Consider the following 72,089-nt stretch of genomic DNA (forward strand, 5'->3'; position numbering starts at 1 on the left):
TCTCCACGTACAGTACTCTTCCGATGGAAGTTGTTCCTTGACCATGTTGACCACGCCACACGGAGAGCACCACGGCGGTGGACGACAACAAGGCCTAGGAAGGGGACGACGCGGCAGTGGAAGCCCGCACGGAGAGGACTACGAGGGTTCATTGGTTCGGCTGCGGTGTGAGGTTGTCGTCGCCGCAGGGCCTGGCCAGCGGTGGGAATAGCAGGGGGCAGTGAGGCCTCTGCGGCAGCACAGCCGGCCACGGGAGGTGATGACCCACAAGTATAGGGGATCTATCGTAGTCCTTTCGATAAGTAAGAGTGTCGAACCCAACAAGGAGCAGAAGGAAATGATAAGCGGTTTTCAGCAAGGTATTCTCTGCAAGTACTGAAATAAGTGGTAACAGATAGTTTTGTGATAAGATAAATTGTAACGAGCAACAAGTAACAAAAGTAAATAAAGTGCAGCAAGGTGGCCCAATCCTTTTTGTAGCAAAGGACAAGTCGGAACAAACTCTTATAATAGGAAAAGCGCTCCCGAGGACACATGGGAATATCGTCAAGCTAGTTTTCATCACGTTCATATGATTCGCGTTCGATACTTTGATAATTTGATATGTGGGTGGACCGGTGCTTGGGTGTTGTTCTTACTTGAACAAGCATCCCACTTATAATTAACCTCTATTGCAAGCATCCGCAACTACAACAAAAGTATTAAGGTAAACCTAACCATAGCATGAAACATATGGATCCAAATCAGCCCCTTACGAAGCAACGCATAAACTAGGGTTTAAGCTTCTGTCACTCTAGCAACCCATCATCTACTTATTACTTCCCAATGCCTTCCTCTAGGCCCAAATAATGGTGAAGTGTTATGTAGTCGACATTCACATAACACCACTAGAGGCTAGACAACATACATCTTATCAAAATATCAAACGAATACCAAATTCACATGACTACTAATAGCAAGACTTCTCCCTTGTCCTCAGGAACAAATGTAATTACTCACAAAGCATATTCATGTTCATAATCAGCGGGGTAATAACATGCATATAGGATTTGAACATATGATCTTCCACCAAATAAACCAACTAGCATCAACTACAAGGAGTAATCAACACTACTAGCAACCTACTAGCACCAATCCCAGACTTTGAGACAAGAATTGGATACAAGATATGAACTATGGTTTGGAGATGAGATGGTGCTGGTGAAGATGTTGATGGAGATTGCCCTCTCCCGATGAGAGGAGCGTTGGTGATGACGATGGTGATGATTTCCCCCTCCCGGAGGGAAGTATCCCTGGCAGAACAGCTCTGCCAGAGCTCTAGATTGGTTCCGCCAAGGTTCCGCCTCATGGCGGCGGAGTCTCGTCCCGAAAAATTCCTTCTGATTTTTTCTCATCGAAAGACTTCATATAGCAGAAGCTGGACGTCGGAGAGCCACCAGGGGGCCCACGAGGTAGGGGCGCACCCTAGGGGGGTGCCCCCCACCCTCGTGAGCAGGGTGTGGGCCCCCTGGCCTTCATCTTTGGTGAGGATTTTTCTTTATTTATTTTAAGATGTTCCGTGGAGTTTCAGGACTTTTGGAGTTGCGCAGAATAGGTCCCTAATATTTGCTCCTTTTCCAGCCCAGAATTCCAGCTGCCGGCATTCTCCCTCCTTATGTAAACCTTGTAAAATAAGAGAGAATAGCCATAAGTATTGTGACATAAAGTGAAATAACAGTCCATAATGCAATAAATATCGATATAAAAGCATGATGCAAAATGGACGTATCAACTCCCCCAAGCTTAGACCTCGCTTGTCCTCAAGCGAAAAGCCGATAACAATAAATATGTCCTGATGTTTAGAGGTAGAGGCATCGATAAAAAAGAAAATACGGACACGAAGGCATCATGATTATTCTCATAACAACAACATATATAGCTTTTGTCATATGATTACTTATGTTCAAGTGATGATCTATTCACAATGCAAAAGTATAAATCATACACCTTATTGGGCTCCGACAAACTATAATCTCAATCATTGAAGCAATTGCAATTTATCATAACATCGGAAAGAGTCTATGTCAGAGCTAAAAAGCAAGTCCACATACTCAACTATCATTTAGTCCTCCATAATTGCTAACACTCACGCAATACTTGTGGTTATGGAGTTTTAATTGGACACAGAGAAAGATAGGGGCTTATAGTTTTGCCCCACAACCTTTTACCTCAAGGGTAATGTCAACAATAATGGTTCACGCTCCCCTACATCCAATTATATATATATATATATATATATATATATATATATATATATATATCATGTTCTTTCCAACATGCTGAGCTTGCCAAAGGATAAAATGAAAAAGAAAAGGTGAAGATCACCATGACTCTTGCATAAGGTAGAAGATAATAATAAAGGATAGGCCCTTCGCAGAGGGAAGCAGAGGTTGCCATGCGCTTTTATGGTTTGATGCATAAAATCTCAATGCGAAAGAACGTCACTTTATATTGCCCCCTGTGATATGAACCTTTATTATGCAGTCTGTCGCTTTTATTATTTCCACATCACAAGATCGTATAAAGCTTATTTCTCCCACACCAATCGATCATACATATTTAGAGCAATTTTTATTGCTTTGCACCGATGACAACTTATTTGAAGGATCTTACTCAATCCATAGGTAGATATGGTGGACTCTCATGGCAAAACTGGTTTAAGGGTATTTGGAAGCACAAGTAGTATTTTTACTTGGTGCTGAGAATTTGGCTAGCATGAGGGGGAAAGGCAAGCTCAACAAGTTAGAGGATCCATGACAACATACTTTATCTCAAATATAAGAAAGACATAACTCATTACATTGTCTTCCTTGTCCAACATCAACTCTTTAGCATGTCATATTTTAATGAGTGCTCCCAATCATAAAAGATGTCAATGATAATATATCTATATGTGAAACCTCTCTTTCCTTATTACTTCCTATTAATTGCAACGATGACCAAGGCTATGTCTACCAACTCCCAACAACTTTTAATCATCATACTCTTTCTATGTGAAGTCATTACTCTCAATAAGATCAATATGAACTCTTTGTTTCTTTTTATTCTTTTTCTCTTTTCTTTTATTCACCCAAGATCATGGCAAAATAATCAAGCCCTTGACTCAACACTAATCTTTATTATATATAGCTCACGGACTCGATTACAAAGAGAGATCATAAAGCAAAACTCAAAACTAGATCATGCCATAAACTTTATTCTACTAGATCAAGATACTACTAATAGGATCGAACTAAGAAAAAAATGGTAAAAATAGGAGTTGTGATGGTGATACGATACCGGGGCACCTCCCCCAAGCTTGGCAGTTGCCAAGGGGAGTGCCCATAACCATGTGATTATGTCTCCTTTGTCGGTGAAGAAGGTGGAGGTGTTGTAGATGATGCGGGCCTTGCATCCATCTTCCAAGGCATAGGTTCTCCATCATAGAAAGATGATCGAGTCTCCGGGATCCTCAAATTTGCAGCCAAACTCATCCTTTTGAATCTATATTTGTACTCATAGTTTTGGTTTTGCAGGTCATAGATTTGGGCTTGGAGGTGCTCGTTCTTCTCATGAAGCTTGAAGATAGTCTCCCCGATGTTGTCAGCATCCAACTAGTGGTTGCTAGTGAACTCCGCGATCATCATGTGGTTAGAGTTGAGTCCACGTTCCACCATCCCTTGGCACTTGAAAACTTGTTGCTCCACTGCTTCGAGCCTCGTCTCCATGCTTCTGGTCCCCTTTGGTCCCTCTTCATCGCGGATGTGCAGCAACCCATCATGCAACTCAATGGTTTGAGGGTGTCGCAGCACCTCCGCGAGGTAAGGGTTGATGACCTTCTCAAAGAACTTGTCCTTGGAGGCGCTTGGGGCCATCATGATAACCTTGATCTGTAAGAAAAACAGCTTGAAACAAGAACATAGGAGATTTGTGTGATACGGGAGTCAAAACCTTCGGGAGGTTATACAATGATTTTTACCGACCAAAAGACGTATCGTGCAAGAAAACGGTGTCCGGAAGGCACACAAGGTAGGGGGTGCGCCCAGAGGGGTAGGGCGCGCCCACCACCCTCGTGGGACCCTTGTGTCCTTCCCGGACTGCTACTTATTTTTCTATTTTTTTTAAATATTCCAAAACGGAGAAATATTGCCTTAAAAATTGTTTTGGAGTCGGTTTACTTACCGTACCACATACCTATTCCTTTCCGGAGTCTGAAACGTTCCGGAAAGTGTCCCTTATGTATTCCTCCGGGGTTACGGTTTCAATAATATTGGTTTCAACATTTATGGGGTTACCTGAGATATAATGTTTGATTCTTTGACCGTTTACCACCTTCGGATTTGTGCCCTCGAAGTTGTTGATTTTTATGGCCCCGGAATGATAGACCTCTTCGATAACATAGGGGCCTTCCCATTTAGAGAGAAGTTTTCCTGCAAAAAATCTTAAATGAGAGTTGTATAGCAATACATAATCACCTACATTAAACTCACGCTTTTGTATCCTTTTGTCATGCCATATTTTAACTTTTTCTTTAAACAACTTGGCATTTTCATAAGCTTGGGTTCTCCATTCATCAAGTGAGCTAATATCAAATAACCTCTTCTCAACGGCAAGTTTAAAATCATAGTTTATCTCTTTAATAGCCCAATACGCCTTATGTTCTAGTTCGAGAGGTAAGTGACATGCTTTTCTATAAACCATTTTATACGAAGACATACCCATAGGATTTTTGTATGCAGTTCTATAAGCCCATAATGCATCATCAAGTTTCTTGGACCAATTCTTCCTAGACCTATTAACAGTCTTTTGCAAAATTAATTTGAGCTCTCTATTGCTCAACTCTACTTGACCACTAGACTGAGGGTGATAAGGAGATGCAATTCTATGATTAACATCATATTTAGCAAGCATTTTATGGAAAGCACCATGAATAAAGTGTGAACCACCATCAGTCATTAAATATCTAGGGACTCCAAACCTCGGAAAAATAACTTCTTTAAGCATTTTAATAGAAGTGTTATGATCAGCACTACTAGTTGGAATAGATTCTGCCCACTTAGTAACGTAATCAACAGCAACTAAAATATGTCTGTATCCATTAGAGGCAGGAAAAGGTCCCATATAATCAAAGCCCCAAACATCAAACGGTTCAATAACAAGAGAATGATTCATAGGCATTTCTTGACGTCTACTAATATTACCAATTCTTTAACATTCATCACAAGACAAGACAAACTTACATGCATCCTTGAAGAGAGTAGGCCAATAAAAACCAGATTGCAATACCTTATGTGCAGTTCTATCTCTAGCGTGGTGTCCTCCATAAGCCTCGGAATGACACTTGCGTAGGATCTGTTCCTGTTCATGCTCAGGTACACAACGTCTAACGACACCATCTACTCCTTTATAAATATGTGGGTCATCCCAAAAGTAATGTCTTAAATTGTAGAAAAACTTTTTATTTTGCTGGTATGTGAAGCTAGGTGGTATAAACTTAGCAACAATATAATTAGCATAATTAGCATACCATGGAGTACTATGAGAAGTACTTATAACATTTAATTGTTCATCAGGAAAGCTATCATTGATAGGTAGTGGGTCATCAAGAACATTCTCTAACCTAGACAAGTTGTCTACAATGGGGTTCTCAGCTACCTTTCTATCAACAATATGCAAATCAAATTCTTGTAGCAAGAGAACCCATCTAATAAGTCTAGGTTTAGCATCTTTCTTTTCCATAAGGTATTTAATAGCAGCATGATCAATGTGAATAGTTACTTTATAATCAACAATATAAGGTCTGAACTTATCACAAGCAAATACAACTGCTAAAAGCTCTTTTTCAGTAGTAGCATAATTTCTTTGAGCATCGTCTAGAGTTTTACTAGCATAATGAATAACATTTAATTTCTTATCAACTCGTTGCCCTAGAACAGCACCTACAACATAATCACTAGCATCACACATAATTTCAAAGGGTAAATTCCAATCAGGTGCCTGAACAACAGGTGCAGAGACTAATGCTTTATTAAGTATTTCAAATGCTTCTACACAATCATCATCAAAGACAAATGGTATATCTTTTTGCAATAAATTAGTCAGAGGCCAAGAAATTTTTGAGAAGTCCTTAATGAACCTCCTGTAAATTCCGGCATGACCAAGGAAACTTCTTATACCTTTGATGTCCTTGGGACATGGCATCTTTTCAATAGCATCGACCTTGGCTTTATCAACTTCAATACCTCTTTCGGAAACTTTATGCCCCAAGACAATACCTTCATTAACAATAAAGTGGCACTTTTCCCAATTCAAGACAAGATTAGTTTCTTCACATCTCTGCCAAACTCGATCAAGATTGCTCAAGCAATCATCAAAAGAGGAACCATAGATGGAAAATTTGTCCATGAAAACCTCACAAATCTTTTCACAAAAGTCAGATAATATAGCCATCATGCATCTTTGAAAGGTAGCAGGTGCATTACATAAACCAAAAGGCATACATCTATAAGCAAAAGTACCAAAAGGGCATGTAAAAGTAGTCTTTGATTGATCTCTAGCCGACACAGGTATTTGAGAGAAACCAGAATAACCATCTAGAAAGCAGTAATGTGTATGTTTGCATAATCTTTCTAGAATTTGATCAATAAAAGGTAAGGGGTAATGATCTTTCTTAGTAGCTTTATTTAATTTGCAGAAATCAATTACCATCCTATAACCTGTGATAATTCTTTGTGGAATCAATTCGTCTTTATCATTAGGAACAACAGTAATACCTCCCTTCTTAGGGACACAATGGACAGGACTTACCCACCGACCATTAGCAACGGGATAGATTATACCTGCCTCCAGAAGCTTGAGTATTTCTTTTCTTACCACTTCTTTCATTTTAGGATTCAGACGTCGTTGAGGATCACGAACTGGTTTGCATATGCTTCCAAATTTATTTTATGTTGACATAGAGTGGGACTAATGCCCTTAATATCATCAAGAGTATATCCAATAGCAGCACGATGCTTCTTCAGAGTTTTCAATAATCTTTCTTCTTCATGCTCTGAAAGGTTAGCACTAATAATAACAGGATATATCTTCTTTTCATCAAGATAAGCATATTTAAGATTATCAGGCAACGGTTTAAGCTCAAACACGGGATCACCCTTGGGTGGAGGAGGATCCCCTAAAATTTCAACAGGCAAATTGTGTTGTAGAATAGGTTCCTGTTTAAAGAATACTTCATCTATTTCCCTTCTTTCATTCATGAACATATCATTTTCATGGTCTAGCAAATAGTGTTCTAAAGGATCACTAGGAGGCACGACAATAGAAGCAAGACCAATAATCTCATCCTTACTAGGTAATTCTTCCTCACGATGTTGTTTACTAAATTTAGAGAAATTAAACTCATGAACCATATCGTCCAAGCCAATAGTAACAACATCTTTTCGCAATCTATCCTAGCATTAATAGTGTTCAAGAAGGGTCTACCAAATATAATGGGACAAAAGCTATCTTGCGGAGAAGTAAGAATAAGAAAATCAGCAGGATATTTAGTTTTCCCACACAAGACTTCAACATCTCTAACAATTTCAATTGGTGAAATAGTATCTCTATTGGCAAGTTTAATTGTGACATCAATACCTTCTAACTCAGCAGGTGCAATTTCATTCTTAATTTCTTCGTATAAAGTATGCGGTATAACACTGGCACTCGCACCCATATCACATAAGCCATGATAACAATGATCTCCTATTTTAACAGAAATAACAGGCACGCCTACCACATGTCTATGTTTATCTTTAGCACAAGGTTTAGCAATTCTAGCAGTTTCACCTTTGAACTGAATAACATGCCCATCAATATTATCAGACAATAGATCTTTAACAATAGCAATATTAGGTTCTACTTTAACTTGCTCAGGAGGTGTATAAGTTCTAATATTGCTTTTACGAACAACAGTTGAAGCTTTAGCATGATCCTTTATTCTAACAGGGAAAGGTGGTTTCTCAACATAAGAAGTAGGAACAATACGATCATTATAAGTGACAGTCTTTTCTTCAACTTTAATAGGTGCATCTACTTTTACTTCTATGGGAGGATGATATTTAAACCACTTCTCCTTAGGGAGATCAACATAAGTAGCAAAAGATTCACAGAAAGAAGGTACTATCTCAGAGTCAAGTCCATATTTAGTGCTAAACTTATGGAAAATATCGGTATCCATAAAATATTTAACACAATCAAACTTAGGTGTCATACCTGACTCTTTACCTTCGTCGAGGTCCCAATCTTCAGAGTTGCATTTAATTCTATCCAATAAATTCCATCTGAATTCAATAGTCTTCATCATAAAAGAGCCAACACAAGAAGTATCGAGCATGGTTTGATTATTATGAGAAAGCCGAGCATAAAATTTTTGCATAATTGTTTCTCTCGAGAGCTCATGATTGGGGCATGAATATAACTTTGATTTAAGCCTCCCCCAAGATTGAGCCATGCTTTCTCCTTCGCGAGACCAGAAATTATATATATAATTGCGATCACGATGAACAAGATGCATAGGGTAATACTTTTGATGAAATTCCAATTTCAATCTTTTATAGTTCCATGATTTCATATCATCACATAGCCTATACCATATCAATGTGTCTCCCTTCAAAGATAAAGGGAAGACCTTCTTCTTAGCAACATCATCGGGTATACCTGCAAGCTTAAATAATCCACAAACTTCATCCACATATATTAAGTTCTCATCAGGATGCTTTGTTCCATCTCCTGTAAAAGGGTTAGTTAGCAGTTTTTCCATCATACCCGAAGGAAATTCAAAAGGAATTTCATTTTCAATAGGTTCAGTAGGTTGAGGAGCAACTCTTTGCTCTACTGGACGGGGTGAAGATACCCCAAACAAGCCCCTCAGAGAATTACTTTCCATAGTAGTAAGTGACAGTAAATTTCAGCACACTATATAAATTTTTCCTTACCAAATTCCACCTACCAAAGGCGCTACACTCCCCGGCAACAGCGCCAGAAAAGAGTCTTGATGACCCACAAGTATAGGGGATCTATCGTAGTACTTTAGATAAGTAAGAGTGTCGAACCCAACGAGGAGCAGAAGGAAATGATAAGCGGTTTTCAGCAAGGTATTCTCTGCAAGTACTGAAATAAGTGGTAACAAATAGTTTTGTGATAAGATAAATTGTAACGAGCAACAAGTAACAAAAGTAAATAAAGTGCAGCAAGGTGGCCCAATCCTTTTTGTAGCAAAGGACAAGCCGGAACAAACTCTTATAATAGGAAAAGCGCTCCGGAGGACACATGGGAATATCGTCAAGCTAGTTTTCATCACGTTCACATGATTCGCGTTTGATACTTTGATACTTTCATATGTGGGTGGACCGGTGCTTGGGTGATGTTCTTACTTGAACAAGCATCCCACTTATGATTAACCTCTGTTGCAAGAATCCGCAACTACAACAAAAGTATTAAGGTAAACCTAACCATAGCATGAAACATATGGATCCAAATCAGCCCCTTACGAAGCAACGCATAAACTAGGGTTTAAGCTTCTATCACTCTAGCAACCCATCATCTACTTATTACTTCCCAATGCCTTCATCTAGGACCAAATAATGGTGAAGTGTTATGTAGTCGACGTTCACATAACACCACTAGAGGCTAGACAACATACATCTTATCAAAATATCAAACGAATACCAAATTCACATGACTACTAATAGCAAGACTTCTCCCTTGTCCTCAGGAACAAACGTAATTACTCACAAAGCATATTCATGTTCATAATCAGAGGGGTAATAATATGCAAATAGGATCTGAACATATGATCTTCCACCAAATAAACCAACTAGCATCAACTACAAGGAGTAATCAACACTACTAGCAACCTACTAGCACCAATCTCGGACTTTGAGACAAGAATTGGATACAAGAGATGAACTATGGTTTGGAGATGAGATGGTGCTGATGAAGATGTTGATGGAGATTGCCCTCTACCGATGAGAGGAGCGTTGGTGATGACGATGGTGATGATTTCCCCCTCCCGGAGGGAAGTATCCCCGGCAGAACAGCTCTGCCGGAGCTCTAGATTGGTTCCGCCAAGGTTCCACCTTGTGGCGGCGGAGTCTCGTCCCGAAAAGTTCCTTCTGATTTTTTCTCATCGAAAGACTTCATATAGCAGAAGATGGATGTCGGAGAGCCCAGGGGGCCCACGAGGTAGGGGGCGCGCCCTAGGGGGGCGCGCCCCCACCCTCGTGAGCAGGGTGTGGGCCCCCTGGCCTTAATCTTTGGCAAGGATTTTTCTTTATTTATTTTAAGATGTTCCGTGGAGTTTCAGGACTTTTGGAGTTGCGCAGAATAGGTCTCTAATATTTGCTCCTTTTCCAGCCCAGAATTTCAGCTGCCGGCATTCTCCCTCCTTATGTAAACCTTGTGAAATAAGAGAGAATAGCCATAAGTATTGTGACATAAAGTGAAATAACAGTCGATAATGCAATAAATATCGATATAAAAGCAAGATGCAAAATGGACGTATCAGGAGGCAGGACCATGCGGCACGACCGGTGCTGCTTTGGGCAGCTGGAGCAAGAAGACCAGAGGTTGAAGAAGCATTACGGTCGTTGGATGGACATCGTACGGTCACTGGAGCTAGAATCGGTCATATTGACTAAGTTGACAAATCCCTTCGTCCCCGTCAACTTAGTAGGCCCACATGTCAGTCTCCCAGCAAGGTGGGTCCTAGCTAGCCGGGGGAGTATTCATTTTTTTTGCGTAACAAGGAGGCACTTCCGGTGGGTCAGAGCTGACAGCGGGGGGAATGTTTTTTCAGTAAATACGGTGGTCCGTCTGGTGGGTCCCATCAGTCAGGGGGAAATGATTTTTTTTCACAAAATACTGGTGGCCCGTCTGGTGGGTCCCCGCTGTCAGGTGGAGGAATAATTATTTTCCGCGTAATAAGGAGGCACTTCCTTGCGGCTGCCGTGGACCCAGCTGTCAGCCTCTCCACATACAGTACTCTTCCGATTGAAGTCGGTCGTTGACCACGTTGACCACGCCGCGCCGAGAGCACCAGGGTGGTGGACGACGGCGAGGACTAGGAAGGGGACGACTCGGAGCCGGGGAAGACGCAGTAGTGGATGCCCACGCGAAGAGGAGTACGAGGGTTCACTGGTTCGGCTGCTGTTGTGGGTTTGTCACGGCAGATGTCCTCATGAAAGGACTTAGTCATGGAGCCATCGCAACGGGTTAGCTTAAAGGGGTTAAACTGGATGAGGGGACACGGGAGTTTATACTAGTTCGGCCCCTTCGATTAAGGTAAAAGGCTACGTCTAGTTGTGATTGGTATTGCTAGGGTTTCGAAGGCCAGGGAGCGAATCCGCTTTGTCTGGCTCTCGAGTTGTTGTTGTCTGTCTCTAAACCGCGGCCGGGTCGTCCCTTTATATACATAGGTTGACGCCCGCCGGGCTACAGAGTCCCAAAGCCGGTTTATAAACGTATCTGGTTCGACCTCTCTCTTTCTATCTTACTATACAAGTTATATGACTAGGCCGGTTTACATTTACATACTGTAACTCGCCTTTGGGCCCTTCGTAAAGCGCCATCATCTTTACATCTTCATGGGCTTCTAATCTTGAAAGAGTCAACCCGGCTACATAAGGCTGGTTTACCTCCAGTAGTAATATCCCCAACATTAGGCCCCAGATTGGTTTGAACTTGTTCATGTCAATCGTCCACACTTTAGAAAAAATCTTCTCTCTTGTCTTCATTTTTGATCTTGTAAACCGCCATGACGTCATACTTCAAAATTATGATAAACCGTCATGACGTCATCCATCCGTTGATATCAGAGATTTCCTTCATTTAATATATATCCAGTTGTCGAGGCGACACCTTTATTAACTTATCCATTTTTTGGACTCCTTGATTCCCACACTTGCCGTTTTTCACTTCGCCTTATAAATAGGACCGAGGGGTCATTTTCACCGTTTCCCCCGTGCCTCTTTGCATTGTCTTCCTCGCGCTGCTCAGCCTCTGGAACTCCGCCGCCACCGTCGACCGTCGTCTCTGCTCCGACCTCGGCTGCTGCATCGCCCTGAACACACCAGAGAACTGCGGCGCCCTTCCACTTCCTTAGTAACTCCGGTAAGTTCTCTGCTTTTTTCACCATAGATCTGTTCTAGGGTTTCGATATTCCTCGCAGTTCTTCCGAAGTTCATCAGATCTATTCTTCCTTATTCTTCCTTTAATAGATGGACACTTCATGCTTGATGCATCTCTTACTGTAGCTTACCTACCATGATCATCACAAATCTTTATGCGCAAAGAACAGATCTGTCTGTCAAAAATTGCTTCAGTTCTGCACCCCTTCAAGATCCAATTATTTTTGCTTTTCTGTCTTATCTCTAGATCCAAAAGTTTTATACATCACTGTGAGATCTGTTTCTCCTCGCACCAATATAAGCGATTTAACATTGGATAAATAGTCTATGCCATTAGCCCTCTGATAAACCAGAAGAGCATGTTGCCTTCATAATTACACTCCGATTTAACAATATCTGATCAATCCTGCGCTAGCATTACCTTCTTTCTCATTATACTAGTCTCCAGGCTGTACCATTTATTATATCAGTACGTTTCTTACTCCCTTGTCTCTTGTGTATGATCATGCATAATTTATAAACCGGCCCTTCATTTTCAGTCTGTTCGCTTTGCAATGGCCAAACAATTCACTGCCTGCAACTGGGCTCGTTCCCGGGTTACTGAGGCTCAATTGGATGAGATGGTTAGCATCGGCTCTCTGCCTAAGGAAACCGAGATCAAATGGCGAGTCCCAGGAACTGAGAATCCTCCAACCCCAAGACAAGGCGAAGTGGTAATCTTTGTTGACCATATAGGCCGTGGTTTCAAACCGCCATGGTCAAAAAAATTACCGAGATGTGCTTGCCAGCTTCCAACTGCATCCACAAGATATTGGAACCAACTCAGTCTCCAACTTATGCAATTTCCAAGTCTTCTGTGAAGCCTATTTATAGGAAGAACCAACTGCAGAATGGTTCTGGGGTTTCTTTCACTTAAACCGGCGCACGGAGTTTGTGAATGGCCCGAATACAGAACTTGGTGGTGTCTCGATCCAAAAGCGGAAAGAAGTGGAATTTGCTCATGCCAAACACCATAGCCACCCAAAGGAATGGAACCAAACATGGTTCTATTGCAGAGACACTTCGCCTGAAGATGAGAATCCCCTCCTGAGCTTCTGAGATCATAGATTATCCAATACTCACCCAATGCCACAACGACTGAGCTCTTTAGAAAGGGCAAAATACGCTCCTCAAATCGCCAAGCTCCGGGCCTTTATGGCAAACGGTTTAACAGGTGTGGATTTTGTACGCTGTTGGATATCCTGGAGTATCTTGCCGCTAAGTCGGCGTCCCGGTTTAATGTGCGAATATACCGGTGAAGTTGACGATCCTCAATGCCACTGCAACATCCAAATATCTGAGGAAGAAGTTACTGAAGGGGTAAAGAAAATTTTGAATGAATCGGAACTGGTCTGTAGTCAAACCGGTCTGAATCCCTTCTACACCAAGAACAAACCGCCTGTTGTAAGCATTACACTTCCTCTTCATCTCTAATATCTTTGACTTATACAAGCTGTAACCCTTCTTCTTTATATGTATAGGGTGATGACCCTTTCTGGAAACGAAAATCCATAGAGAAAGCGGCAAAGCCAACTGGAGATAAAGCAGCCAAACCAACCCGCCCGAAAACCAAAGCCATAAAACGGACATCAAAGCGGAAAACGGCTGACCGGATTACCATGGAACTTGATGATGATACGGATGACCCAGAAGTTGAGGTAGAACTTGACTCACTTGGCTCTCTTTAATGCATCTTGTTAACAATGATCTTCCTCAGGAGGAGGCCGAAGCTAGTCAGGCTGAGGATGTAGAGCTAATTACCCTTTCCTCCGGTTCAGACTCTATGCCAACACAAAAAACTCGCCAAACAATCCGGAAAGTAAGCTTTTCTCATCCTATTGCTCACTTGGATCCAACATTTATTTTGAAGACTCAACAGCATGAGGCTCGCCGGACAACCCGGCACAGTGGCCAACAGGTCACCTCTACCAGTTTACCTGATACTCCGGTTCGGAAGCGTCGGTCTGAGGTCTCTCCTACTTCTGACCATTCTTACCCCAAGGCAGGTTATTTTAGACAGCCTCTTAATCCGTCCGATTCAAATTATCAGGTGACACCTCCATCCTCTTTTGGTGAATCGACAGCAACTCAACTCCCCCCTTTGAAAATTGTGGCTGGGTGAGTTATGAAAAATCTTTCCTTTCAATGCGCCCTACATCTTTTGAACAGGATGTTAACCCTTTTTATTCTGTTTGCAGGGCCAACGCCAAACCCAGCAAGAAAGCTTGGGTCACCAATCCGCCAGAAAACCCTATTGCTGAAGAAGAAGAACCAAAAGGTGAACCGGAACAAACAGGTGAAGCGAAAGGCCTCCATCCTGAAACAACTTTTGATGATCCGCCCCTTGACGGCCAACATACTGACGAACCCACAGATGCTGAGCCTGCCGCCCCTGATGCTGAACCGGCATAACCAAACTGGGCTAATCCAACAAAAGACACTGAAGGCCAAGGCGATGACATTATTATTACTGGAGCAGGCCACAGTTGTCCTGCTCATCCCGTCATTTTGGCTCAGTATAGTGCCAAAGAAGAGCAAATTGATAGGGATAAAGGTAAATGGAGCAGCGACTTATCAAACTATGCTCATCTTAACGCTGATGAGCTTCATTCCGTCTTTTTGAACCGTCTGCACTCAAACCGGGATTATGAAGCCGGTTTGGTGAATTTGATGAAAGAACGATATGAGGTAAATTCTTCTCCCTTGCACATTGATTTATAGCTGAAATACTATTCCAAGTAGGCCCCAAGAGCCGTTTTGTGATTGTCAATCATAAACCGAGTCTTTGTAACACTTTAAGCATCCCATCATTAATCCTTGCCAAGGCGTGTCTTCAATCATAGATAAAACTCATGCTTGAAAAATTAGATAACGTTCTGTAGCATAGCCCCCAAAGGCCGGTTTAACTTGGCAAGTTAATCCTGTTTTTAATCCACACCGCCAGTTTAGAACAAACGTACATTAGCCCCCAAGTGTCAAGGATAATGCTTGCATTGTTCTGGAGACTTGCATAGAAGGTAGTATTTGAGAGCAAATAAGCATTAGCCCCCAAGTATGAAGTGGATAACTTGTTATATGCTTTATACTTAGTGCATATATATGTTGTTTTGTTGAAGATACCTTCAATGTTGCAGGCTGAACTGAGAAGCAAAGATGCCAAAAACTCTGACTTGCAAGAAAATGTGAAGTCGCAACAAGCCGAAGCTGCAAAAGACAAAGAGGAGCTGACCCAGGCCCTGGCCGGAATGGAAAAATTGAAAGAATCCTTCAATCAAGATCGTGCTGCATGGGAAACCGAAAAAGCCGGTTTGACCAAAAGAGCCGTAGATGCCGAGGAAGACCTGAAACCGGTGGTTGAAGAACTAGCCGGTTTGAAGCGCCAAATCAACGCTATGACCTCTGCTATCTTTGGTAAGTATCTGCTTATGTATGTTGCATCAGTTAATGAATCTTAAAACTGACTACGATGTTGAAAAAAATCTTTGGCAGGAACTCGGATCACTCATCTTGGTGCAGATATGCGGATGAAGCTCAAAGCGGCATATACATTGGTTGAGCAGGTATACTCTGGATCTCAACGAGCCATTAGTACATCAGCTTATAACAAACCGGCGCCAACGTTGATTATGGAAACCCTTGAGAAGCTGGGCATGTTACCGGCGCGTATTGTCGAGTTGAAAAGAGCCGCTGCAAGAGTCGGAGCATTAACTGCCCTTATTTGAGCCAAGGCCTGGATTCCAGATCTTGAAGCGGAGGATATCATTAAAGGGTATCCAGGCGTTAAAGAAGACGGTTCAAACTTTGACAATGATGATCTTCGGCGGTTGACCAAACAGATGCGACAAGCGGCCAGCAAATTAGCTGAGGACACCGATTTGTCCCATTTTCAATAGTTTTATGATGCAGAAGGGAAAAGACAGCCGGCTGAGATCCATGAAGTCGAAGAACTTGTGCCTCTGATTCGTAAGCGCACTTATGCCCCTGATATTAACCCTTCTGATCTTATCCATGAGGAAGCAGTATTCCAAGCTTTAACCGGAATCGATTGGTCAAGGGCTGATTTCCAGCGGCTGGGGAGGGATGAAGAAGTGCCTACACCAACTGATCCGCAACCGTCAAATCGTCATGATGAAGAGTCTTGATCCGGTCGCCGGTTTATATGGCTACTGTGAAAAACGATGGCATTGTTGAGCCGCTTTAACACTTCATGTAATAGGATAGCTGAAACTTTGTTTATCTGCCATGCCATCGAGCATGCTTCATAACCCTTTGTGACAATCTATGCCGCCCTTCAGGATATATTTTATGCATAGTCTATGATGACTTGCCTGCCTGGGTACAAAAAACTTAAAAGTGTATAGCGGTTTACCGCTGAACATGTCATAATATCCAAGAAGTATATAGTACTTGAGCTGAATAATCAAGTGTTTGTACAAAAAATAATGTACAGAACATACCTCATTGAGTGAGCAAACGTGTATGCAGCAAAGGTGTTTAACACAAACCCGATACGTTTGATAATCTCATCTTCATAATGCTGGTCTATCTATTAAACCGGACCGATATACCTACCGGATTTTCTTCATAACACTGGTGATTTAGTCAAACCAGACCGGGTCAATGACCACCGGCTTATAATTGATCATGAACCAACAACTGGTGGTTGAAAAGCATGCTGGATCAAGGATGCCGGTTTATCAAAAAATACTTATGATTGTTAATAAACAAAATTCAAATAGGAAAATATGCGAGGCTTTTTACGAGCTGCCAGGCTCCAAATTGAGGCTTTTCATGGGCTACCAGGCCTCTGAGTTAAACCATTTAACAAAGCCTTTTAAGATGGGCCTCCAATTAACCAATCACCGTTTTAACTATGACAAGTTCAAGGTCTGTAAAAGATTGACTTGTCAAACGTTCGTGGGTCATGCCAGGATTACCTGGATAGGAGTGGCTTACTTGATGAAGGCAGGTTAACCCGGGGTTTTAGGTGAATACACCAGGCTTCCAAGCCGTGGCTTGATAGCCAATTACGAGGGTCCTTTCAAACTCTTTGTTGCTTTGCAAAAAAGAGCCCCCAAGTAACTTTGTGAGCGATGCTCAGCGTGTGCCTATGTTTGAGTTTGTACGGTGTACAATACTCTCTTTGGCTCCACAATTTTTTCCTTGTGTGGCTGAAGTGCCTATCAAGAGGTGTAGCTGTGGTTAAAACATGACCAAGCCCCCTAGTGATTTTCTTTATCTTTATGCAGTTGCTAAATCCGGTTTAACCAAGACTCCGCTTTGACCATTAACTTGTAAAAAGCACACATATGATATAAGAAAGAACAGATACCCCGCTTATAACGGAGGCTCCGGTTTATTATATGGTATATACACTGTCATATGTACAGGTGAAAAAGCCTATGGCTTCAAGTATAGTAAGGCCGAAGGAGAGCTATGTTCCATGGCCGCTTTGTCTCCTCCTCCGATTGACGTGAGTCTTCATGCTCTCGAACATCAATGAGGTAGTAGGATCCGTTGTGCGGGTTTTTGCTGACCACAAAGGGTCCTTACCAAGGGGGGGATAACTTATGCATATCAGTCTGATCCTAGATGAGCCGGAGCACCAAACCACCTTCTTGAAAGGTTCTAGTTTTAACCCGGCGGCTGTGATAACGTCGAAGATCTTGTTGATAAATCGTCGAATGCGCTACTGCAAGATCCTGCTCTTCATCCAACAGCTCCAGAGAATCCTGACGTGCCTTCTCATTATCAGCTTCAACATAAGCTGCCACACGGGGCGAATCGTGACGGATGTCACTAGGAAGAACCGCCTCTGCTCCATAAACCATGAAGAAAGGCGTGTAACCCGTAGACCTATTGGGTGTGGTGTTGATGCTCCATAACATAGAAGGTAGCTCCTCGACCCAACAACCCGACGTCCGCTTTAAGGGAACCATAAGCCTTGGTTTGATACCCCGCAGAATTTCTTTATTTGCCCTTTCCGCTTGACCATTAGATTGGGGGTGAGACACTGATGCTAGATCAAGCCGGATGTGCTCACGTTGACAGAATTCTTCCATCTCTCCTTTTGACAAGTTAGTGCCATTATCTGTTATAATGCTATGTGGAAAGCCAAACCGGAATATCACCTTTTTGATGAATTGAACCGCCGTGGCTGCATCACACTTGCTGACTGGCTCTGCCTCTACCCATTTTGTGAATTTATCAACTGCTACTAACATATGGGTCTTCTTGTCCTTGGAGCGCTTGAAGGGTCCAACCATATCCAACCCCCAAGTGGCAGACGGCCATGTAATTGGAATAATCCGCAACTCTTGAGCCGGAACGTGCGCACAACGGGCAAACTTTTGACATCCATCACATCTTTTGACTAAATCCTCCGCATCAGCATGCACCGTCAACCAGTAAAAACCGTGGCGAAAAGCTTTAGCAACCAATGACTTTGAACCGGCGTGGTGACTGCAATCCACTTCATGAATTTCTCGCAAAATCTCACAACCTTCTTGAGGAGAAACGCATCGTTGAATCGCTCCTGAAACACTATAACGATGTAACTCCCCATTGAGTATGGTCATGGACTTGGAACGCCGGATTATCTGTCGAGCCAACGTTTCCTCAGCTGGTAACTCGCCCCGGTTCATGTAATCCAGATATGGGATCGTCCAATCCGGTATGGCATGCAGTGCCACCAATTGAGCCTCCGGATCAGGAACAGCCAAATCTTCTTCGGTTGGTATTTTGACTGACGGATTGTGCAATACATCAAGAAAGACATTGGGCAGAACCGGTTTACATTGGGAACCAAGACGACTTAAAGCGTACGCCGCTTCATTCTTCCGCCGGTCTATATGATCCACCTGATAACCTTTAAAGTGACCAGCCACTGCGTCCACCTCTCGCCGATATGAAGCCATGAGTGGGTCCTTAGAATCCCAAGTGCCAGACACTTGCTGAGCCACTAGATCTGAATCACCGAAGCACTTAACCCGGCTCAAATTCATCTCTTTAGCCATCCGAAGACCGTGGAGTAAAGCCTCATATTCAGCTGCATTGTTAGTACAAGGGAACATTAAACGGAGGACATAACAAAACTTATCACCTCGTGGGGAAGTTAATACGACTCCAGCCCCCGAACCCTCTAGCTGTCTGGACCCATTAAAATGAATAGTCCAACATGTATTATCTGGTTTCTCCTCAGGTGCCTGTAACTCCGTCCAATCGTTGATGAAATCTACGAGTGCCTGGGACTTGATCGCCGTGCGGGGTATATATTTGAGCCCGTGGGGTCCAAGCTCGATGGCCCGCTTGGCAATCCGGCCAGTTGCCTCTCTATTTTGAATGATGTCGCCCAGAGGAGCTGAACTGACTACTATGATAGGATGGCCCTAAAAATAGTGTTTGAGCTTCCGGCTTGCCATAAACACCCCATACACCAGTTTCTGCCAATGCGGATACCTCTGCTTTGACTCAATGAGCACCTCACTGATATAATAAACCGGCTGTTGAACCGGATACTCTTTGCCAGGCTCCTTGCACTCTACCACAATGGCTACACTGACATCCCAGACATTAGCAACCACATATAATAATAATGGCTCTTTACAGATCAGTGCTGCCAGCATGGGTGGTTCCACGAGCTGTTTCTTCAGATCTTCAAACACCTTATCAGCTGCTTCACTCCAGACAAAGTTATCCGTTTTCTTGAGCATCTGATATAAGGGGATGGCCTTCTCTCCAAGGCGGCTAATAAACCGCCTCAAGGCTGTAACCCGGCCGACCAGACGTTGCACATCATTAATACACGCCGGTTTAGCCAAGGACGTAATCACTGCAATCTTTTCCGGATTAGCCTCAATGCCTCTGTTTGAAACTAGAAAACCTAAGAGCTTGCCTGCCGGGACACTGAAAACACACTTCTCCGGATTTAGCATCATCTTGTAGACCCGGAGATTGTCAAAAGTTTCTCGTAGATCATCTATCAAAGTGCCCTCCTTTCTGGATTTGACCACAATATCATCTACATACGCATGAACATTGCGCCCAATTTGCTTATGAAGGCAATTCTGAACACATCGCTGGTAAGTTGCCTGGGCACTCTTGAGTCCAAAGGGCATGGAAACATAGCAGAAGGCTCCAAAGGGAGTTATAAAGGTTGTCTTCTCCTGGTCCTTAACTTCCATTTTGATCTGATGATAACTAGAGTAAGCATCCAAAAACACGAACGGTCACAACCCGCCGTAGCATCAATTATCTGATCAATGCGAGGGAGAGCAAAGGGGTCTGCAGGGCAAGCCTTGTTTAAATCTGTGTAGTCCACACACATGCGCCAAGTGCTGTTTTTCTTAAGAACCAGCACCGGATTGGCTAGCCACTCTGGATGAGAAACTTCAACAATAAACCTAGCAGCCAACAAACGGGTGACCTCTTCACCTACAGCCTTGCACCTTTCCTCATTGAAGCGGAGGAGGAACTGTCAGACCGGTTTGAATTTCGGATCAATGTTGAGTTTGTGCTCAGCGAGTTCTCTCGGTACACCTGGCATGTCAGAAGGTTTCCATGCAAAGATGTCCTGATTCTCATGGATGAACTCGATGAGCGCGCTTTCCTATTTGGGATCCAGGTTAGCGCTGATGCTGAACTGTTTGGATGAATCGCCAGGGACAAAGTCAACCATCTTAGTGTCTGTAGCTGATTTGAACTTCAATGCTGGATCATGTTCCCTGGTTGGCTTTTTTAAGGAGGTCATGTCTGCCGGATCAACTTGCTCCTTATAGAATTTTAACTCCTCCGTGGCACAAACCGACTCAGCATAAGCCGCATCGCCTTCTTCACACTCCAAAGCAATCTTTCTACTTCCATGTACTGTGATAGTCCCCTTATGACCTGGCATTTTAAGCTGCAGGTAAACATAACATGGCCTTGCCATAAACTTAGCATAAACCGGCCACCCAAACAAGGTGTGGTATGGACTTTTGATCTTCACCACCTCAAATGTCATTGTTTCTGACCTTGAATCGTAGTCATCTCCAAAAGCTACCTCCAAAGCTATCTTACCAACAGGATATGCAGACTTACCAGGCACTACACCATGAAATACCGTATTTGACGGTTTAAGATCCTTATCTGTCAACCCCATACGGCGGAATGTATCATAATACAAAATATTGATACTACTTCCCCCATCCATGAGCACTTTAGTGAACTTGTATCCCCTAACTTGAGGGGCTACCACCAAGGCCAAATGACCTGAATTATCAACCCGGGGCGGGTGATCCTCTCTACTCCACAAAATAGGCTACTCCGACCAGCGTAAATACTGAGGTACTGCCGGCTCAACAGAGTTGACTACCCTTTTGTGAAGCTTCTGATCACGCTTGTACAAACTAGTAGTGAAGACATGATATTGCCTGTTGTTCAGCTGTTTGCGATTGCTCTGATAACCCGACTGCTGCTGCTGCTGCTGACTCCCCTGATGGTTGTAACCTCCCTGGTTGCCTTGGTGTCCTTGATTGACGTATCCGGTTTGATTGCCTAGAAACCCTGAACCGGAACCACCGCCTCCGTAACCCGGACCTTGGAAACCTCCTCCTGAACCACCGGGCGGGCCGTTGTCATATTGGAACATATTGGAATTCTTGAAATCTCGCATGATATAACAATCTTTCCAGAGATGTGATGTCGGTTTCTCCTTTGATCCATGCTTTGGACAGGACTAATTTAACAAATGCTCCAAATTGTTGCCTGGGCCTCCACCCCTCTAGGGCTGCTTGCCTTTACGGTGCTGGCCATTCTCTTGCGCGTTGGTATTTGCGACAAAGTCCAAACCACTGTCGGCCTTGCGCTTACCAGTGTTTCCATGGCCTGCAGGATTGTGTTGTTGGCCTTTGGCATTGCCGGTCTTCTTACCCTTCTCCGGTTTGTCCTCCTCTGAATCCGGATCCTTGGTATTATCTGAATCGGCGTATTTAACCAAAGCAGCCATGAGTGTTGACATGTCATTGCAGTGATGTTTGAGCCTTCCCAACTTCTGTTTCAACTGTTTGAAACGGAAATTACCCTCTAACGTTAACACTGTGGTGTCTGCGTTGATACGATCTGACGAATGCAAAATCGCCGAGACCCATTTGACCCAATGGGTCGTGGACTCCCCTTCCTCTTAGACACAAGCGGTCAGATCTACAATTGACATCGGCTGCTTACACGTATCCTTGAAGTTCTAGATAAACCGGTGCTTCAATTCGACCCATGATCCAATAGAGTTGGTCGGCAAGCTATTCAACCAAGGGCGAGCTGTTCCTTCCAACATCATGGTGAAATATTTAGCACACACCGCCTCGTCCACATCAAACATCTCCATTGCCATCTCATAGCTCTCCACCCACGCCTCTGGCTGCAAATCGGCGGTATAATTTGGAGCCTTACAAGGTCCCTTGAAATCCTTGGGTAGTCGCACATTACGCAAAGCAGGAGATAAACACGGTACCCCTAAGGAGCTGAACATCGCCCCTGGCTCCATGGAGGTAGTGGGGTGAACCGGAGTATGCTGTCGTGCCTCGTGTCGAGCTATTAACTCGGCCTCTCGACGTGCGCGGCCATGGTCCAAAACATCTTGTGCATTAGCACCTCCCCCAGCCGGGTTGTTCCCTCGTGGCGAATTTCGGCGGCGTGCACTACTGGACACGGCCGGTTCATCTTCCACGTGTCTACTATAACTCCGGCTTGGGCGGGGAGTGGAGTGAATCCTCTCACGGCTGTGTGAATATGCTTGCTGTTGATTTAGTGTTGTCTGAAGGAGATCCCTGGCCCGACATGCTTCCACTACAACTGGTGACTCGCCGTCGGTTGGGAGGGCCGCCAGGCGTGAAGCGGCGGCCACAATGTTATCCAACGGGTTGGAATAATGCCCGAGCGATGTCGATGGTACAATGTTGTTCTGGCGAGGCAGGTCCGTCGTGCGCGGCTGAACCGGCGCTCCTTCTCTCGGCGCCCCCGCCCGGTTTAGTGTGGGTTGGTTACCAGCTCCTGCGCCTGGCATGTTGAAAAGGTTCTGCGGCTCATAAGCCGATGGGAGATGTGATCAGTACCTTCTTCTCATGACTTCCTCTGAAGCATTTTGATCCAGTCTAATCTGGTAAGCCTGTGCTTCCAACTCGGCCCGCTCCGTAGCCATCCTGGCGTTCTCTGCCGCCAGATCCGCTTTGGCCTGGGCTATCTGATCTTTCACCTTTGCAATCTCTGCATCGTGCTGATCCCTGGCTGTTGCGTCTACCTCCGCGGACATCAATGTTGCCAGAGCGTCGAACAAATCAGACAAGACCTGGGCCGGAGGTGGCGCCGAGCTTCCTGCCCCTGCTGGTGTGGCCGTTGTTGAATCGGAGAGCATTGCTACGGCGGTAGATGAATGAGGCGCTGATTGTGTGCCAGCCATGAAGATGGCGGCCCAGTTTGGCAGGCCGGGGGAATCCGGAATACTGTTGCCCTCGGATCCTTCCTCAATCCGGTCGTCCTGCAACTGGTAAAGCGATTCGGTTTCTCCGAAAGACTCGTCATCAGAGAAGACTACGGTTTCTCCATCAGACACCGGTCCGTCCTGTACCCTGATCCATGGAAGACACCTACGAAAACATGCCTGGCCTCGGGCTGAACCGGCGAAGAACTTGCATGCCGAGCCGTTTCGATGATGTCGGTGCAGATGTCCGGCTCGGGGGCCGGTTCGCCGATCTTGCCGATGAAGACGTGAATCCCACCAAAGGGGACCCGGTACCCGTATTCGATTGAATCAGCCTCGGGACCCCATCCTGCATTGTGGATATAAAGCTTGCCGCGGAGACTCTTCGTCATCCGGCCCACAGCGTATCCCTTGAGTCCATCAAAGCTTCCCTTCAAGAACTCAAAACCATCGTGCGATAGCCCCACGGTGGGCGCCAACTGTTGTGGGTTTGTCACGGCAGATGTCCTCGTGAAAGGACTTAGTCGTGGAGCCATCGCAACGGGTTATCTTAAAGGGGTTAAACCGGACGAGGGGACACGGGAGTTTATACTAGTTCAGCCCCTTCGATGAAGGTAAAAGCCTACGTGTAGTTGTGATTGGTATTGCTAGGGTTTCGAAGGCCAGGGAGCGAATCCGCTTTGTCTGGCTCTCGAGTTGTTGTTGTCTGTCTCTAAACCGCGGCCGGGTCATCCCTTTATATACATAGGTTGACGCCCGCCGGGCTACAAAGTCCCGAAGCCGGTTTATAAACGTATCCGGTTCGGCCTCTCTCTTTCTATCTTACTATACAAGTTATATGACTAGGTCGGTTTACATTTACATACTGTAACTCGCCTTTGGGCCCTTCGTAAAGTGCCAGCATCATTACATCTTCATGGGCTTCTAATCTTGAAAGAGTCAACCCGGCTACATAAGGCTGGTTTACCTCCAGTAGTAATATCCCCAACAGCTGTGGTGTGAGGATGCTGTCGCCGCAGAATAACAAGGGGTGTGGGTGAGTAGAGGGATGGCCTGGCCAGCGGTGGGAGTAGTAGGGGGCGGTGAGGCCTCTACGGCATCACAGCTGGCCACGGGAGGCAGGAGCACGCGACATGACCGGCGTTGGTTTGGGCAGCTGGAGCAAGAAGACCAGAGGTTGAAGATGCACTACGGCCGTTGGATGAATATCGTACGGTAACAGGAGCTAGAATCGTTCATATTGACTAAGTTGACAAAGCCCTCCGTCCCCGTCAACTTGGTAGGCCCACAAGTCAGCCTCCCACTATGCTGGGTTCCAGCTGGCAGGGGGAATATTCATTTTTTGTGCATAATAAGGAGGCACTTCCTTGCGTGCGAAGATAGCTGGTGGGTACGACATGTCAGCGGGGGGCACTTTATTTCGCAAAATACAGAGGCCCTTCCGGTGGGTCCCAGATGTCAGGTGCAGGAATCATTATTTTGCGCGTAATAAGGAGGCATTTCCTTGTGTGCGGCCGTGGACCCAGCTGTCAGCCTCTCCACGCATAGTCTACTTCCGATGGTGTCGTTCGTTGACCACGTTGACCACGCCGCGCCGAGCGCATCCAAGGTGGTGGACGATGGCGAGGCCCTGGACAGCAACAAGCCGGAGATGGGAAGACGCGGGAGTAGAGTCATAGACAGAGAGGTGTATGAGGGTTACCTGGTTCTACTGCGGTGTGGTTCGGCAGTCGGTGGAGAAGAACAGGAGGTGTGGAGGGGTGGAGGGATGGCATGTCTAATGGTGGAGTAGCGCTTCATAGCGAAGCGTGCTAAGCAGAGCTGCTAGCAGCAGGAGGCGGGAGGTGGTCCCGGCAGCGCTGGAGGAAGAAGACGAGAGATTGAAGATGGATGCCGGTCGTTGGATGTAAATCCAACGGCTAACATGTCAGAATCATTTGTTGACTAAATTAACAAAGACTTGCATTGGCTTCGACCTATTGGCCCACATTTCAGCCTCCAAAAATGTGGCACGTATTCAACCCATTTTTTCAGAATTTACAGTCTTTTTTTGCACGGTAGAATTTACAGTCAATTTGATCTTTTTTTTGAATTACAGCCATTAGCTGGGCTGGGTGAACAAATAATGTAGCGTCCATGCGGCCCGCTTATTTTATTTCCGAAAAAATTATAGCCCATTTGCACTTTCTCGAAATACACGATTTTCCTGGGCTGATTCTAATTATAATGTTGGGTTGGGCCAGCAATGTTATCAAAAAATAAGAAGGGGCTGAGCATTTTGTTATAAATATATTTAAATAATAAGTGATATTATTACATTCGTCCTTAAATTTACAGTCTTACCAAGCTTTATATAATAACATATAAAATATATATTTTTAGAAAAATAGGGAGCATCTCCCCGGTTCCATTGCTGAGAACGAAACCTCAACATATTCTGATACAGCAGTTCGAAAGCAAAGGTAGAAAAGCTACAAACTAGGGGGTGGATGAACAAGTTCTCTGAATAACACAAATCACCCGAGTGGTGCCAAAGGCAGAGCGGATAGAGCACTCAAATGACACAATGAGGGTCCAGCGAAGCCTTCATGGTCTTCAGCCGAGGGGCCGTGTCAGCCTGCGGCGACCAGTAAGCATGCGGAGACACCGGGCTGGAAGGCGTAGCATGGTGGGTGTCCCTCTTTTTTGGCGCCAGGTGCCCATCATCTTCATCAGAGATCTTGAGATGAGCCCACGGGTCCAGCCCCAGAGCAGGTCGAGCCTTGTTCATCCACAAGTGATCACCAACGGTTTCTAGAGGGATCTTGTTAGGGTTTCCACGAAGCTCATCAACTTGTCCTTGTCTGATCCGGAGGAGAGAATCGCCCAGTTCCTCACCATGTTCCTGATCAACCTCAAGACCTGCGGAATGGAAATCCATGAGGTGTTACTGAAAATCATAGCATTTCTATATTTCCAGAGGCACCAAAGGACAGCTGAGATAACAGTGTTTAAAACTGAGCACTTTTTGGTAGCAATCCAGAATCTGGCGACAGATTCGAAGGATGAGCCAATCTGACTAGAGAAATATTCTTCAATGTGGGCCCAGAGATGTTTAGCAACTATACATTCAAAAAATAGGTGAGAACAAGACTCTTGTTCCAAGCAGTAAACACAATCAAGGGATTTGATGATGTGTCTCTTCCTAAGGTTATCCCTAGTCATCAATTTGTTTTTGGAGAGAAGCCAGAGAAATACATGAATCTTAGGGGGAACTCTCAATTTCCAGACAGCAGGGATAAACACGGGTTGAACCCCTCTAAAGTTGATAACATGATAGAGGGAGCTAGAGGAATACTTCCTGAGGGAGTCCTGGATTAGGGGGTGTCCGGATAGCCGGACTATACTTTCGGCCGGACTCCTGGACTATGAAGATACAAGATTGAAGACTTTGTCCCTTGTCCGGAAGGGACTTTCCTTGGCATGGAAGGCAAGCTTGGCGATACGGATATGTAGATCTCCTACCATTATAACCGACTCTGTGTAACCCTAGCCGAATCCGGTGTCTATATAAACCGGAGGGCTTTAGTCCGTAGAGACATACAATCATACCATAGGCTAGCTTCTAGGGTTTAGCCTCTCTGATCTCGTGGTAGATCTACTCTTGTACTACCCATATCATCAATATTAATCAAGCAGGACGTAGGGTTTTACCTCCATCAAGAGGGCCCGAACCTGGGTAAAACATCGTGTCCCGTGTCTCCTGTTACCATCCGCCTAGACGCACAGTTCAGGACCCCCTACCCGAGATCCACCGGTTTTGACACCGACATCGGTGCTTTCATTGAGAGTTCCTCTGTGTCGTCGCCATCAGGAAGGATGCCTCATCCCGTCTTTAAAGACGGCATTGTTGCTAAGGGAGCTTTGGTTGTCGGCCAAACCCTCCGGCTAGGTGGTTTCCTTATGACCGCCTGTTCGGCTGCTGCGCCGACGATGACCTCTCGGGTCATCGAAAGAAATCTTCATGTCAGCTTGGAATTCACCGAGCAGCTAGATCCAATGGAGCTCTCTTCCCTAAACGAGCTCTTGGATCGCATCGCCGCCCTGGGAGTCACTATGGATTACGACCAGATTGGGCCTAAACCCGATTTGAGAGAGATTAACTCTCCCCAGGTCACCCATCACGTTGTCGTGGTAGAGGGACAGTGCGGCGACCCTTCATCTATCTTAAGGACTAGCTATGTCCGGATTCCCGATCCCTCCAAGCTGGATACCTGCGGAGGGGAGGACATCACTCAAGACCTGAACTTAAAGTTAGGCGATGTGCTAGATTCATTGGACAGCATCCAAGAATCCAAACCTTCGAGTTCGGAAACTCCTTGGCCTCTGGGTCTCAGATTGGGTGAGGTTTCGGATTTGATTCCACCCACCCACCTATACATAAGCGATCTATCCCAAATTAGGCAAGAGCCCGAAGAAACAGTACATCATTACTGGGCCAGATTCCTCCTGGTTATGAACGGATAAAGGACTGCCGCGAGGAAGACGCAATTTCATTCTTCTGCAATAATTGCACGGACAAGGGAATCCTCAACGCCATAAGTCGCCATGATATTACACGCTTCGCTGACTTGGCGTCCATAGTACGAAAGTACTGTGTGATGGAAAGCGCCTGGAAAACCGAAATAAAATTTTGGGACAATTCGGCCCTGAATACAAACCCAGTCCGAAATAAAAGGGTGCATCATCGCCAGACACCCGGGTTCAATACCAAAAAGCAAAAGCCCTCTACAAGGCACGGAACCGTACTGGAAGGATGGCTTAATGGACCCTGTAAAATTCACAGTGCAGAGGGCGCCACACCAACTCACAGCCTTAGAGCATGTTGGATACTCCGGCAGGTGGCAAAAATTGGCGAAGATCTTCTAATTCCAGAAGCCACAGAAAGCCACCCCAGAGACACCAGTATAGTATTAACAGTCTTCGAGACTTTCGCATCAAATAATATGCGAAAAAGAACACGCCGCAGCCTTGCCGAAGTCTACCAAGTAGCAACAATAAACCCATGGAGTGACACGGCTATTACTTTTAATGCCAGTGATGAACCTAAATTCCGAACAGCCCGAGCACCAGCCGCATTGGTCCTCGGTCCAATAGTGGACGGCTTTCGTCTTACCAAGGTACTCATGGATGGCGGCAGCGGATTGAACCTCATTTATGAGGAAACCCTGCAAAAAATGGAAATAGACTGGAACCGCATTGAGCGAAGCAGCACAACCTTTAGAGGAATAATCCCTTGTCGAGAAGCGCGCTGCACAGGAAAAATCACACTAGATGTGGTGTTCGGCACACCGGATAATTACAGGTCCGAAGAGGTCACATTCCAAGTGGCCCCGTTCAGTAGCGGATACCATGCTCTGCTAGGGCGGGAAGCGTTTACAATCTTCCAAGCAATACCCCACTACGGTTACATGAAGCTCAAGATGCCCGGGCCTAACGGAATCATCACTCTCGCTAGTGATCCGGACATAGCACTCCGCGCTGAAAACAAGATAGCCGCACTGGCCCTCGAGGCGCTATCCGAAGCCCTAGCGGCTGAGGAACTGACTGCGCTACGCTCCATGGTGAATAGGGACGATGTGATATTCGACAAAAGATCCAAGTCCACCTCCTTTAAACCGGCGGACGAAATAGTCAAATTCCAGGTCCATCCAACGGACCCTAATAAAACAGCTTCCATCGGGGCACAGTTAAACCCTGAGAGTTCCTACAAGAGAACTGGGACATTTTCGCCTGGCACCCTTCAGACATGCCAGGAATCCCACGCAGGCTGGCCGAACACAGCTTAAATATCCTAAAAGGATTCAAGCCAGTCAAACAGGCTCTTCGGCATTTTTCCGAACCTAAGAGATAGGCCATGGGAGAGGAACTAGCCAAGCTATTGGAGGCCGGATTCATCAAAGATATAAAACACCCGGACTAGCTAGCAAACCTGGTGATGGTACCAAAGAAGGACAAATCCTGGCGCCTGTGCGTTGATTTTAAAGATCTTAACAAGGCTTGCCCAAAGGATCCCTTCCCCCTCCCCCGCATCGATCAAATTATCAACGTTACCGCAGGACACGATTCGTTGTGTTTCCTCGACGCATACTCCGGCTACCATCAAATAAAGATGGCAGAGTCAGACCAAGCCGCAACGGCATTCATCACACCATATGGCCCATTCTGCTTCAACACAATGCCCTTCGGGCTCAAAAACGCCAGCGCAACATATCAGTGCATGATTCAGACATGTCTGGCAAACCAGATCGGCAAAATAGTGGAGGCATACGTAGATGATGTGGTCGTTAAAACAAGACATGTCGAATCTCTAGTAGACGACTTGAGGCTAACATTCGATAACCTCCAAACATACGACATCAAGCTCAACCCAGAAAAAATGCGTTTTCGACGTTCCAGCCAGAAAGCTCTTGGGCTTCATTGTATCCGGTAGACGAATTGAAGCAAATCCAGCCAAGATCCGAGCTCTGTCACAATTTGATATCCCGAAGGACCTCAAACAAATACAAAAATTAACCGGATGTGTGGCGGCTCTAAGCCGCTTTATCTCCTGCTTGGGAGAAAAGGCCCTACCCCTTTACCACCTCCTTCGGCGCACCGAACACTTTGAGTGGACGGATGCAGCCATGGCTGGACTCGACGAAATAAAAGCCATCTTGGCAACAAACGCGGTCCTGGCCGCGCCAAACATTGGCGAACCAATGCTATTATACATTGCAGCAACCCATCAGGTCGTAAGCGCAGTGCTCTTCGTCGAACGAGAAACAGACGAACACAAATTCCCCCTTCAAAAGCCGGTCTACTATTTATCCACTGTCCTTACTCCATGCAAGTCACGGTACCCGCATTATCAAAAGATTGTGTACGCGGTATTTATGGCATCCCGGAAGCTGCGACACAACTTTCAAGAGTGTTCAATAATAGTAGCCTCGGAAGTGCCACTTAAAGATATTATAAACAACCGTGACACGACGGGCCGGATTGCCAAATGGGCCATTGAGCTCCTCCCGTTCGATATAACTTACAAGCCACGGCGAGCTATCAAGTCACAAGTTTTGGCCGACTTCGTCGCAGAATGGACGGAGGCCGAACTCCCTAAAGAGTACGACACATATTCAAACTGGATCATGCACTTCGACGGCTCCAAAATGTTGGCTGGTCTAGGGGCTAGCGTCGTTTTGACGTCCCCCACAGGAGACACAGTTCAATACGTACTCCAGATAATGTACACAGACTCCAACAATGCAGCCGAATATGAGGCCCTTTTACATGGTCTCCGGATGGCAGTATCCATGGGCATTCAACGCCTAGAAGTGCGCGGGAACTCGAACCTCGCAATATCCCAAATGAATGGAGACTTTGATGCCAAGGATCCAAAAATGGCAGCTTATCGCAGCGCCATCCTAAAAATGTCAACTCGGTTCGAAGGGCTCGAATTTCACCATATAGCCCAGGAAAATAATCAGGCGGCAGATGTCCTGGCATGCATCGGCGCAAAACGCGATGTAGTCCCCCCCCAACATCTTCTTGGAAAGGTTGTTCAAGACATCTGTAGTATGGGAAGGGGAACCCGACAATAATAGCTCGGACCCAACCGCACTGCCCGACACCGAACACTCTGACATAATTGGAGGCTCTGCCAATGAAATAACACCTTCAGCCCACGTAATAATGGCTGTCATCGCCCCGTGGACAGAACCATTCCTCGCCTACCTTACTAGACAGGAACTCCCCAAGGACCAAAATGAGGCACGCTGGATAGTGCGGTGATCTAAAGCCTATAAAGTCCATGAGGGAGAGCTTTATAAGAAAAGCACTACCGAAGTCCTTCAAAGGTGCATCTCCGAAGAGAAAGGGCGGAACCTCTTGGCTGAAATTCATCCCGGACTCGTCGGTCATCATGCTGCAGCTCGGTCCATTGCAAGCATGGCCTTCCGTACAGGCTTTTATTGGCCGACGGCCTGGGCAGACACCCAGGACTTAGTCCAACGATGCGTCGGTTGCCAGCTTTTTGCAAACCAAAGCCATATGCCACCCACCGCCCTCCAAACTATCCCCATCACTTGGCCCTTCGCGGTCTGGGGGGCTTGACATGGTTGGACCCCTTAAAGGCGGAACCCACAAGAAAAAATACTTATTGGTCATGGTGGATAAGTTCACCAAAAGGATAGAAGCCAAGCCTGTTAAGACGGCCGAATCCGGACCGGTGATAGACTTTATATCCGGGGTTGTACACTGTTATGGCGTCCCCCACAGCATCATCACTGATAATGACACGAACTTTACGGCCGACGAGGTAAAACTCTGGTGCAAAAACATGGGCATCAAGCTCGATTATGCTTCCGTCTATCACCCACAAACTAACGGCCAGGTCGAACGTGCAAATGGTCTTATCATGAGCGGCATCAAACCCAGATTAGTGCGGTCCCTTAAGGAATCTAATACGCACTGGGTAGAGGAGCTCGACTCCGTACTCTGGGGGCTGCGGACCACGCCGAATCGCACCACCGGATACACACCATTCTTCATGGTGTACGGCGTAGAGGCAGTTTTGCCCTGCGACATAATTCATGACTCACCTCGAGTGCGCATGTACAAAGAAAGATAAGCCGAGCTCGATCGGCAGGACAGTTTGGACGCCTTGGAGGAAGAGCATGACGTGGCAAAAGCCCGTTCCGCATTCTATCTACAGCAGGCTCGAAGATACCAAAGCAGAGAAGTACGGGCCAAAAATTACAACGTTGGCGAATTAGTTCTACGCCTGCCGGACAAGAAAAAGGACAAACTCAAGCCCAAGTGGGAAGGTCCCTTCATAATTGACCAAGTCCTGACTAGTGGAGCGTACCGCCTGCGAGATGCATCGGATAACCGACTCGAGCCGATCCCATGGAACGCAGCCCATCTCCGAAGATTCTATGCCTAGCGCCGGACTCTGTGTTCGTCTCCTTCCTCTGTCCATTTTTTATATACTTTCTGTGTTAAATTTCTCTCCTTCTCCCCTCTCTCTCTTATAGCCTTTAAAGGCTCATAAAGTGACGCGCTATCCGCGCTCATTAAATCTGGGGGCTTCTTTAAACAGAAGCTTATTTATACGGGCTTCATGCCCAACACATGTGTCACACTTCCGCATGTACCTTTTATTCACCATTATATGCATCGATATGACTTAAGTTTTGGCCAAGCTGGGTTGCCTGGCTCCTGAGCTTATGCCTACGTTCCCGATTGTTCGGCTAGGTGGTAAAGGGAGCACCTCTGCGATTGTTACTGCCGGGTTAGCCGGATGTGTACCTCAGACTGGGTGAAGCCGAAAGCTAGCGTTCTTAAGGGAATATTCGGTCGGTGAACTAAAGATGATCTTTTTTTTACTTATTTATCTATACTCCCCTAGATGTTTTTCCTGCGTCTCTTTTCGCAGAATGGACATGCACTTTAGGGCATGCCTCCCAGGGAAAGGAACCCCTAACGGAACTATTCTCCCTGGAAGATGTTTCTTACTAACCATGTAATATAACATAACTAGTTGGGCACTTGTCTGTTCAAGCACTAATGACCCCTACGCCTGGTCTCCATGCATACCCCGATTCTTATATAACCGCGAGGGTATTCGGACACACTCCGGACCGTCAGGTCCCGAGGTTGAAGCGAAAAGGTCGGCCATGACAAACGATCTACAATCCGGCTAGAAGGCATTACACATGTCAATTAAAATTACATAGTCAATCTGACTGATTGTATTCCTCTTCAATACCATCTAACAGGCTGTCTAGTTTATAATCCTGTTGGGAATACTTTGCGGCCAATTCTACTTGGCCGTATACTAAGCTCACAGGGATCTCCTTCCCATCGGGCCCCATGGGTCCGACCTCGGCCATATGGTTTGGGTCAGCCTTCGTGTACCGCGTCTTGACCATGGCCCAGGCCTCCCTGGCGCCTTGACGGTAGGCCGACATCTTCCATAATCGGAAGCGTCGTCGCGCTCCCTTTAGCTCCTCTACAAGCTCTCCAAGGCCTTCGGGCATGGAGACGGATGGCCACAAGGCCTGGGCGACACCTTGCATCACCTTCCGAACTCGCTCGTGCATTTGTGAGAGCTTGGGAAGAAGGTCACCCATAGAACCGGGCATTTCCTCTGCAGGACGACCTGTTAGCATACCTACAGACATTACTCTGTTAGTCGACTTCCTCGCCAAACTCTTTTTCAAAGTTCATTTAAGAACTTACTAAATATGCCGCGTCGAAGCCGCTGATTCTCCTTAACGGAGTACAACAGCTGGGCACGAACATCCTTCAGTTGAACACCCAGCTTGGTGTTGGCATCTTGGAGATCGTTCTTCTCCCGCCTCACCTTTGTCAGCACACTCTCACCAGCCTTCAGCTGGCATAGGAGTTGTTGCTTTTCCGGATTTAATCCGGCGCCATCTGCAATTTCATTTGTCAGATTTGCACCCATGCCGCACTTCGCAAAATACTTATCTTTCGAAGCGTATATTACCAGAGGGGGTCTCCTCGGGCTCCCCTGCCGCGGCTAGTGTGGCCTCAAGTTGGGCTTTGCACTCTTCCAGCTCCTAGGACAGTAGGGTATTCTTTTCTGTAAGAACCTGCATAACAAATGATCCTTAAATTAGTTATTCTAACTGTTTCAAGTCTCAGGGGCTACTGGCACATATATAATTACCAAAATTTTCTTACCCGTATGTCTTTTACATATTGCTCCGTGGCTCTGGCTAGACCATTTTGAGCAGCACAGAGGTACGCATCTCCCGAATTGAAGGCATCCAATGCCTCTTGGGAGAAACAAGCGTCGCGAAGAACTGTCCGGCGACGCCCGTGGTTCATGGCACTCTCCACCTCGGAATTGGTGGCAGACAGCCTGTCCGCATCCTCTGTCGGAGGAGCGTCCGGTGCGCGCCTTGTGTTCGCCTCCGCTTCCGGACCAGGCTTTGGAGCCTGGCTGGTGGAGGCGCGATTGGCAACCTCTTCGGATATAGTCCAGCGAGGTCTCTTTGTCCTGAAGAGAGCACGAGCGTTAATATGCCTTGAAGGAATAACACCTGGGAATAAGATGGCGTGCTATACCTTTACCCCGGCATCTCAGTCCGGACCGCACCTCTTTTCAGCCCGCGGGGCCTTGCCGCCCCTCGTTGGCTAGTCGCCGCAGGCTCGGCCTCCCGTCTCAAGGACCTCCCCTACAAAACACGATTGTCATATGGCAATCGAAAACACGCGAGGATAGATCCCTTTTCAAAGTGTTGGGACTTTGGTCTTAGTTACCTGTGAGGCTGGGAGTAGCCCTGGGTAATCGGCTGTAATGGCCACCAAGGCGTTGTCCTTGCTCAATTGATGAAACACCCCATCAATCAGCTCCACAGATAAGTCCGGATCCTCTTGAGAGGCCGGGTCGAGGGACCGTCCCGGATCCTCGGTTGTGGAGGAGGGCTGTTTATTTCTTTAAAAGCCTGGCGCAGTTCCTGTGTTGAAGTCGTTAGACTGAATATTTAATGATGGGGATATAAAACGGATGGGCAAGTAAAAGTGTTCACTTACCCAACTTGGGGGATTGTACATAGAAAATCCACCCTGTGGGTTGACGCGGAGAAATTCCTCCTCTTCTCCCTTGTACAAAGCGGACAAGATCTTTATTAGAGCGGCAGCCGAATCCGGCCCCTTACGACCGTGGCGGGTGGCGTCGTCCTCCCCGTTGAAGTCCCACATGGGGTGGCCTCTATACTGAAGCGGCTGCACCCCTCGCATGATGCATGCGGCCATGACCCCAATCATGATCAGTCCGGAATGAGCTAACAATCTTATCCGGCCCATCAGGTAAAGAACGTCCTTGTCACTTTCCCTCTGAGGGCTCCATGGATGCCAGCTTAGGCACTTCTTTAGGGGAGCACTGTCGAACTCAGGGAGGCCGATCCGGATAGGATCCGGCAGCGGGACGTCCTCTATATAAAACCATTCCGAAGGCCAGTCCTCGGACGCCTTCTTTGGGGTTCCGGACAGATATCCGGTCCCGGCGATGCGCCACACTTCGGCTCCACCCACTTGATATATTGACCCCTTCTGAGAACGGGGCACAAGGCAGAATAGCCTTTTCCACAGCGCGAAATGAGCCTCGCAGCCCAAAAACAGCTCGCAAAGGGCTACGAAGCCCGCGATATGCAATATGGAGGCAGGCGTGAGGTTGTGCAGCTGGAGGCCATAGAACTCCAGGAGCCCCTGGAGAAACGGATGAATTGGAAATCCGAGCCCTCTTATTAAGTAAGGAAAAGGGCATACCCGCTCTCCTTTGGAGGGATTGGGGGCGCTCTCCGCTTGCTCTCCGCCATTATAGGTGGCAAGTCCGGCTCGAACCGGGACCATATAGGCCGGGGGAGAAATCCCTTGGTCTGGAGCGTCACTAGCTCGCTGTGTGGGATGGAGCATCTCTCCCAATCTCTAGGCTGAGGGCTGGAAGGGCGAGAGGAGGAGCTGCGGCGGCCGGCCATGATAGAATGGACCTCTGTCGGATACGCTCTGATGAATACTCGCGGAGGGGAGAAGGTGTGGTTTGGATCTAAATCCTTGTCCCCTTAAATAGGCGGCTCATTCACGCGGCTAGGGGTGTAAATGTAAAAACACCCTGACTTTTCGTATTCATTTGACACGTGGAAGACGGCCATTATTGGGTGTAGAAGCCAAGGAGCGCTACATTTACAAGAAACCGGACATTATTCAACAGGTACATGGAATTTGGAGGAGAACCCGCCTTGCAATGCCGAAGACAATCTGCGCGCCGGACTCGTCGTCATTGAAGCCTGGTTCGGGGGCTACTGAGGGAGTCCTGGATTAGGAGGTGTCCGGATAGCCAGACTATACCTTCAGCCGGACTCCTGGACTATGAAGATACAAGATTGAAGACTTTGTCCCATGTCCGGAAGGGACTTTCCTTGGCGTGGAAGGCAAGCTTGGCAATACGGATATGTAGATCTCCTACCATTGTAACTGACTCTGTGTAACCCTAGCCCTCTCCGGTGTCTATATAAACCGGAGGGTTTTAGTCCGTAGAGACATACAATCATACCATAGGCTAGCTTCTAGGGTTTAGCCTCTCTGATCTCGTGGTAGATCTACTCTTGTACTACCCATATCATCAATATTAATCAAGCAGGACGTAGGGTTTTACCTCCATCAAGAGGGCCCGAACCTGGGTAAAACATCGTGTCCCCTGTCTCCTGTTACCATCCGCCTAGACGCACAGTTTGGGACCCCCTACCCGAGATCCGCCGGTTTTGACACCGACACTTCCCCTTATTGTCCAGCTGCCAAATCAGGGCATTTGGCTCGGCAGTAAAGATAATTCTTTTGGCAATTTCCTCCAACTGGAACCATTGTTCCATGAGACTATCACTAAAGTTCCTTCTAAAAGAGAGTTTTAGGCGTTGACCGTCCCAAACTTCATTGACACTTTTGTTAAGCTCATTGCGGACAGAGTAAATAGGCCAAAATTGGACTGCTAGGGGGGATGTGCCAAACCAAGTATCTTCCCAGAACCTGGTTCTGCTCCCATCCCCTATGTTCCATCCGTAGCCAAATTTCACAGCATGCATAATAGATTTTAATCCTTTCCATAATCTAGAGGTCTTAGGGTTGGAGGAAGGGACAAAAATATTAGGTTTATTTCCTAGGTATTTATGGGCAATAAGAAGCTTCCAGGGTTTCAGGTCTTCCTCATAGAATCTTTTAATCCAAGACCCTAGAAGATAGATGTTAATTTCTTGGAGGTTAGGTATGCCTAGGCCTCCAAAATATTTTTTTCATAGAGACTAGGGCCCAATTAGCAAGGTGTAGCTTTCTATTTCCCTCAAAATCATTCCACAAGTAATGAGACATCTGAGAATTGATGAGGTTCACTGCCCATTTAGGGAACTTGAAGAAGGAGAGGAGATACACTGGAATGCTAGCCAAACAAGCTTGTATGAGGATCAATCTACCTCTGTAAGAGAGAAGTTTTCCCCTCCACCCAGCAATCCTTTTAATGATTTTATCCAGAAGGGGTTGGATATCCTCTCTCCTCAGTTTATCATAGTGGAGAGGGATACCTAGGTACTTAATGGGGAAGTTACCTTTATTACAGACTAGAATAGAGAGGAAGTCAGCTAACTCCTGATCATCCATGTTGATAGGGATGAGTTTACTTTTAGAGTAGTTGATTCTCATGCCTGAGACTTGTTCAAACCAGGTTAGAATAGTTTTCAGATTGCTAGCATGTGTGGAGTCATTGTCTAAGAAAAGGATGGTATCATCTGCATATTGAAGGCAGATGATGCCACCAGGGCAAACCTCAGGACAGAGCCCTGCAATCAGACTATGATCAGCAGCTTTGCTCAGCATTTTAGTAAGAACGACCACTACTAAATTAAACAAAAGCAGGGAGATGGGGTCACCTTGCCTAAGGCCTTTACCAGCAAGGAAAAAATCACTTTCACAGTTATTTAACTTGACCCCAACAGACCCCCATGAGTAAGTTGTTGGATCCAACTCTCCTCTATGAAAGGCTTGGAAAAGATCTAAGAGATCATTTTTCACCAAGTCCCAAAAATGCTGGTAAAACAAGAAGGGAATCCCATCAGGACCAGGAGCCCCATCAGGATAAGAGCTAAAAATGGCTTCCTTCACCTCTGTCTCTGAAAAAGGGGCTTCTAGCAGCTCATTTTCAGCAGGAGAGACTTTTTCAGAAGCAAAGAAAAAATTGTTTTGTAGAGAGAACCCAGAAGGGTTTTCTTTCTTAAACAGGTCTTTGTAGAAGTCACTAGCCACTTTCAGCATCTCATCTACCTCAGTAACAGGGCCATTAGGGCCATCAAGGGAGTGAATGAGGGTTTTCCTCCTCCTCTGGTTAGCTACTGCATGGAAGTAAGCAGTATTTCTATCACCCTCCTTAATTTTCCTATCTCTAGACCTTTGTTTGTCTTTGATTTCTTCTTGAAGCCAAATTTTCTTGAGCTCTCCATGGACAAAGTTTAATCTATTAGTCTCAGCCTCAGAGAGGTCAGTGGTCTCTGCCTTAATATCTAGAGAATCAAACTCAAGGAGGAGAAGTCTTTTGTATCTTCTAAGGTTAGCTTCCTCATTGGAGTTCCACCCTTTGGTAGTTCTTCTAAATCTCCTAATTTTGATCTGCCAAATTTCTAGGGGGAAGCTGCTCCCAGAAGGCTCATTCCAGATTTTCCTGACTAGCTCAGTAAAATCTTCTCTAAGCAACCACCACTTTTCAAATTTAAAACTATTGCTCTTTGGAGTTTGGTTAAGACCAGAGTCCCAGAGCAAAGGAGTGTGGTCACTACCACATCTGGGTAGAGCTCTACAACTAGAAAGGGGAAAAACTATCTAATTCTGTGTCACAGAAAATTCTGTCAAAGGTGGACATAATCCTGGAGCAGCACTTCCAACATATCTAGCAGAACTGTGGGTTTTCCTTCTGACATGGCAATTCTCAACTTTATGGGTAACCATTCTGCAGATAAAACAACTCTTGGGCTTGACACATTTATCCAAATGATGCCCTAGTTCCCCACAGTTGTAGCAGATCACATCCGAGCATACCTGCGCGAGTGAGAGAACGAATTCGGTCCCTCCTTGGCTTCCTCCCTCGCAGCTTCCTCCTCTGCTTCCCTCCATTTGCGCGTGCACTAGGTTCAGGAGAGAGCGTCGTCGCGGATCCGCATCGCCCGCTCCCTCCATCTCCTCCCTCGAGTCTCCCGCAGCACCGCTGGCGCGACAGAGTCGAGCGACTGGAGCATCCGCGGGAAGGCTTTGTAGACATGTGGGAGATTTATCTTGTACATCTGCCTGTCTTCCAGCCATTCCCCCGTGGATATGGCCGGTGACTCCATGGGGCGCGCGAGCGGACTTGCTGAGGGGGGAAGGCGTGCCCGGAGTCAGGAGGCGGGGGGTGGCGGCGAGATCTATGGCGGTGGCGAGGGTGGAGGTAGTGGCGGGGGCGGCGGCGGCGGCGAGGGTGGAGGTGGTAGCGGGGGCGAAGGGGATCGCGAGAGCGGTCATCTATTTGCCAATTATGTGAACTAAATAGTCAACATATAGAATAATTTAAATATATACAATATAGTTAGAAGGGAAACATAAGTTGGACCTGGCGTTCCTATTCTTATATAAAAATAGAACAGACCTGTGTGTTTTCTTCAAAAAAAATACATGAATTGGGCTGCCAAAAATAAAACCTCGGATGGGAGGTCCATAGGCCGGTCGATACATGACGGCCCTAAGAAAATACAAACAGGCCTATGGACCTCCCATCCGAGGACGTGGGCTGCGCATGTTAAAAATGAAAGCCTAGACGGGGCAGCCCAAAACCACGTCCAACACTTGCCAAAACTTCGTCCCTCATTTTCTCTGTGTTTCGCACACTCGGCATTGTGTGGGCATTTTGACTGTGCATCATATGAAGATCTGCTATGCATGAATGTTGATCAGCATGATGTTAACTAGCTGGTAGTTCCATTTTCGACCATGAATAAAACTTCCAACATGATGTTAACCCTGTTTGAAAAGGCCGTGTTAATATAAATGCTCTGCCTCTGAAAGTTGCAGTTTCTTATCTAAAACTGAACTTGCAGTTTCTTATCTGAAACTGAAACTTGCAGTTTCTTCTCTGAGAATCACATTGTCTGCACTTTTATACTCCTATGAAACTACATTTTTTAAGTGCTAAAAATAGATATCTAGAATTCATAAAATGCTTCATATGCTCAATACTGCAAATCTGGAATTCAAAAGACATTCATATCTGAAAGTACTCTCAAAATACACAACACAAAACACAATTCACAACCTGCAAATACTGACAACTCTAAGCTCCTCCTGACAATTCACAACATGCCTGACTATTGGGCTGGGGGGGCAGCCCCCTCCTATTCCTCGGTGACAGACAGCCGCCCCGTGAGATGATGTGAACAGCGAGGGAGACGATGGCGGGGAAGTGTCGTCGGGCCAACTGCTTTTCTCCTCTTGCAGTTGGGTTCGGTCGACGAAGACTCCACCGGCTCGCTCTGGCAGGACACCCTCACAAACGACACTCTATAGATGCTCGATCCTTCAATCTCTGGTGAATGCTCCATCTGGGATCGATACTCCCACCACCGCTCCCTCACGATCAGATTCGGTGAATCTGTTTGCTCCATGGCCTAGAGGAGCAGCTCTATGTACTCCGGCGTGACTCCCTCCGGGAGTATCGCCGCCTTTTCGCTCTGTTGCAGATATTTGGCCATGGATGTTGCCGTCGCCGCTAGTTGGTCCTTGTTGTCAAACCAAGACTGTATCTCCAACATCCTAGCTAGCTTCACAGGGTCGCCGTCTGCAATCCTCACGTATCAGTTGTACTCCTCCATCGATCTAGTTCTCCACAGCACCTTCACTCACCGGCGGTGGTTTTTGAATGGGAGAGGAGAGGAGCAGCGCTGGTTTTGGATTAGAACGGGAGAGGAGCGACGCTGGTTTTGGACTGGAACAAGAGAGGAGGGGCGGTGGTTTTGAAATGGAAGAGGAGAGGAGCGGCGCTGCATTTAGATTGGAACAGGAGAGGAGCGGCGGTGGTTTAAGAGGAGAAGAGCGGAAGAGCGGCGCTGGTCTTGGAAGTATTTTTTGTTGTTTCGTGTATTTTGGGTCAAAGTTTGACCACGTACTGTATTTGACAAGCAAAATGTGAATGCATGTCACCAAATTGATTTTGATTTTGATCCAGTCAGAGCGCGCCGGCCCTCTCGTCCAATCCTAAATCGCTGTCGCACGCTCCTCTCCCTCTTCTCCATTGCAAAACCACCTCCTCTCCTCTCCATCATCTCCATTCCAAAACCACCATCTCGCTTCTCCCTCTTCTCTATTGCAAGACCACCGTCTCTCCTCTGTTTTCTAGACGCTTTGCTCCATGGCGCGGGCGCAATCCATGGATACAAAATTAGTATACTGTATACTATTTAAAAGTCGAGGGCGGGGCTTTTCCTGCGCGGTAGGCCGCGGGGCAGTTCCGCCTAGTCGGTTCGACAGAGACGCGAGAAGACGAGGGAGTAGGCTGCTGGAAACGTAGGGCTGTGTGATTTGACAGCGAGTTACTGCTGGACAGGTGGGGCCCCGTGATTTGACTTGCCAATAACATTTTAACTGCGGCGCTATGACGGGCGTGAGTCTCCCAGATTCCTGACCACCTCCATACAGGTGCCTCTCCCAATGCTCCACCATGTAGTAGAGGCTGGCTCTTGCATGAGAACCCACTTCTCCACTTTTTCCTTGCCTCTCTTTCCTCCACATATGCAAAAATGCCATGTAAAGCACACTATTGTACTTACTTTCACTTGCTCCTACAGGTGCTTAAGCTTGCCACATAAGCATAAAGTCTGATGTGGCAAGTTAATCAAGAAGAGAGAGACTAGTTTGGTGACCCAAGGAAGAAACGGTGCTAAGCGCGTGTACCTAGGTGAAAAGACAATTTTGAGTCTATAGCTAATTAAATGAAGCAAACTTAGCAACACCATTTCATTAGAACAGGTCACTCCTTGGCAAATGCAATAAATACACGCGCTTAGCACCGTTTCTTCCTTGAGTACGAAGAAAGAGATAGAGAGGAGTAAAAAATACACTTATAGCCAACATTGTTGTAGTATGAGTGACTAAGTGATGACTATGTATGACATGCCAACATCAGATAGCCTAACGCACCGTGTTAAATCTCCAAGGGCACAACCGCGCGAGCGACGCGACGGTCGTGGTAGGCGCGACCATGATACGGGCTGCTGGCAGCCCTTGGATCTGAGATCAAACGGTCGCATGCTAAGTTGCTGAAAATTTGTAGAATAACCCTCCAGTATAGGATATTCACCCATAGGTCTAGAATCACGCCATGCAACCGTTCGATCTCAGATCCAAGGGCTCTCGGAAGCCTGTATCATGGGAGAATGGAAAGCCACTACCCTGCCGTTCGCACGCTGGCAGTTCGCTCCTACTCGTCCCCGCACGTCCTTCAATACTATGGTGGTTCACTCCTAGTCGTCCCGTCCATTCACATTACGGCAGTTCCACTAATCCTAACCCTGCTCCCAAATCCATGGCGTCCCAAATCTCCATGATCAGCGGTGAGTACAAGGTTAGAACCATCACCGGCGATGAGTTCGACGTCATCTACACCCGTTCTTCCACGACGGTGAAAGGATGCCTTTCTCGCTTCAGACGCATGTTCGAAGACTTAGATGATGAGTGGGTCGCTGGGCTAGATGTTGAGTACACCACAGTCCTGGGACGAGAGAAGGATCTAAAGGACGAAGAGAGGAAGAAGCCCGTCGTGATCTAGGTTTACGTGCATGACTTATGCTTGGTCTACCACATATGCCATGCCGACGTTGAGTGCCAGGATTTTAAGGACTTCCTCGAGAGAAACCTAGTCAAATTCGTTACTGTAGACTTTGGTAACGACAAAGACGTCCTGCATCCGATAGGCCTCATTGTAGGCAACACCTTCGACCTCCACAAGAATCGGCTGGTGTCCGCTCGTCAGCCTTCAATGCTGACCCTGGCAGTAGCCATGGTTCATCCTTCGTACGGTAAACTGAAGAAACCTCCATACACATTTCATCGTCATGCATGGCAGCGGAATGTACTAGATATAGACCACATCCACTACGCTGCAATGGATGGCTACCTTTGCTTCAATATCTACAAGGTTTGGATGAAGAGCAACAGCCAAGTGTGCAGTTCAAGCAAACAAGTATCGGCCAAGAGGAAGAGAAGGACGAAGTCGAGGACATGGACGAGGACTCCGAGTAAGGTGGCAGTGTCGTTGCTCATGGTGGTTCTAATGCAGTGTCTACCGGAATAGTTGCAAAGTTTAATTTCAGGTGTGCTTAATTTAATTTGAGGGGTGTGTTGTGCTGAGCCCCCAACAGAACTATGTTATGTTTCTTCTTGTTACTTTAACTCTTCAGTACGTAGATACTAGTATTTCTTACATTTCATCTTTTAGTTGGTATAGTACTACCACTCGTTTCTTCACATTATATACGTACAATATATATGGCCAACATCATATAGCTAGCAGTTTAGTTGTCAAAGAATTTCAAGGTGCTTAGTTTTGTCAAAGAATTCCAGGATGCTTAGAGGGTGCTTGGGTCCAAGGGACTTATTTTAGTCTGACTAAAAATAGTCTCTTTAAGAGGTTAAAGTTCCAAGCACCCCTGACTAAAGAGGGGCTAAAACTAGTCTTGAGACTAAATGTTTTTAGTCAGGGGTACCCCTACTAAAATGTGGATTAGTCCTCTCTCTACTCATTTAACTCCTCTCCTTTAACACAGGCGAGTTCTGGATTGGAGGGTTTGGAGGATAATAAATGCTCATTAACTTGATTTTAGCCTTTTTAGTATTTGGATCCAAGCATGGGTGAGGCTAGCATGTTTTAGTCCCACTACTTTTATTCATGGGACTAAAATGTATCCAAGCACCCTCTTAGTTTTATTTGAGGGGTGGGTTGTGCTGGACACCATTATTGTGACTAGCCTTTTTAATTGTACTATATGCATAATTTGGCGACGAGCGCTCTCTATATGTACCACCTTTTTTTAAATTTCAATTTTTGCTCCATGGCGCAATCCATCGATACTACTACTGTACAAAAGTATACATTTTTTTAAAGGCTAGAGGGCGGGGCAGTCTAGCTTGGTCGGTTTCACGAGAGGCGAGGGCCTTTGTGATTTGACGGCTCATTACTGCTGGAAGGCAGGGCCTTATGATTTGACTGCTCGTATAAATGCGCGGACGACCTGATCGAGGAGGAGCAAAGAATCGTGCGGTACACTCAAGTTTTCCACTGGAGCAGTACTGCAATGGAGGAGCACGAAACACGGCAACCCAGTGCCATATGGCGATAAAAATGATCTAATTTGCTAGTCATCTCATTGTTAGCATTGTTCTATTCATTCCCTAAAAAAACATTGTTTTATTCATGCCTCGCAGAGAACGTGACACGTCCGGCGAAACACCCGAAGCAAAAGATGAAACATAGGAGCAAAAGAAGAAGGAAGATTATCACCCCAAATGATCTAATTCGCCGCAGAGTCGTAACTGCTTCTTCATCGCCTCCACGACCTCCATCTCCTTGCGCGTCTCCTCCGCCATCTTCATCATTGTGTCCATGACGCGGTATTTCTCGACGCGAGCCTTCATCATCTGTTCCACGGCCATATTACATACCTTGACAGCAGCCGGGTGCTCGATGCGGAGCTTCGCCAACTCTTCCTTCTGTTCCATGGCGAGGGCCTACAACATCTTCATCAAGGAACTACTATTCTCATGCAGCTTCTTCCAGCTGGCGTTCTTCTCCTTCAACAGGTCGATCTCGTGGCAGAGCTTCGCATTGTCCTCCCGAAGTCGCAGGATTTCGCCGGTCGCCTTCTTCTCCGAGGCAATGCTCTTCTTCAGCAGCATCACCAAGCCGGCGGTCAACTCCCCCTGCTGGTTGAGCTCAATGGGCATGTCGTCGAGGCTCTCCTTCAGCAACTCCATCAAGCCTTGGATGAACTCCTTCTACTTATTGAGCTGATCGGGCATGCCGTCGAGGGATAACGACTCCAGCTCCGCCGGCTCGGCATGTTCGCCTCCGCGGCTAGGGCACTCCTGGGAGCCATCGCCTGCCCGTGAGAGATCTTTCGAGGTCTCTGCGTGGCGGCGAGCCCTCTCCTTTTTTCCGTAGCCTTGGTTGCCGCTCCCTTGTTACGAGTAGTTCTCGACCTAGAGCTCTACTCACCAGCCATGGCAACGACGGACGAAGAAGAAGCACTTATGAGGAGGAAAGGTAGAGTGATTTTTGGTTAGGTAGTTCCCCTTTTTATAACGTAAGTACTGGCACTAGTACTAATACCTACATAGTGGGAACACGTTCAGGTTTGGTACGTACTATTAGTAGGTGTGAGCATGCTTTCGAATGTGATGGGAACAAGGTAAAGATTAATTGATGGCTTTGGTTTCGGGGCCCGAAACGGCTCCTGATGAGTTTAGAGGAACATAAATTTCAAGTACTACTACACTGCTCAAATGCGTAAATATTATGTTACTGTCAAAAATTGGCACAAAATACGAAGGAGACCAATGGAAGTACTACTAGCAACCCACGATTTAACTACTCGCATGCGCGCAGTGGAGTAATAATGTCTTTCTTCCGCCCTCACGTCCACTCAATTTGCATGTGCTGTATTAATTGACCATCAATGAAGTGAACGACTTTACATGCGTCAAATTATCACATGGGGTGGATCTTGGTACAAAATTGCGTCCACCCGTGTACCCGCGTGTGCGTGTGAGGAATGAGTGTGTGCATGGCGTGCATGCACATCTTTGCTTTGTGCATGTACCGCCAGTATGGCTTAGGGAGGACGAGTACATTCTTCTGGAACCAGCAGCACGTCACTGTGATCAATCCACGCAAGGAGGTCGCGACAACGCCTACACATGTGCCATGTGGCTTCATGAACTGTAAGAGAGACACTGTGTAGCGTGCCATTGGTATTCTAATTTACGTGTTTTGCACATACTCGAAGTACTAGTAAGGTACACGTGCATTGCACGCATCAGATTTTGCAACCAAATTATGAATAAATACCACACTATAGCATGTAATCTCTGAGTCATATATGCCTGATGTAGCCCTTTGTTTAATTCTTATAGTTCATCTCATTCAAAATCAATTAGTTTTTATAAAAAAGCTAAGAACGCGGGAATAGGAAAAACATGGGATTATAGTGGAATGTCGTCTTGAATCCTACAGGATTGTACGAGTGTTTGATTGTGCATAGAAAAAGCGCAGAATTCTTTCAAAGAGGTTTGAGTGGATGGGATGTTTCCTATGAAATCTAGTGCAAATGAATCATATGGAAAAATTCCTATGGTTTACAATCCTACGAATCAAACAACCAAGATAGGAAAAATTCCTAATGATTAGAATCCTCCAAAATTCCTTTGAGAATCCTTTGAATCAAAGAAGCCCTTAATCTATTTTATGATTCATGGAATTGTGCGTTGTAAAGCATAAAGTAAAAACAAATAATGGCAATTCAACTAGGAAAAAGTTTGGGCAGTTATGATACGGAAGATTCTAGAACAAAAGAGAATCACTGTTGTTTTGAGGTTTGTGCATTATGCTTAAGTTCAACCATGGAGTCTGCTAGATTGTACATGTGGCAAAATCCGGTGGGGGGCTAGAAGATGGTGCGAGGGGCTGAATGGAGGGAGACTATGAAGGAATGCACAAGTGCGAGATTGGTATTTAGAGAGAGAGGGCGAACACGTGCGCTGATGCACGGTGGTAGAGCCATAAAAAATAAATGATCTAGGGGGCCAAGCATTGCTAATCCTTTATGAGGAGGGTCAATTCATGAACTTAAACCATTTTTAGCAGCAATTGTCTAATGATCACATTCATATTAGCCTTGATATATAGTGATGTTAGGGGGGAGGGGGCAGGGCCCTTACTGCCCCCTATCTTCCCCATTGTGCACGCGTCTGAGAGATGAAGCGGAAGGCATGGATGATGAGAGGGGAACGTTGGATACATAATTAATGTGGGTGTATTAGCTATATATGTTAATCCTATATAGAGAGGTATAGATTGATCGATGTGGACGTGGGAAAGGGGTGATACCTCACTGGATATATCGATTGATTGGTTTGTGTGGAAACTATGAAAGACCTAGCTATATACACACATACATAGAGGAACATCAATCGTTGCGCATGCACGCGTGAGAGATAAAGAATGCCCGATATGATGGAGAGGGGGATGTGTGTTGGTGTGTGCCTTCATGGGAGACCGACCTGAAGAAAAAGATTGCATGCGTGCGATGGATAATGCCGACTGGTAGTGTGTGTGCATGCATGCACGAGAGAAGGTTAGTGGTACAATTATAAACAGAAGACTACTGTGTGGGTGTAAAAGAATAGCTGAATAGGTGAGGTCACAAACAATGTAAAGTTGAATTCAAATATTTGAATAAGAGATCCTGATGTTTGAAACCCATGCATGCATGAATATAACGGAGATCTGCGCGGTGTGGTTTGGAAACGAGCATGTTGTAATGTATACACATTGAACAAGGTCAGACTGATTTGAATTTGAGATACCAATGGCGGACATCATTTAGCCACATCGCATCCGTGCATGGACACACTATTCTAATTGGAGATGATGGGCGGCTTTTACATCACATATCTATATCTATACCCCTATATATATTATATTTTTTATATTGTGTGCGGGTAACTTTGACTTTGAAAGATGGTCATTGGATAAGGCGAATCCGATGGTCCAAATATGGCAAATTTGAGCACTACTGGCCGTTGGATATCATCTAGATTCTACCATATTTCGCCACATGTATAATCTAGAAGACTCCATGGTTGAACTTAAGCATAATGCACGAACATCAAAACACAAGCACTTCTTATTTGTTCTAGAATCTTCCGTATCAAAATTGCCCAAATGTTTTTCTACATGATTTGCCATTATTTGTTTTTACTTTATGTCTTACGACGCACAATTCCATGAATCTTAAAATAGATTATCTTTCTTATAAAAAATAGATGATTTTGAATGAAATGAACTATAAGAATTAAACGAACATCTACATCATGCATATATGACTCAAATCTTGCATGCTATAATGTGGTATTTATTCATAATTTGGTTGCCAAATCTCATGCGTGCAATGCACGTGTACCTTACTCTAGTCTAAATGGTGTTTGTGTGTGTGTTGTGCGTGTTGAGGTGCAAATTGTCTTCTTTTTGGTACACGTTAAGCTTGTTCTTCCGAAATTTCAAGCCGCGCCTTGTTATGCCGAAAATTCAAGCTAGCGTCTCTGTCTATCATGCTGGGAAACTCCCGCCTCTTCAACCCGCGCCTTGTTAGCCCGAAATATTTAAGATATATCTTTGTCTCATTGTGCTCCGACAACTCCCCTCCATCTCAACCCGTGCCTTGCTATTCCGAAATTACAACGCACGCGAAAACTCCCACCTCCTGCGAAATCCCGACACGCGAAATGCCCGTGGTACCCCTGAACCGAAAGAACCGCCTCAAATCGGTGGGGGTACTTTCATAACTTACCCCACATTTTGGACAAGAGCGTCTCTAAGCCATGGTTCCCCACTGCCATCCTATCCGCCCACCCATTCGTACACCGAGGTCGCGAAAACCCGCGACGAAACCCCACACCCTGCTCCGTCCGCCACCCAGCCGGAGCCTCTTCCCCGACGACGTCGTCCACAGCAACACCTCGACGTCCCTCATCCACCGTATCGGATGAGGATCCGTCGTCGATCTCATCGTCCCGCCGGTTCAGCCACACCATCCTCCACCTCCAAGGAGTTGCCCCGATGTTCCCCTCGTCTTTCGCGCCACCTCCATTCCCACACCGTCGTCTTCACCTGCACCACCGGAAGAGCATCATCATCACCGTTTCCTCGGATGAAGCTGCGGCCTAATCGGCGCCACCAAAGAGGTTGTACACTAATCGCCGCATTTTCTTCTTGATTCGATCTCACGGTGCTGCCGGCGCTCGGTCCCGAGCCGACACGGCGCGGCTCCATCCACGGCGGCGTCGCCGGCCACTTCCTCCATGGCATCGCTCCCTCGGCGGCGACATCCACATCAGTAGGACCTGTTGCTGCTTTAGCTCTCGCTCACGATGCTGCTCTGCTCTTGCTCCCGGTCCCCTGCCTGGTCTACTCTTGCTATTACTCTTGCTCGCGCTGCTGCTCTCTCTCTTGCTCTTGCTTGCGATGCTGCTCCGATTTAGCTACACTTCACTTCGATGCCGCCGGGGTGAAGGAAGAACCAGCCGCAGCGGGGAGGGGGGCTCGCCGGAGAGGTGCCCCACTATCTATCTTAGGGTTTAGGATGGGGCGGTGGTCGCCGGCGGTGGTAGGGCGGTGGCGTGGGGATCGCCGGAGAAAAAGCTTGCCACGGGGGGGCTAGAGGGATGGCCGGGGCGGCGACGGACCGGCGGTGGGGCGTGTTTTCGGGGCGGGCGGGGCGGCGCACCGTCGGCCGCCGGCGGCGGAGGGCTGCTGTTTGGCCGGCTCAGGGGGTGGAGGTTGAAGATGAACCGCAGGCCCTTGATTTCGTATCGAACGGCTGCAAAATCAACTGAACAGAGATGAAAAAGTCAGTCGACCGACGTGTAGCCTCACCTTGCTAGTGCGTCCAGTTTCGACAGCAAAATTCAGTTTCGACAGTTAAGTTCAGTTTCGACAGTTAAGTTCAGTTTCGACAGTTAAGTTCAAAGATGAGCGGCTAATGTATTTTACATCTAGCACTTTGTGTTTATGTATTTTACGTCATGTATTGGAGATGCTATTAGAATTCCACTCAGGTTAACGTTGTTCATTGTCTCTCTTGTCCTGCTTCAGCCTCGGCGTCGTACAACTCACCAGAGCTGCTCCAACGACGAAACCCTCCATCAAAGCGGAGCAGTACCTCGGGCTCCATCTCCAGGCGCCTAAGATCTTCTTCCCCTCCTCCGATAGCCAAGTCAGCCGGAGCATCCTCACCGGCCAACCCAATCACGCTGAGATCGATATGGCTTCGCCAAAGAGGTTGTACACTTGTTGCATCTCTTTTTTACTCTACATGTTATATATATTGTCCACTGAGCACTCGTAGTAACAGGAAATATGATTATTTTATCCTACTATATGACAAGCAGTGAGGTACCAGGCAACTTAGCTATCCATGATGGACTCTCTTGAATGCCATCATTATTTATCTCTGCGCGTTTGAGTTGTGCATTTGTCGATGGGCCTGGGAGTTGAGCTAGTATGGCAGTGGCCTGGGTCCAAAGTAATAGAAGTAGCACAAAAACATTTTTTTAGTGTAGGATTTTCCTTGCTCAAGCCTGTCTACTAGAATCGCTAGTGCTTGAAAGGAAAAGTGAATGAAAAACATCGGAATTGGAAAGTTTCCTATGGTACTACTTTTCATGAATTTGGTGCAAAGGAATGGAGCAAAGGAAAACTGTAGGATCTGTTCCTTTAGTGTCTCCTTGAAAGAAAAACCGTAGGAATTCTAATTTCCACTTCTCCTCCTTTTCATATTCCTATTCATCAAGCACAAGACTAAGAGATAGTAGCATAATAGCATTATAACCGTACATTTTCTTGTGGTTTGACTTAATCTCACCATGCTTTTTTGCATCATGTGATCTTCCAATTTTTGTGAATCAAACACCTAGATTGGCAGAAATCCTGTGTTTTTAAATTCTCTGTTTTGCACGTGCATTCCTATCCTATTCCTGTCTATTTCCTATCCCTGCATTGTTAGAATCCTCAAATTCAAACAAGCCCTTACTCAATTACTTCTATTACAGATATGTGTCAAAGAAAACCTTGTGTGGTTTGTCCTGCTCCTGCGGCGCCGTGTTCCACCCCAGCTCAGCTGCTCCAACGATGGAAGGGTTCACCACAGTAGGGATCCTCTCTCCAGACTATCTTTCACCGCCTTAGATCTTCTTCCCCGCCGCCGGCAGCCACGGCAACTGCATTACCATCATCAACTGAGCAGATGACCTTTAGGACTACACGGGTCCGCAAGAGAGGTCGCACTCTTCCGTGTCTGCTTACGTTATGCGTCGCTTAATATGATGACATGCTACATTATCGTCGTGTTCACCTATTAGACTCTGAGTCAGGTCCAAACTAATGTTGAAACTTGAATTTTTAAATGGTTGTGGGGTACATATTGGGGCAGCAATCAGTACTATCTATCTACTATCTGGTTAATCTCCAGTGTCTACTATGAGTTTCATGTTGGGTGCAAACAAACATTAAAGGATCCATTATCTGTATTTTTTAACTAAAGCTATTATCTGCCTGCTATCATTGGTTTTGGGTCTATCCACAGTTTGCTACCATCACTCTGGATTTGTGCATGCACTCCTTACATAATCTCACTATGTTTTATTCCTATGCATGCCAGTTATTCTACACAATGGAACTGATCATGTAGAGAAAAAGAGACGAGCCTTGCGTGGCAATAAAATTTCATGCAGACGTCATTCCATGGTGGGCGCAAAGGCAGCCCCCCCCCCCCTCCACCCATTTCGGATCGTAATCAAGAGGAAGATAACTGTTATGAGGGGGATTCAGAAGGAGAAGACCACTCCTAGTTACCCCATGAGGTATTCGCTCTAACTTGGCATGCTGATATTGGTAATATCATGCATATGGTGCCTTGGATTGCTTAATGTATACATTAAAGATGTCATCTGCTTAGTTTAGACATGCTTTGTGTCAATGCCATATGTTTAGTTTCTTTATCGTATATGTGAATCATGCAATGCCATCTTGTCTAGCCAGGCATCATATATGTGAATTTTGCAATGCCACCCTGGTTAGCCAGTCATCTTATATGTGAATTATATCATGCCATCATTTTTTTATTATGTGTTAAATTTGTCAACAATTTTAGTACATTCAATTACTCTTCCTATGCATCAGCCATTTGGCACGGTCATGGAAAAATCTGGAGTGGAAACAAGGTCTTCAGAGCAGACAATGCTATCTGACGAAGCGCATGTCTTGCTGGTTACCGATAGCTCCTTAGAGGAGGATTCAAAGACAGATGACCAGTCATATTCCCCCCCCCCCCGAGGTGCATGCCCTAACTTGGCAGGGTTATGTTGCTCATATCATGCGTATGTATCTTGCATTGCTATGTCATTTGCTTACTTTAGACATGCTTTGTGTGAATGCCACCTGTTTAGTGTCTAATTACCATATATGTGAATTATGCAATGCCATCTTGTTGCAAGACATTATATATGTGAATTATGCAATGTTATCTTGTTGCAAGGCATTATGTATGTGAATTATGCAATTCCATGCTGTTTAGGCAAGCGTCATATATGTGAATTATATCATGTCGTCCTTTTTTTGTATTTCTCATTGCTTTTGTCGACAATGTTTGTATATTCAACTGCTCTTCCTGTGCATCAGCCATTTGAATTGGTGATGGAGAAATCTAGAGTGAAAACAAGGTCTTCAGAGCAGACAATGCTAGTTGTTGAAGCAGATATCTTGCTGGTTATAGATAGCTCTTCAAAGGAGGATTCAGAGGCAGATGACCAGTCCTATTATCCCGCTGAGGTGTATGCTCAAACTTGGCAGGGTTATATTACTCATATAATGCATATGTTGTGTTACAATGCTTAGTTTTTACATCATATACACAATATTGAACGCCATCTCCTTAGTTGACACATCATATATGTGACTGCCCTCTGCTCACTTCCTTAGTATATAAATCATATATTTGAATTATGTCATGCCATGATGTTTACATAGACAGCATGTATTTGAATTATGGCATGCCAACCCATTTTCTAAAGACATAATATAGTTATATCATCTCATCATGTTTACATAGTCATCATATTTAAATTATGTCATTCTATCCGTGAATTATATCATGCCATCATGTTTCCATCGATGACATGTTTGTGATTTATGGCATGCCAACCACTTTAATAGACACATCGTATAGTTATATCATGTCATCCTGTTTACATAGTCATCATATTTTGAAGCATGTCATTCTATCCTGTTTAGTTAGCCATCATACATGTGAAATTGTGTCATGCTATCCTGTTTAATTAGCCATCATATATGTGAAATTATGTCCTGCTATTCTGTTTGCTTAGACAACATAAATGTGAATTATTTCATGCCTTGTTTTCTTCCCTACTATCCATTGCACCTGTCTATCTTACAATGTCTATACATTCAATTACTTTTCTTGTTTATCAGCCATTTCAATTGGAGGGAGTGATGGTAGTATCTGTGGGAGTAAAAACACGGTCTTCAGAAAAGATCATGCTACCTGTTGATGCAGATAGAACCATGGTTGTACTTGCCCAAGAACCAGCCCCACCACACATAACCCACACTCATGCAGATTGTACCCCTACCCAGTTGGACAGAGAACCAGCTACACCCCTTCTAACCCCAACCCCAGCAGATAGACACCCAGTTCCCATTGACACAACACTGTCTCCACCACAGAGCACCCAAACACAAGCAGTTAGTAAGGCAACTGCAGTGCCCAAATGACGAGGACCACCACTCCGAACCCGAAGTCAACACTTAAAGCAGAAGAAGAATTGTTCTCAGGTCAGGTTCCGTAGCTATGGTTCATACTACTTTTCTCTTGCATCACTGTATTCACTGATACCAACTAATTTAAAATTTGAAGGATGCAATTGAAACTCCAATGGCGCAACAGGTATGTTTTAAACCTGTTTCTTCAACGTGTTTGGCTGTTTGCTGTTGTAATTGCTCTATGTTGATTTCAGTTTCAATTGAATAAACAATTATGTTCTCATGCCATGTACATTACAAGTGTTGTTATTGCTATGTAGTTTCTGACACTTACATTTTGTCTATGCTGCTTTGTCTTAAATAGATATGATTCGAACTGTATCTATCTTGATTTGGCAACATAAACTAGAATGATATAGACCATACAGTGACCATACTACATAGATATATGTTTGTTTCATGCTTTTATCCTGTCCACCTTACTACTGAATTGGTTTACCAAAATGAGTTTCATATACTACATTGTAAACCTAAGATGTGTTTGTTTGTTTCTCTTTTAGAACGCGGATAAAATATTGGAGAAGAGTACCCTGTTATGCAATGGTAAAGGAAGTAATGCAGATAAGGTTCGAGATAGTGAGACATCCCTGTTGGTCTCCAAGAAAGCTGATAAAAACTATATTGAAGACACTGAGACAACCCCAAAGTCCTGTCTTGATGTAGTGTTCGAGTTACTGGCTACCACTGCTGGCACCAGCTCTTCGAACTCATTGCCTGAATCAGTTGGGCTTCTTGAGTCTCAACTTCAAGTTGAAAGACATCGATCAGATGTTATGCGATAGGAAGCCGAAGGACTGAGGAAGTCCCTGCAGAATTCAGATGCATACTTTCTGGTGCAACAGCAACCGCTGAAGGACTTAAGCGCCAAACAAGAGAAACTTAATAAGCTTGCTAAGCATCTTACCAGCATTATGGGTACCCAGGATATTGTTTCCTGAGCTCTTCTGAAGTGGTTTCAGTTCTGGACTTGTTTTGCTGTGGCGTTTATATGCTGTTGTGTTCCCTATATTTGCACTGGTGGCGAACTTTGATGCCCAGTGGATGTAATATGTGTAATAGCCGTGATAGCCTAGTGTAAGTTGCTTGCTTATTTATTTCCTTGTTGTCTTGTTTATTTGTTTTCTTGTAGTCAGTGCAGTTCTTTTTCTGCGGTTTGCTAGTGGCTACAATAACCTACTTTTTAAAACTAGGCCACAATAACCATGGGCTAATATTTACTGTAGTGACACTGGGCCTCCTACAGGCCGTAGAAACAGTGGGCCTTCTACGGGCCGTAGAAACAGTGGGCCTTCTATGGGCCGTATCATCAATGGGCCTTCTACGGGCCGTATCATCAATGGGCCTTATACGGGCCGTATGTGTCGGATTTTGGGTTCCGGCAGACCCTTGAGGTTCGAACACTGGGGTGCGCGTGGAGATTTCGCCTTCTACCTACCTACACCCCTCCGCCTCGCTAAGATCTAAGCTATGGAAAGAACAGCACAAGAGACACAGGGTTTATACTGGTTCGGGCCACCGTGTGGTGTAATACCCTACTCCGGTGTGTGGTGTGGTGGATTGCCTCTTGGGCTGATGATGATGAGCAATACAAGGAAGAACAGCCTCGCGAGGGTCTGTTCTTGGCTGGGGGGATGAACTGCTAGGAGGAGTTCAGTCGCCCTTCTCTCTCTCTCTCTATGTGATGCTACTCGATCCGATCCTAGCTAGTTTCTCTCTTGGCTTCTAGATTCTCCCTTCTTGATTGCCCCCTACCCTGGGGGTGGCTAGTCCTATTTATAGGCAAAGGCCCTGGGCCTCTTCCCAAATATTGAGCGGGAAGGGTGCCAACAATTGGCCATTTTGAAGGGGAACATCTGGTACACTTATCCTGACTAAAGTTGGTCCTCGCCTGCCAAAGGCTCTGGTGGTGACGCTGGCTTGGGATCCACAATGAGTTCCTCCCTGCCGTTGGACTGGTCTTGGTCTCGTTGCACCGAAACGGGTGCCTTTACTTGATGCTCTCGCCTACGCTTGCTCCTTTTGCACCAAAGAGGAAAGGAGGACACTGCGCGCTCTGGCACCCGCCTGGCGCCCTTGGTCGTCATGGCTTGCGTCACGGGCACCTCGTGAGGTACCCCGCCTTGATCTCTCCGCCTCCTCGTGAGCCAGCCTGATGAGGTCGTGCCTGAGGAAGCTCCGTATCGTCCGCCCCACGAGGCTTGGCCCCTCGCGAGGGTCTTGGGTCTGTGTTGATGAAGATGCGCCGTGCTGGGCCCCTCCTCGAGCCACACCGCAGGCCGCAAGCAGGCAAGTCTGGGGACCCCCGTTCCCAGAACGCCGACAGTAGCCCCCGGGCCCAAGGCGCGCCCGGACTTGGCCGTGTAGGGAGGCGAAAGGGCAAGAGCGAAGCGCCGCAGGCCCTAACAGCCTGCGGCCTTGGGCGCCGCATGGCGGTTGATTGGACGTGGGCGTCTCCACTTCCCCATGGCGCCTCGGCAACTGCACGGATTGGACAAGTCCCTGCATGCAAAGCAGGTCATGATTACCTGCGATTGTGGGGGCCGACGGTTGGCCCTCGCCGGCTATAAGTACGGAGCGGCGCGCGCCCTTCCAGTTCATCCCCCTTGCTTCTCCTTCTTCTTCATGGCTCCGTCGAGGAGGTTCTCGGCTGCAGAGAAGGGGAAGGCTCGCCAGGTTGAGCCTGCCTCTCCCCAGCCCAAGCGCGGCCGAGGGCGCCCTCGCAAACATCCTATGGCCTCCACGGCAGCTCCCCGCGGCCGTGGAGATGATTTCCAGCACGGTGACGGGCGGACTGCTACGGCCGGGGGGCGCGCTTCGGTGGCGCGTTCCCCTAGGCCGCGCTTTCGCGCTACAGAGGTGCTGCCGGAGTTTGTTGTGTGGTCGGCTGAGCCGGCTAGCACCCGACTTCAACTTCCTCGCTTCCTCCTCGGCGAGCTCCCGGCCAGCGCCCCGGGCGGCCTCTGGCTTCAGGCAGACGGCTGCTGCAGCCGGGCCTCATGGGCTTCACTGGAGGTCTCCGCGGCCGGGAGCCTGGCCTTGACCCGCGGTTGGCAGACGTTTGCCCGCGCGCGTGGCCTGAGCCGCCGGTGCACCCTGCACTTCAAGTTTGACGGCAATGCCACCCTCTACGTGAGGGTGTTTGGGGAAGATGGTCGCCGCGCAGGGTGCTGCCCTGAGGACGACGATCGCGGCCGGGGACCCAGCCCCGGCGATGATGGAGAGGACAGCGCTCGCGTGATTGGCGGTGCTCAGGGTTCCCCAAGCTTCACCGGTTCTTCTTCAGGCGGCGACTCTTCTAGCGGTGGCCGCGGTCAGCCTCCATGCCGTTGTACCTGCTTGGGAGGTGGTAGCGCGTCTGCCCGTTGTCGCGCCTCGGTGAAGCGCGAGAGGGAGTCTGCCTGAGCCCCGGAGGTAGCTCGAGTCTTCCCTGCAGGCCGGTGTGAGGCAAGCTGCGCCTGATTTGTTCTTTCTTTTCCTTTTTCCTGCATAAAAAGACAGTAGCGTGGAGCCCCGCGGGGGCGTGTTTGGGTTATTGCTGTTAATCATCGCTTTGCTTCCGTTATCGTGCCTTCCGGCTACGTGCCCGCGCGTGGATAGTTCCCGGCCCCAGCAGTGGGGGGCGACCGACCTAGGCCCTGTGTTCGTGCCGCGGTGCCCGTGGGGCACGGACTGGAGGGGTGCTCCTGTAATGGACCCAGGTCGCGAAACCTTTGAATGACTAGGACGGAAACACTCACGAGGGCGCTCGGCTGCCCCCCTCGCGAGGCCTTGCATAAGAGAAATTGAGGCAGGAGAGTGAAAAGTCGAAGAACCACAAGTCAAAGACGGCAACAACTTCAATAAAACTTCGAATGAGAATGAACAAGCCAACTGCGGAAAGCAAATGAAAAAGCTGCGTCTGGCACCTAATCTAGTCTTCGACGTCTTCTCACCAGCGCGGAGCTAAGTGCTGCCACTGGGCGTGGGAGGGAGCCCCAGGGCCTGAGGCCGGCGCTCCTGAGACTCCGGGGCGTGTACAGCCCCAACTCATTATTACGTGAGAGTGTCACGGGCGGCGAGCTTCACAGGCGTTGGCCTTCTTCACAGGCTCCATGCCTTTCTTGGGGGGAGCAGGCTTCACGGGCATTTGCCCTCTTCACAGGCTCTGGGCCTTTTCCCAAACGCGACAGCTTCACAGGCTCTGGGCCTTTTCCAAAAAGGATAATCTTCACAGGAATTCGCCTTCTTCATAGGCTCTGGGCCTTTTCCAAAAAGGATAATCTTCACAGGCATTCGCCTTCTTCACAGGCTCTGGGCCTTTTCCAAAAAGGATAATCTTCATAGGCATTCGCCTTCTTCACAGGCTCTGGGCCTTTTTAGGGGTAGAACCTCCGGAGGTGCTGGATGTTCCATGCGTTCTGGACCGGCGCCCCCTCCTGAGTCTCCAAGCGCGCGGAGCCAGACCTGGAAACATGAACAACCTTGAACGGGCCCTCCCACATGGGAGAGAGCTTGTGCAGTCCCTCCCTGGAGAGAACCCGCCTGAGCACGAGGTCGCCTACCTCGAGATTTCTGGGGCGGATGTTGCGGAAGTGATATCATCGCAGTGCTTGTTGGTACCTTGCCGCTTGCAGCGCGGCCTCTCGGTGATGTTCCTCCCCCGGCACGAGGTCCATCCCCCGCATGGCGTCCTGCTGCGCCTCGTCAAACGCCAGGACCCGTGCAGAGCAACGTCTGACCTCGTGAGGGAGGACCGCTTCGGCTCCGTAGACCAGGAAGAACGGGGTCTCTCCAGTCGGCTTGGTCGTGGTTTTGCGGATGGACCACAACACGGACTGAAGCTCGTCGTACCAACCTCTGCCGCAGGCCTCCAGCTTCTTCTTGAACGTCCTGGTCTTGAGGCCCCTCAGGACCTCTGCGTTGGCTTGCTCGGCCTGGCCGTTGCTTCGGGGGTGCGCCACCGAAGCGTAGCATATCTGCGTTCCAAGGTTAGCACAGTATGTTTTGAAGAGGTTACTGGTGAACTGCGAACCGTTGTCTGTGATAATGCGGTTCGGCACCCCGAACCGGCTCACGATGCCCCTGATGAACTTGACTGCGGAACCCGCGGGGATGGTGCGGACGGCCTCTACTTCAGCCCACTTGGTGAACTTGTCCACGGAGACGTAGAGGTAGCGGTAGCCCCCTGGCGCCCGAGGAAACGGGCCCAGGATGTCCAGCCCCCAGACTGCGAACGGCCACGAAAGGGGTATAGTCTGCAGGCCTCCTGCCGGCTGATGGATTTGCTTGGCGTGGAACTGGCAGGCCTCACAAGCCTTCACCAGTTCGACGGCGTCATTGAGTGCGGTGGGCCAATAAAACCCACTGCGGAACGCCTTGCCGACGAGGGTCCGTGATGATGAATGATGTCCATAGTCTCCGCCGTGTATATCTTCCAGCAGTTCCTTTCCTTGCTCCCTGGAGATGCAGCGCAGGGATACATCGTTTGGTCGCTTCCGGTAGAGCTCTCCATCCTTGATGCAGTATGCCGTGGCCAGCCGTGCCACACGCTCCGCTTCCTCCTCCTTCTCCGGCATGGTCCCATGTGTTAAGTAACTCCGAAGCTCCGTGATCCAGCACCCCTCCTGGGGTTCCATCGTCAGGAGCAGGCGTGCTCCTGAGGCCGGGCCACAGACCGGGGCTCCTGAGGCAGGTGGCTGGGGGAGCTCCTCCCGAGGCTGAGCCGTGTTTGACAATGACGGCAGGGCTGAGGGCTTGAAGAGCCGCTCCTCGAAGACGCCAGGCTCCTGAGGTAACCGCCTGGACGCCCGTTTGGCGATGTCGTCGGCCTCCTGATTGGTGCCACGGGGCACATGCTGCAACTCCAACCCCCAGAACTGCTTCTCCATCCTGCGGACCTTCGCAAGGTAGGCTTCCATGTGCTCATCTTTCGGCTCGTACACCTTGTTGGAGAAATTGACAAGGAGCTGAGAATCGCCCTTGATGGTGAGGCGTTTCACCCCCAGGGCAGCTGCAGCCTTCAAGCCCGCTATTAGACCTTCATACTCCGCTATGTTGTTGGAGACCTTTTCACCTTGCTGGAAACAGAGCTGTACAGCGTAGTAGAGCTTATCCTGAGTGGGTGATATGAGCGCCGCCCCAGCCCCAGCGCCATGCCTGGAGAACACCCCATCGAAGTACATGACCCAGCCTTCTAGCGCCTCGCTTCCCGGGGAGAGGGAACGATCCTCGTCGGCCTTGAGGCTTGGGGCCTCCGTCCATTCTGCCACAAATTCCGCTAATGCTGCTCCCTTGATGACTCTGGTCGCGCTGAATTCGAGCTGAAACGCTTGCAGTTCTATGTTCCACTTAGCGACCCTTCTGGCTGAGTTAGGGCTCCTGAGCACTCGCTCCAAGGGGTATGACGAGACGACCTTGATGGGGTGACCCTGAAAATAGTGCCGCAGCTTGCGCGAGGCCACCAGTAGCGCGAGGAGGAGCTTCTGAGGCATGGGGTACCGTGCCCTCGCGTCCCGCAACACTGTGCTGACGAAGTACACTGGGTGCTCGACGAGGTTGTGTGCGTCAGTGCTGGTGACGCCCCCCGGAGACCATGGCGCCTCCTGAGGCGATGGGGCCTCCGGAGGCTGGCCATCTGGGAGAGGGGCCCCTTCCGCCTCTGGTGCACTCCTCTGCGGCGGCTGATCCTCCTTAGCCGCGGTGGCGGTTTCTGTGGGCCTTCCTTGTTCCTGTTTTGCCTTGTCCCGGGCTGCTGCTCTGGTTTTGATTCGACGCTCCTCCCTAACCGCCACCAGGGCCGCGCTGGCGGAGTAGGGAGTGGCGGCGAGGTAAAGCACCAGGGGCTCTTGAGGGTGCGGAGCCACCATGACCGGAGGGCTGGTCAGGTATCTCTTGAGATCTTGGAACGCCTTGTCGGCCTCTTTAGTCCATTCAAAGGGGCCCTTTTTCTTCATTAGCTGGAAGAAGGGCAGCGCTCGCTCCCCCAACTTGGAGATGAAGCGCCCTAGCGCGGTCACGCGCCTAGTGAGCTTCTGCATTTATCTGAGGGTCTTTGGCGGGCTCATGTCCTCGACCGCCTTGACCTTTTTTGGGTTAGCCTCGATGCCTCGGTGGGACAAGAGGAAACCCAAGAGCTTGCCCGAGGGGACTCCGAACACACACTTCTCTGGGTTGAGCTGCAGGTTCACTGCGTTGAGGCTCGCGATGGTTTCCTCCAGGTCTTGTATCAGGGTCCTGGCCTCCCGAGACTTCACCACTATGTCATCGACGTAAGCCTCGACGTTCTTCCCGAGCTACGGGCCCAAGGTGATGTGCATCAGCCGCTGAAAGGTCGCCCCTGCGTTACGCAGACCAAATGGCATGCATGTGTAGCAGTACACCCCACACGGGGTTAGGAAGGCTGTCTTTTCGATGTCTTCTACCGCCATCTTGATCTGGTGATACCCAGAGAAGGCATCCAAGAAGCATAGCAGGTCTCATTCTGCGGTGGAATCAACGATCTGGTCGATGCGGGGGAGCGGGAACGGATCTTGCGGGCATGCCTTGTTGAGGTTGGTGAAGTCGACACACATGCGCTCCTTCCCTCCCTTCTTTGGCACAACGACAGGGTTGGCCAACCAATCCGGGTATCGGACCTCGCGAATGACCCCAGCGACTTCTAGCTTGCGGGTCTCTTGGACGATGAAGGCCTGCTTTTTTGTGGACTGCCGCCTTGCCTTCTGCTTCATAGGGCGCACGTTGGGGCACACGTTGAGGTGATGCTCGATTACGCTCCTAGGGATCCCTGCCAACTGGTTAGGCTCCCAAGCGAATACCTTCTTGTTCGTGCGTAGGAACCTGACCAGGGCCTCCTCCTGCTCGGGCTCGAGGTTGGCGCCTATGGTGAAAGTGGCATTGGTGGACCCGTCCTCATCGACGGGTATCTGCTTGGTTTTTGACTTGTCTTGGGTGAACAACTGTTTCTTCTTGGCGGGTGCAGCCCCCTTGGGCTCGGGGGTCTCCGAGTCGGCGGGCTATGCCGACGCCGCCGTCTTGAAGGCGAGCTCGAGCACTCGCAGCGCATCTCCGGTATCCCCGTGCACGGTGAGGACACCGCTGCTCCCGGGCATCTTCATGAGGTTCTACGCCGGGTGCGTCGCGGCCATGAACTGGGCCAGCGCTGGATAGCCGAGGATGGCGTTATAGGGGAGGCCGATGGGGGTGATGTCGAAGTCGACCAGCTCCGTGCGGAAGTTGTCGTAGGTGCCGAAGGTTACTGGGAGTCGGATCTGTCCCAAGGAGCTGGATGACCCGCCCCCCAACGCCTGAGAAGGGCCGGCTGGGTTGCAGCCGTTCCAGGGGTATGCAGAGGAGGTTGAAGGCCTCAACCGAGAGCATGTTGAGGCCCGCGCCGCCATCAATGAGAGTTCTGGTGACGGCCACCTGGCAGATGGTGGGGGTGCACAGCATGGGGAGCGCACCCGAGCAGGCCGAGTTGGAGGGGTGGTTCTCCGAGCTGAAGGTCAGGCCGGCCTTGGGCGCCGCCCGGTCCGGGGGAGCCCCCTGCTGCGTGGAAGCGACGCTGACCTGGCGGATGAACGGCTTGACGTGGTGACTTGTAGGCGGCGCCTGTGAGCCGCCCAGGAGGGCCGCGACGACCGGGGGTGTTGGTGTAGCGTGGTGGGCGAGGAAGAGGTTGCGGAGCTCTTCCCAAAAGGCCACGGAGGCTGCCGGCAGGTGGAGCAGCCATGCGCGCGAAGCGCCGGTGAGGGCCATGGGAAGCCAGTTGGCCATGACCCTATCATCACCTCCAGCTTCGAGGATGGCCTCCTCGTACGCCAGCAAGAAGGCCAGCGGATCAGTCGCGCCGCTGTAGCGCGGCGGCGGCGTCGGCTTGAACTTGTCTGGCCACCGTACCCGTTGCAGGGCTGGGGCCAGGGCTCGGAGCCCCCTGGCCCCCGTGCTGGCGCCGGCGGCCGGAGCGGGCGACGCGCTACTCATCGCGGGGCAAGTCATGGCGGTGGCGGAAGGGAAAACTCCGGTGCACCCCTACCTGGCGCGCCAAATGTCGGATTTCGGGTTCCCGCAGACCCTTGAGGTTCGAACACTGGGGTGCGCATGGAGATTTCGCCTTCTACCTACCTGCACCCCTCCGCCTCGCTAAGATCTAAGCTATGGAAAGAACATCACAAGAGACACAGGGTTTATACTGGTTCGGGCCACCGTTGTGGTGTAATACCCTACTCTAGTGTGTGGTGTGGTGGATTGCCTCTTGGGCTAATGATGATGAGCAATACAAGGAAGAACAGCCTCGCGAGGGTCTGTTCTTGGCTGGGGGGATGAACTGCTAGGAGGAGTTCAGTCGCCCTTCTCTCTCTCTCTGTGTGTGTGTGATGCTACTCGATGCGATCCTAGCTAGTTTCTCTCTTGGCTTCTAGATTCTCCCTTCTTGATTGCCCCCTACCCTGGGGGTGGCTAGTCCTATTTATAGGCAAAGGCCCTGGGCCTCTTCCCAAATATTGAGCGGAAAGGGCGCCAACAATTGGCCATTTTGAAGGGGAACATCTGGTACACTTATCCTGACTAAAGTTGGTCCTCGCCTGCCAAAGGCTCTGGTGGTGACGCTGGCTTGGGCTCCACAATGACTTCATCCCTGCAGTTGGACTGGTCTTGGTCTCGTTGCACCGAAACGGGTGCCTTTACTTGATGCTCTCGCCTGCGCTTCCTCCCTTTGCACCAAAGAGGAAAGGAGGACACTGCACGGGCTGGAGCCCACCTGGCGCCCTTGGTCGTCATGGCTTGCGTCACGGGCACCTCGTGAGGTACCCTGCCTTGATCTCTCCGCCTCCTTGCGAGCCAGCCTGATGAGGCCGTGCCTGAGGAAGCTCTGTGTCGTCTGCCCCGCGAGGCTTGGGCCCTCGCGAGGGTGTTGGGTCTGTGTTGATGAAGATGGGCCGTGCTGGGCCCCTCCTCGAGCCATGTCGCAGGCCGCAGGCAGGCAAGTCTGGGGACCCCCGTTCCCAAAACACTGACAATATGATCGATTGGCCAAACATGGGCCAAACAGACCGCATTCTGGCCGTAAACGGGCTAGAGTTGGAATCGTCCGTTCATGGGCCGACCATAATGGGCCATCATTAATAGGCCGTATTTGATGACGCTATGAAAACGGCCCAACGTATTAACGGACCACAAATGGGCCGACTGTAACCACGGGCTGAATTTGGCCCACAAGCAGAAAATGACAGTAATGGGCCGTAAGTAAACGAATGCTAGAAATATGCCCAAGAATAAATGGGCTCTGAGAAGGCCGAAAGATAACATGGGCTGGAGACGGCCCAACGGAATAACGGGCCGTTAATGGGTATAAAGTGATACACTGTTCATTACGGGCCAGTTTCACCACGGGCCATTAATGGGTGTAAAGTGATACACTGTTCATTACGGGCTAGTTTCAGCACAGGCCGCTAATGGGCCAAGAGTTACAAAGGGCCTCATATGGGCCGAAAGACGCCATGGGCTATACATGAGCCAGAAGTGAAAATGGGCTGGAATCTATTGGACGGTGTCGGTGTCAAAACCGGCGGATCTCGGGTAGGGGGTCCCGAACTGTGCGTCTAGGCCGGATGGTAACAGGAGGCAAGGGACACGAAGTTTTACCCAGGTTCGGGCCCTCTCGATGGAGGTAAAACCCTACATCCTGCTTGATTAATATTGATGATATGGGTAGTACAAGAGTAGATCTACCACGAGATCAGAGAGGCAAAACCCTAGAAGCTAGCCTATGGTATGATTGTTGATGTGTATGTTGTCCTACGGACTAAAACCCTCCGGTTTATATAGACACCGGAGAGGGTTAGGGTTACATAGAGTCGGTTACAATGGTAGGAGATCTGAACATCCGTATCGCCAAGCTTGCCTTCCACGCCAAGGAAAGTCCCTTCCAGACACGGGACGGAGTCTTCAATCTTGTATCTTCATAGTCCAGGAGTCCGGCTGAAGCTATAGTTCGGCTATCCGAACACCCCCTAATCCATGACTCCCTCAGTAGCCCCTGAACCAGGCTTCAATGACGACGAGTCCGGCGCGCAGATTGTCTTCGGCATTGCAAGGCGGGTTCCTCCTCCAAGTACTTCATAGAAGATTTTGAACAAAGATAGTGTCCGGCTCTGCAAAACAAGTTTCCACATATTTCCATAGAGAGAATAATATTTACACAAATCTAATCTGCTGATGCCCGTAATGTGACATCACACCACGGCCAATCTTTTATTCGAACGTTTTACTATCCCATCTTAGCGCGTTATGCGAGGTGGTTTCCTTGGCACGTCTTGTTAAAGCAGAGATCATGTCCCCTTATTCCGGGATTCTCATTAATACGGGCATGGGTAACCCAACCGCGCCATTGATTACAGCGCTTGGAGATAAGCGAGTTTTACTAGGCTAGTGGGGACATGTAGTTGCGTCCACCCATATAAGGGGATAAGGATCCACCTTTTCACCCACGCCTTCTTCCTCCTTTGCATATCCATTCTTGCGCACTCGAGCTCCAGCGCCCAAGTCCGCACTACCACCTCAACCTTCTCTAGTCATGTCCAGAGCGGGAGGCAAGTGGATGGTCTCCTCCGTCATAGAGGGACACATCAAAAAGTTGAGGAAGGCCGGATATCTGGCTAGCGACATCGCGCACCGGCTTCCCGAAACGGGGCAGCTCATCCCCACTCCCAGGCCCCATGAGAGGGTGGTATTCTTCCCCCATTTCCTCCGCGGACTGGGCTTCCCTCTGCATCCATTTGTCTGGGGGCTCATGTTCTACTACGGCCTGGATTTCCACGATCTGGCCCCGAACTTCGTCCTCAACATCTCGGTGTTCATTGTCGTGTGTGAGGCGTTCCTCCGCATCCGCCCCCAATCGGCCAATGGCTTAAGACTTTCAATGTCAAGCCAAAGGTGGTGCGCGGCAGCCAGGCGGAGTGCGGCGGTGCCATGGTTGGCGAGATGGCCAACGTCCTGTGGCTCGAGGGCTCCTTTGTGGAGACCCTGAAGGGGTGGCAATCATGGTGGTTTTACGTCACCGAGCCGCGCGACGCCGAATGGGTCGCACCCCCTGAGTTTCGGTCCGGCCCCCCTACGTGGCTCACCTCCTGGAAGGAGACGGGCCTATCTTGGGGTAAAAAAGGAGATCTAACCGGACTCCAAACATGCATCCAAACCCTGGTGGACAAGAAGCTCAAGCTTGTCAACGTAGTCCAGGTTATGCTCATCCGCCTGATCCTCCCGTGTCAACGATGGGCCTTCAATCTGTGGGAGTTCGACCTGGCGCAGCATCAAACTCTAAACAGGCTCTTTGACACGATGTACGAAGATGCCTGGAGGATGCTTTTCAAGGGCGCCGAGGCTCCTGCATCCGCTACCGAGGATCGTGGATTCAGCGCGCAGCATCACGCTCTCGGGTAAGCTGTTTTTTCCTTTTACAGGGTATCAGTTTTCCATAGTTTGACTCTATGCGGGATCTAAGATCCCTTTCCTCTGACAGGATTGGCAGGTGACGTCCGGACAGATCAACTGTCCGGCCCCTTTGCCCGAAGTCCCAGCGGACGCTCGCTTGGCGAGGCTGCTGGTTCCGGCACCCTATGTGGTGCCGGAGAAGAAGGCTATGAAAAGGGCCACGGGGACTCGAAAGAGCGCCCGGCGCCAGGAGGTGTCAGATTCATCATCCGATGGTCCCGAAGCGCCTTCCTCTCGCGAAGACGAGGAGGAGGAAGAAGAAACCTCTCCCCCTCCAGCGGGAGGAGAGAAGAAAAGGAAGGCCGCCCTCTCTGAGGAGGCCGGGGGTCCAAGAAGGGGAAAACCCTTCCTCCAGACTACTCCGCCAACGCCGACGACGGCAGAGATGAGTGGCAGCCTAGGGCCAAGCCCCTGGCAAAATCGTAAGTATCCGGATACCGGAGTAATTCATAGTATTCGTTTATTGCACAACTTTCCCTTATGTCGAATTTGCTTATGCAGCCCACCCAAAGACCGGCTCGACGCGTCATCGAGCGGCTCACTGGACTCGTCGGATGTGAACTCGCTTCCGACGGCTTCCTCCCCCCACCCTACGGACGACACCGAGGTGTTGTCCCAACAGGTTCCAAGCAAGGAGGAGGTGGTCCTGGAGGCGACGCAAGGCGACCTTCCGGACTCCAGGAGTAAGGGGGATGAAACCCCCCAGGGCTCCAAGTCCGGCTCTAGGCCGGACACCGCTCCGGAACCTTCAAAGGTTCCGGAGTTCGGCGGGGGACCTCCTTCCAAGAGGAGCAAGTCCACCGTGCCGGCAGCCTCCGTCCAACCGGAGGCGCCGGACAATATGCTGGAGGCGCTCCAAGGCGCCTCCATCGACGAGGAGCACCGCGCTATTATGAGTGCGGTGGTCCAGAAGGTTCAGTCCGCAAAAAACGGACTGACTGAAGCTTGTACTAGCCTTTTGACAGGCTTCGAGGTAAGTAAAGAAAGTGTAAATAGTAGTATCGCATAGAAAGTAGCCCCTGATGCTCTGTTTGGCGTTCGGGAAGAGAAGCCGAATAGAGGATCAAACAGAATTCGCAGGAGTCTAACAAAAATGAGTCAATATGCATGTGCGGGCTACCCTGCTTGCGTGCGCCGCACTGAGTGCGGAAGTGGACACGCTAAAGCAGGACCTTGAAAGGTCCGAGCAAGAGCTCGAGCGTGCCAAGAAGCAGCTCGAGGACAATGAAGGTAAGAAATACCTTGGTTGAATATGTATATATAAAAAAGGTGCAATTGCAAGAAATGACAGGATTAACATGGCTATTGTAGGGGCCACATCTGAGGTGGCGTCCCTTAAGCAAGCGCTGCTCGAGGCTGAGAAGAGTGCGGCCGCGGAGCACATCGAGCGGGAGAGGTATGAGGCCGAGGTTGGCAAGGTGCGGCAAGAGCTCCAGGTTCTCATGAAGAAACATGAGAGTTTGGAGCTTGACTCGAAGACGCGAGCGTCCGAGCTCGCGGCGGCTATTGAAAATGCCAAGTCTGCCAAGACCGAATCCCAGAAGACCCTCCAGGAGTTGGATGAGGTGAAGAAGATAGCGGCGGGTAAGGCATTCTTTATGCAAAGTAAACACGTAAACGTGAGTTACTTGATACTTACCCGAATCTGGAGCTCTCCAGGGGCATTTGCAGATCTTCCCCGGAGTGTATCCGATGCCGCCGCATTCTATCGAGCCGAGGAGGGCAGCTCGATGGAGAGGGTGTTCTGGTCTCAGTATGCTAAGGCCGGACACCCCGTGCCCCTGAGCGACCAGCTGAACCAACTGGTCGAGCTCCACAAGGCGGCCGAACAGGCCACGAAGGGCCTCCTAGTTCGGCTGTGGCCTGGAGAGGCTCTGCCTGGGAGCTATTTCGGGCTGGTGTGGCGGCTGGTGAGGCCTGTCCAAGGCTCGAAGTCATCAAGCGCTCCATCTGTATTGAAGGTGCCCGTAGGGCATTTTCCCTTGCTAAGGTGCACTGGGGCAGGCTGGATGCGGAGAAGCTTGTGAAGGACGGGCCACTAGCGGGGAAAGAGCATCGCAAGCCCGAAAATTACTATAAGGATGTTCTGAAGGGTGCCCGCCTTGTGGTGGATGAATGTACTAGGGATGTAATTTTTGAGTAAAACTCGCTCGTGTTTGTCTTGTGCGCTGAAAACTTGTTCATATGCGTTGAGCAATGCTGCTTGAATTTAAAATATTACCTTCTGTGCGGCTGTTTATCAATACTGAGAGATGGCGAGTCGTCGGCTTCTGCCCCCTTGCCGCTAGTGCTGGGGTGTTCGGGGATAAACCTGGGCACTCTTTTTCCCATATTTTGGTCCTTCGAGGGAGGCGCTCAGCCCAACGAACGAGGCAATCGGACTATAATGCGTGAACACTCTCACTTAGCCATAGAATTCTATAATTTTAAATTTCGGCGAAGCCCCTAGTATTCAGAAGACCGAGTTCGGGGCGCTATCCATGCCTTGGCCGGACAGAGCCGACTCCTCGCCCTAAGCGGCATAAGTCTTTAGGGACTCGAAAAAACCTCTCGAACAGCAACCAGCTCTCGCTTCATCATGACAGTCAGTTTTAGCTTTCTCCACTGAGGTGCTCGGCCCAGCTCAACTGGGGCACAATCGCAGTGGTTCTCCTAGTGCTACCTTACCCGATATAGCGGAACGTAAGGCACCAAAACATAGGAGCCGGGCAAACCCAACTATTGACCCAAGACATGATTCAGAGCCGATGCATATAGTGCTATAAGTTTGGGGTGCCGCACTTGTGAAAGTGTTCGTACTTCTCACACCATATTGAGGGGTGCTAAAAGCCCCTGGCGTATTTTGGCCGTACCAAGCTGTACGGGTGCAACATGTCGTTAAGGAACATTCATTAAAAAGATAATGCAAAAAATAGACAAAAGCTATGCGTTGTTTAAAAATAGCTGTGATCAAAGTAGAACGATACAAGTAATGTGATAAATGAAAAGTTGGACTATTTAACATGTCTGCTCCAGGGGCAAGCTGCGGAATAGTATGTGAAACAGGTATACTACTCGTGATAGAGACCACCTGGGATTTCCGTAATGCGGCATGGCTTGTCTTCTTCCCTGGTCCTTGCATCCTTTGTGCAGCAATTGACCTACCGAACAGGCCTTTCGAAGAGTAGAGTCCTGGAAGTAAGAGAAAAGTAAAAAATCGGCAGCCCCTGGTGCGGTTTAAGCCGTGTTTTGGGCGTGCCGTTATGGTTCCCCTCCCCCTATGCCCATGGTATTTCTATAGCGTAGTTATGTATGCGAAGTATTGGCGTCGCCTTTTTGCAGGGTTGGGGTTGGGGCCGCATTGCTACGCCTACTCGGAACGTGCCAGGCGGTCTTGTTGTAGGTTACTCCGGGCGCGCTTGACGGTGTCCGGATGTTTAATGGCCGGACTGGAGAACTGCCTGAAGAGGCTGCTTTGTACTTCTGCTGCAAGGGCCGCCGTGTGCTCCTCCGTTCGGAGGGAGCGTTAGGTGTTTCCATTGACCATAATTACTCCACGAGGGCCTGGTATCTTGAGCTTAAGGTATGCATAGTGCGGTACCGCATTGAATTTGGCGAATGCGGTTCGTCCGAGCAGTGCATGATAGCCACTGCGGAATGGGACTATGTCGAAGATCAATTCCTCGCTTAGGAAATTATCCGGGGATCCGAAGACCACTTCAAGTGTGACTGAGCCTGTACAGTTGGCCTCTACACCTGGTATTACGCCTTTAAAGGTCGTTTTGGTGGGCTTAATCCTTGGGGGATCGATGCCCATTTTTCGCACTGTATCCTGGTAAAGCAGGTTCAGGCTGCTGCCGCCGTCCATGAGGACTCTAGTGAGATGAAATCCGTCAATAATTGGGTCTAGAACCAATGCAGCAAATCCGCCATGATGGATTCTAGTGGGATGGTCTCTTCGATCAAAGGTGATCGGGCAGGAGGACCATGGGTTGAACTTTGGGGTGACTGGCTCTACCGCGTATACGTCCCTTAACGTGCGCTTCCGCTCCCTTTTGGGGACGTGGGTGGCGTATATCATGTTCACCGTCCGCACTTGTGGGGGAAAACCCTTCTGTCCATTGTTGTTCGGTGGCCGGGGCTCCTCGTCGTCATCGCTATGCAGCCCCTTGTCTTCATTGTCAGCGCTTAACTTGCCTGCCTGCTTGAACACCCAACAATCCCTGTTGGTGTGATTGGCCTGCTTTTCAGGGGTGCCATGTATTTCGCACAAGCGGTCGAGTATTCGGTCCAAGCTGGACGGGCCCCTAGGATTCCTTTTGAATGGCTTCTTCGCTGACCGGATTTAGAGCCTCTGAATCCGGCATTAACTGACGTATCCTCAGCATTGTCGCCGTTAATGTGGCGCTTCTGCTTGTTGCGACGCGACCTGCCACTAATGTCCCTGGTGTCCGAACTACCAGGGTTCTTGGTCATATTGTTGCTACGAGCGAGACAGTTGTCTTCTCCCGCGCAAAAGCGGGTCATGAGTGTCGTGAGTGCTGCCATAGATTTCGGCTTTTCCTGTCCGAGGTGCCGGGCCAGCCACTCGTCACGGATATTGTTCTTGAAGGCTGCTAGGGCCTCAGCGTCCGGACAGTCGACTATTTGATTTTTCTTTGTTAGGAACCGTGTCCAGAATTGTCTGGCCGATTCCTCTGGCTGCTGGATTACGTGACTTAGGTCATCGGCGTCTGGGGGTCGCACATAAGTGCCCTGGAAATTGTCGAGGAATGCGGCTTCCAGGTCCTCCCAACAACTAATTGATCCTGTTGGCAAGCTGTTGAGCCAATGTCGAGCTGGTCCTTTAAGCTTGAGTGGGAGGTATTTGATGGCGTGAAAATCGTTGCCGCGGGCCATGTGGATATGAAGGAGATAATCCTCGATCCATACCGCAGGGTCTGTTGTGCCATCATATGATTCGATGTTTACGGGTTTGAAACCCTCGGGGATTTGATGATCCATTATTTCGTCTGTAAAGCACAGTGGGTGTGCGGCGCCTCTGTACTGGGCGATATCATGATGTAGCTCCAATGAGCTTTGTCTACTGTGTTCGGCCCTGCCGAATTTGTGGCCAGCGTGACGGTTACCGTCTCGAGCCATGGGGTGCCCACGCGATCCGTAGATCGATCATGTTTGCCTTGCCTTGTCCTCCAACATGTCTCGTAGGTCCGGCGCATATTCCCGTGCCTTGGTATGGGGTGCGGCTTGAGTGGAGGGCCGGGAGGCCTCTCTGTCGCGGCCACGAGGTGGCCGTTCGGCCGCATCAAGTGCTTCATCCTCTAATCGGGGTAGCAACTTGCGCTTTGGGTAACTCTTGGAGGGGCGTTCAAGTTTATGCTCTTCGGCCGCAAGGACTTCAGTCCATCTGTCAACCAACAAATCTTGATCAGCTCTGAGCTGTTGCTGGTTTTTCTTGAGGCTTCTTGCCGTGTCCATAAGCCTGCGTTGGAAACGCTTTTGCTCAACGGGATCCTCTGGCACGACGAATTCGTCGTTGTCGAGGCTTGCCTCGTCTTCGGAGGGAGGCATATAATTATCGTCCTCGACCTCTCTGTCTGCCGTTCTCTCATGAGGGCTGGTTTCTCCATCCTTCTGTGCTAAACCTTGATGGAGGGGGTTTTCTTCGGCACTCTTCGGAGTATTATTATCTCCCGTGCTGGAATCGCCGTTTTTGTGTTGGCGGGATTTCGAGCGGCTCCGCTGA

The sequence above is a fragment of the Triticum dicoccoides genome, chromosome 1A, assembly GCF_002162155.2.
Source record: "Triticum dicoccoides isolate Atlit2015 ecotype Zavitan chromosome 1A, WEW_v2.0, whole genome shotgun sequence".
NCBI lineage: Eukaryota > Viridiplantae > Streptophyta > Magnoliopsida > Poales > Poaceae > Triticum > Triticum dicoccoides.